This window comes from Embiotoca jacksoni, unplaced genomic scaffold (genome assembly GCF_022577435.1).
Source record: "Embiotoca jacksoni isolate LCO1_2020_lvr unplaced genomic scaffold, fEmbJac1.0.p SCAF_1, whole genome shotgun sequence".
In the NCBI taxonomy this organism is placed as follows: domain Eukaryota; kingdom Metazoa; phylum Chordata; class Actinopteri; family Embiotocidae; genus Embiotoca; species Embiotoca jacksoni.
In genome coordinates this window covers 14880178-14952266 of record NW_027185229.1, presented here as the reverse complement: position 1 = coordinate 14952266, position 72089 = coordinate 14880178, and the positions used below count along the sequence as shown (strand labels likewise).

General features: G+C 38.1%; 3 protein-coding genes across 4 annotated transcripts in view; 1 reads left to right on the top strand and 2 right to left on the bottom strand.

Moving 5' to 3' along the window:
• apobec2a (apolipoprotein B mRNA editing enzyme, catalytic polypeptide-like 2a) overlaps positions 1-8130 on the bottom strand; it is an 11886-nt gene extending 3756 nt beyond the window's left edge. The window contains exons 1-3 of the mRNA XM_069140500.1: positions 7712-8130; positions 1170-1394; positions 337-645 (exon numbers count right to left, since the gene is read on the bottom strand). Coding sequence (XP_068996601.1) covers positions 342-645; positions 1170-1394; positions 7712-7938 — 756 coding nt within the window. The 5' untranslated portion in view covers positions 7939-8130 and the 3' untranslated portion in view covers positions 337-341. The remainder of the gene's footprint in view (positions 1-336; positions 646-1169; positions 1395-7711) is intronic.
• A 3692-nt stretch (positions 8131-11822) lies between these two features.
• LOC138192733 (dihydropyridine-sensitive L-type skeletal muscle calcium channel subunit alpha-1-like) lies at positions 11823-49369 on the top strand. The gene is made up of 42 exons (XM_069140383.1): positions 11823-12194; positions 12392-12497; positions 16318-16457; positions 18543-18685; positions 18888-19040; positions 20982-21187; positions 22129-22232; positions 22393-22538; positions 23742-23823; positions 24708-24868; positions 25274-25499; positions 25754-25961; positions 26241-26361; positions 26483-26597; positions 27410-27512; positions 27613-27682; positions 27781-27913; positions 28407-28536; positions 28655-28714; positions 29470-29576; positions 29707-29794; positions 29893-30000; positions 30114-30166; positions 31125-31271; positions 31524-31725; positions 32657-32815; positions 33313-33423; positions 34756-34839; positions 35281-35328; positions 36325-36351; positions 36450-36575; positions 36659-36724; positions 37200-37291; positions 38405-38564; positions 39510-39637; positions 40000-40096; positions 41108-41210; positions 42122-42223; positions 43040-43170; positions 44539-44649; positions 45738-45892; positions 48494-49369. Exons 1-42 carry the CDS (start codon positions 12007-12009, stop codon positions 48501-48503), a joined length of 5010 nt encoding a protein of 1669 aa, XP_068996484.1. The 5' UTR covers positions 11823-12006; the 3' UTR covers positions 48504-49369.
• A 2233-nt stretch (positions 49370-51602) lies between these two features.
• Positions 51603-60821, bottom strand: optc (opticin). 2 transcript variants are annotated; one of them, XM_069151764.1, is made up of 7 exons: positions 60739-60821; positions 57622-57838; positions 55883-56027; positions 55619-55777; positions 55321-55523; positions 54263-54358; positions 51603-53039 (listed from the first exon to the last, which is right to left on the bottom strand). In XM_069151764.1, exons 2-7 carry the CDS (start codon positions 57820-57822, stop codon positions 52872-52874), a joined length of 972 nt encoding a protein of 323 aa, XP_069007865.1. In that variant the 5' UTR covers positions 57823-57838; positions 60739-60821; the 3' UTR covers positions 51603-52871. The 2 variants fall into 2 exon arrangements, with proteins under 2 accessions (XP_069007865.1, XP_069007864.1); XM_069151763.1 differs by having other exon boundaries at positions 57622-57834; positions 60739-60817.
• Between the last annotated feature and the right edge of the window lie 11268 nt (positions 60822-72089).

Genomic DNA, 72089 nt, shown 5'->3' with positions numbered 1-72089 from the left:
AAAATTCCATTTCCGGATTTTCCTCTGTTGTTGCCACAATCCACAAAAGAATAATTGAGTCACATGGCTATTTTTAAGTACAATAACATTCATAACGTGCTCTGCATTGACAATTTATGATTGAAGGTTGGCGTGTAGATGGCGCAATATAAGGCCGGTCTATGTACACACATTTCCATGTGGATTTATAAAGGAAACATTACATGCAGGTGTGCGCGCGCACGTTTTCTAAATCGGAAACTTTTCTGCACATGCTATTTTTGTGCCCATGTACACTTAGTGTGGATCCTACGCACTTTTATACATGAGGACCCAGATGTTTTGTTCCAGACTTACTGAGGTTACTCCAGAATCTCAGCCAGCTTTCCATGGTAATACTCATAATTTTCTTTGCAGTCCTCCCACAGGTTCAGAGGTTGGTCATCGTTCTCCACAAATGTGTCCCAGGTGTAGGAGTAATCTAGAGGCTTCATCACCCTCAGCTTACAGCCAGCAGCGTGCAGGACCTTCAGCCCAGCCTGGATTTCTTCGTCCTCCCACTCAAACAGCCGGGCAGCATAGATACTCAACTTAACGTTTTTCCGAGTCTTCAATACTTCAGCTATCTTTGAGGCACAATTAGAGCAGGGACTGGAGGACACATACCTGAGAAGAAGGTGGCAGTATAAAGACAAAGAAAATGACTGTATCAGTGCATCACTTATTTTATGAAATGAAAGAACATTGTTCTTGATTCTCTAGCATGCCAACATAAGACCACACTTATGTTATCATTTTAATTACTGCAATACCTTTATCATATGGGGTTTGATTTTTTTTCATGTTTTTTTTAGGAGTTGATAGGGATGTGTGCATTACCACAGCACCCCAAAAAGTATTTGATAATGTAGAACCATAATTGAATAATCTTACAAATGTATTATCAAATTTGACATGTGCCAGTTTAGAGTAGATGACACGAGGGGGTTGTTGTGAATGATGCATGACTAAAACTAAAATACCTTTTTTTTTAGCTTATTATGTGCAAGCCTAAATGAAAACAAAGTGACAAAATATTCAAACAGTCATGGAAACAAAGACAATATTGTCCAGACTGATTTTAAATTATCTTGTAATTTGTCACATTTTCTATTTCACACACCATCTGACATTTTAAGAGAGGTAAGTACCAAGTGACCGTGTATTTGAGTTCAGGCTGGTTGTGCAGCAGACATTGTGTGAAAAAGGCCTCCTCAGCATGAGTCCCAGCATGCTCATCCTCCAGATAGCCCCTTAGCAGCCCGTCATCCGTGTTGCCTTTATCCACCAAGTAAAACAGGAAGGTCTTGTTGCGGCCAGAGGAGTATTCTACATTCTTGAACTGGAACTTAAAGATAAAAGGGTCTATCCGGTCCCTGTGTTAAACGGAAGAAATGAAAGGGAAAAAAATGGCATATTAATTTTCACATATTGACTCGATACAAAATGGCTATGGAGATGTTAAGTTTGATTTTCTTAAATTAATCTTTCAGAGTGTTGGCATGGGAGTGTTTTGTTAAAATCTCTTACGGAGAAAGGAAGAGGACAATCGTTACCCAGTTGCAAGGGATAAAAGGTTGACTGCTGAAGACATCTCAGAAGTAGTCCTGGACCTAATCACACTCGAGGGGGATCAAGACATTATTTTGGATGTAATACTACCCTTTGATAAAGACATCCATAAGCTTGCCAAGGAAATAAGGAAAGGTTAAAATTTGGGATCACGGCAAGTTGCATCTAACCTTGATTGATAGATGTGTCATTGTTTATCAGTAATAATAAAGCAGTGTTAATGTTGGCGCCTGTTGTTGATTTAGTTGAATTTTTGACAAAAAATAAGCAAAGGTTTTCATTAAATTGTAATGCTTTGATTTTTTTTTAATTTCTTTTTAGTCTTGTACTCAACAAAAAGTATATATATAATATTTTAGTATATCTTTTGTTCTTCTGTTCAAAATTAAACACAACAGAAAAGCTAGTGTGTTAATTTACAGTTACAAAACAGTTTTGAGCGTAACATTAAAAAGGGTGTCTGCCTCTCAAAACCATACCAGGAGCTGCCTCCACTTGAGAGCTGCCTGAAAGGCTCTGTCTCCCATTGTATTTTTTAAAAACTCTGGGAACCTCAATTAGCCCGTGTGTCGACTGAAAGCACCAGGCGTTCTTCCGAAGACAACCAGCTCGGAGTGCTTGCAAGCACTTTGGAGGAGCGTTTTTCTTAAATAAGATGCTTTGGTTGCTATGATACATATCCACAGAACGCTGTTGAAAGTATGTAATTTCACATTATCAACAAAAAAAATGCCAGCACTTGCTCTAAGCCCTTGCTCTGGATGAAGGGGAGACTGAAGCATGTTGGAAGAGAGGACGAACCTGCTGGTGTATGTGGGTTCCTGAGATTTTGCGTGCGAGGAAACGGCTCAGCGAGTATTGTCGTTTGGTCCAAAAGCTGTATTTGGACAGGGCCCGGTTCATGGAGCAGGACACAGTTTGAAGTGTTGCTCTGTATAATTGGAACTTTCATTTCAAGAAAAGACATAAATTATCGAGAGGCCATCAGCTCGGAGAAGCATATCCCCCTTTTCTGAGGTATATGAAGAGGTGAAAAAGATATAACATTAGGTCTTTGTGGCATTTGTCTCACCCCGCCTTCATTGTGATTGTGACGTGACAGTGACGAGGGCCGTGTTTAACTCAAAGCAGAACATGTTTCAACTCTCAGTGATCATAAGAAAAAGGCAGGTAGCATGTAAATAAAATTTCACAACAAAGTAAAAAATGATGTACGACTGTAAATTTACACAGTACAAACGGTGTTATGTGCAAAGTAATGCTACATCCTATAATTGCGTTTTTATTGCTCTGTTAGATGTGATGAGTTCACATATACATAACATCAGATTATCGATATAATTGTGATCTCAGTGTCAAACAGGCTGAGAGCAAATAAGAAATAAATATAAAAGCATAATTCAAGCGGTAAATTGGCTTGCTGTCATATCTAAGAAGTACAAGAAGTACAAGGCTTTAGTTCTCCAATTAGTCACCGCTAAAAATGTCAAAAAACAGAAGATGAAGACTAGGAGCAAGAAGCTGAGGACCTTTGTAGTTCTTTGAGCAGTGTTTTAAGGAGGGTTTTTTTTGGCGTACTTCAGGCTAGATACTTTCCAGCACAAGAGAAACAGTGACCTGCGGATTCCACCCAGTAGGGGTCTAACACATCACGTGCCCATCCTGTGCACGGCTTCATACTGCACAGAGAGCGTTTAAGAGGCAAAGTGTTTTGGCTGACTGATTTTGTTGACTTCCTTTGGTCATTATTCTTAGATTGTTGTGCTTCTAGCATGGACAAGTAAGCTTAGTTGTTGGAAAGTTTATTTTTCATCCATTTTGTGTTTATTATTTTTTTTATTCCTGCATTGTACTGTAGCTGTTGCTGGCTTTTGGAGGTTCCCAGCAGCAGCCAAAAGAAAATGGCGGATGCAGCTTTTGTCAGTTATGCTTCAAAGCTGTGAAACACTAACTGTAGATGTCAGGGAAGGTAGCTCAGTAAATATTTTTCAAAGAAACCTTAAAATATATCTTTACTTTAGCCTTTGACTATTTACACCAGAAGCTCTCTTGCACTTGCTCGCACGTATGCACTGCTGCGCCTTTAGAATATTAAAATATGTTGATTTATTAATATAAAATAGCCTACATTTTAAGGTTGTTCTCTTTCTTTATATCTGTCTTTGTATAAGACACTGCATGTAATTTTCTTGCTGTAGAGCTGCATTTCTTGTGAGAAAGGTGTTATACAATTCAAGTTTGTATTATTATTATTCTTAATTATTTCATAACTATATTTACAGACAGTGCCTGTTAATTGGAGGAGAGCACCTTTATTTTCCTACTTGAAAGACCTGGGGATAGACGTTGATGATATTGTAATGTGAAAATGGTGTAGCCGGAAAGCAAGCAACCTATGCCCAGTTTACCTAGTTTGAACTCAGGAGTGGCTGGTCAGCTCTGAGAGTCAACACACACAGGAATTGAGGGATTTTCCATAATATTACTTTATTTCTACTTAAATCATACGATGCCAAGTCTCCATGGTACTACATTTGCCAGTCATATATCAACAGCGGAACATGAACACTTCCAACAAAAATAGACGAGGCGATATTTTTAGCGAAGTGTCAAGCTGCTTCTGGAATGCTGCTGACACCGATATCTGGCGGAGTCATGACACAGCCAGTTAGAGGGGAATCCAGCCTTTAGTGTATGAGGATTAGTTCAGAGTGAATGTTGATTGGTGGAATTTCCACTGCTTTACTTTGTTGACAGACTGCCCTGTGTGACAGTTTTGTTTTCGTTTTTTTAAATGGGCTTTTGTGTAGGTGGGTAAAATATGTTGGTTTTCTTTTCCCTGTCCATGGGAGTGTATTGCAAACGTTTGTGCCGCAAGAGCTGCCTTCTTCACCAAACTGGGGACATGCCGACCCCCAGGTAATACTAATAATCCCACATGCAACCGTGCTTTAAACAATCTAAACTATTCCTTTTACGTCAATCTTAAAAAAAAATGGAGCAAAACACTTGCCTGGTGTGAAGCAAACCCATTTTTATGACATATTTTTTGACTACATGAATATGGGACGAGGGAATCATTTCCAGTTGTTCCATCCAACTGGGTGTCGACCTCGGATTAATTTTAACCAATCAGAATGTACTGAAACCGACTGGCAATCTGTTACCACTGCATCGACCTACAGCCCATATCCACCATTGTTTCCCGAGTACAGCATTTTTTTTTTATTGTTTTAATGGACACCAGCAGCTTGACGAGCTGCTGAACGTTTATTCTGCGCTAAATGCAAAATGTTTGGTGATTTTTTTTTTTCTGGTCAGCAAGAGTTTAAAAAAAATGCTGCACTTGTCAATGTCACCAGCCATCCAATCACAGTGAAGGAGGGGCAAAGGTTAATAAGAGCTGAGTTCCCAGACTTTTTTCACAGCGAAGAAAACTGAAGCTGTGCGCGACTTTGGGGGAAATAGCAAGGCAAGGTAGCCCTGCACTATTGATATTGTACAATACAAATGTTCCCCACAAGAGGGTCTGAAAGCGCTAACTCACTTGTTAAACTTGAGAGGACATCAGCCTCCCCCTACGTTTTTTTTTGGATATGGCTACAGATAATCTAGTTGGTTTAACAGATACAGATACAGATGATGCTGTACTTGCTCGTCCCTACCCGAAACCTTCCTCTTCAAGGGAATCTATAATTGTATTGGCTACCACATGTTCTACCTAAAATAGAGAGATTAAAAAAAGTGGTTACCAAACATGGTCACATTTTAGCCAGTGACCCTCAAGTGAGCCACATTTTTTAAAGATCTTCCAAATTGTGCTGATAGGCACACCAGGAACTTGAAAGACACCCTGGTTAAGGCTGGTTGTTACATACCATTTACTGCCCAACCTAAATCGTGTCAACTTCCCATGTTTGAATTGGGCACAATACAGCGCTATTATTAAAGGGACACTTTTTTTTATATATCCTCACACTGGATGGATATCTAGAATAGGATCTCTTCCAGAACTAAATTTGTTGTCTTCCTCTTGTGCCCCGGTGTGCTGGCATACATAAGTAAGACAAAACGAGAGTTGAAAACAAGAATTTCTAAACACCAAAGCAGAATATGAAACAAAGATTAGAAATCCCCAGTGGCCAGACACTTCATTTTAGATGGCCACAATGTATGTTGTCTTACATTTCATGCTGTTTGCCTCCGTCAGTTTCAGATTTGGATTATGTAATTTTGTCACTTGCCACAGCTCTATGTTTTTTTGGTAAATGTATCTAGTTCATAGGGTCTGATAACTCGTATTACATTCTCTTGTATATGTCGTTTGTTGTCACTATACTTTTTACCTTTGTCAAGGAATATTCTAGTTATCATATGTTGCCAGTGTGGATACAGATTTTCTTCATTACAATTAAGTCATAATTTCCTATACTGTTCTGATGATATTTGTTTTCTCCTTAGGAGCATTTCCATTCATTTACCTGGAATATTTATGTCTGCAGGTTTGGGTATCGCATTTTTGGACATTAGTCATTGATGTTACGATGTTTTATGAGCCTCCCTACATCCAAAGTGGGTCCTTTTCAGATGGACTCATTATGTTGTTACATGTCCTCCTTATTAATGAGACATTTTGTCCCCACTTATTTATATGGACAGTAGGGATGAGAAAAGTACTTGGCTGAAATGAGTATCCAGTATCATCCGAGTAATTGTTGATGAAGGCTTCTAACAGACAACTAGCTGTGTCCACACAGCTACACACCGAGCCCCGCCTCCCCCGCTTAGACCGCTGTGACAGTCTGCGGTTCTCTCTTTGCTGAGACAGAGGCACACCTGCTCTATCAGTGTCCAGCGTGTACTGAAATTAACGACATCTTGCAATTCTCCTGATTAATTTCTGGTATAGGCTCATTTCAATCAGGTTTGTATAAAATATCTTCACCCGAGTTACTCTGAGAACTTTGCTCTCACCGGACGAGTCGCAAGTTACAGCTTCGTGACTTTGCTTCTGCCGGTTTGCTTTCCTTTTTTTCAATTGGCTCGCTATTTCCTCCTCAAGATATCTTCACTCAGCTGACCGCTTTCAGCAAGAATATAGTGTAAGGCTGAATGCATATTTCAGTGTGGACTGTCTGCATTTAATAAAACCAGGCTCACGATCTGACCCCCTCCCCCCACAGACACACACCCGCACACACACATTATTTGCTGAACAAAATACAAAGTATTTTTTAAATGACTAGCCTGACATTTTTACTCCCTATAGCTCAATAAAAACAATTAATAGCCTATGGCAGCTTAAAAAAAAAATAAAAAAAAAAAAAAAAAAATCTGTAAATAGTGCTCTAAAGCTCAATTCTGGGGCTGTTTTGTAAATAGTGTTCAAATAAATAGTACATTTTGCTATTTTTTTATCAACTCTTATCAATCTCAGGCTTAAATCAACACCTTCCGGTTACTCCGCATTGTCTTCTGTTCTAAGCACCGGCCACTTCCAGATTAAGCCCTGCCCCATCCGAGTACTGATACGGATACATATAATGTAGTTGGTTTAACAGATAGAGATAATGCTGTACTCGCTCGTCCCTAATGGACAGTCATTTCCGTATGTTTTGACAATGCTGATAATGGTTTATGCCTTTTTTTCCCCCACAATAAATTGTTATAATATCTATAAGAGCCAGTATTCTACTGTTTTCAGCAGTTTAGCTGTTTATCCTCATGTTTTATTCAGGTATTTAAGTAGATGTTTATACAAGTGAACATCAAAAGACAGTTTTTTCTAACAATATACTTTAAATTCAATAAAACATGATTAAACATGTTTAGAAAGACGAGATGCTCCTATTCTTATCTCAAACATTTCAAAATTCTATATTTGCACATTAAAATCACTAAAACTGATTAAAACCAGGGGAGAACACTTCTTGACCGGCTTACCTGATTTGAGTTTATTATGTTTAAACCTTTTTCGCCCCTCTAGAGTTTGCAGGTATGTTATTAAAACAGACTTGTGTAAATAAATCAAATGTAGCATAATAATGGGTTTAGTCAGCTATGCACACTCTGAGCTTTAAAAAAAACGTTCTATGAACTATACTAGTTGATATGGACCTACCCTGCGATGAGTTCAAATGGAGGTACTTCCATTGGCTCAACCTGATCTCCATTCTGACCGTTAGCCACAGCACCATCGGTGGCTGTCGCTTCAGCTGATGAGGCCTCTCCATTATCCACTGCCTTTTCTCCTTCATTCTTTACTTCTTTCTTGTCCTTGGTTACTTCAGCGGCATCCTTTTCATTTCTGTCTTTTCTTTTCGTTGCCATGCGACTTTTGTCAGCCATGATGAAGAAATGCTGTCTCAGGAATTTGTTCAAAAAGTCTGTAGAAATAATTGAAGTGATGAAAAAGGACAAAATGTAGATAAAGACGGGAGGTATGGGCAGCTGAACCGTGACAAAGAATGAGTAAATGAAACACAAGCAGAAAGGAAGGGAGATCTAGATACGGGAAGGGGCGGAATGGCGGAGAGATCAGGGGGACATAAAAAGAAAGAAGGAAGTGCAACCAAGGAGAGAGAGAGGGAAGGAGTCGTCTTACACTATACCTTACACTGTACAGTTCATAGGTTTGTCCATAAACCAGGATAATATAAAGGTTCTTCTGAAGTTAGTCATTTGTCTATTAGATCCCTTCTTGGGGAAATTTGCCTCGGAAAACTGTGCACAGAGATTAAAGGAGGGGAGGGGGGGGGACAATAACAACAACAAAACAAACCTGTGCAGCTTTGAAGGCCTGATAAACAAATGAATTATGGGCACAGGAATTGTAATATCTTAAAGATATTGTATTAAAACCTAGAATAAAGTATTGTCTATTCACAGTACAATCTAAAAATAATCAGTATTGCTACCAACCTTTAAAGGCTCATTTGGGTCAAATCACAGACACACACAAACAGCTGCACCTCACAGACCAGACAAGCCTATTTAAAGACTCTGGGGGTGGGGGAGACAGGCCCAGAACCCCTCCATGTGGACAACTGTATGTTCTTATCTGCACAGACTAAGACTGACTAGGACTGCAATTAATGTCCTCCACTACATACATGGAGTATTTGTCCTCCTGATAAACTGCTTGAAATGATTTTGAATAAAAGTGAATGCCTGAACAGCCAAATATTGCTTGAGTTTGTCTGAAAACTGGCCTGATGGCGGAACGATTCTAAGTCACTGTATTAGTATCTGACAGATATGTGACAGGGCACAGACAGACGGTGTCGGTTCCAGCTAAATAAGACAGGTCCACATTCGGTATTGTCATTTGAAGGCTTTATTATTATAAAGTCATTGGATAATATTTTGTTGTACAACCTTCGTTCCAAAAAGTTGCGACGGTGTGTAAGATGTAAGTACAAACAATGCAATGATTTTCAAATCATCTAAACCCATGTTCAATTGAAATACATGAAAGACAACATTTAAAACGTTGAAAATGTTATTGTTTTATATAAAATATGCGCTTATTTTGAATTTGATGCCAGCAACACCTTTCAAAAAAGTTGGGACAGGGGCAAAAGAAAACCAGAAAAGTAGTATGATAGTAAAAATAAAAATAAAACATCTGGTGGAACATTTAATAACTAATTAGGTTAAATGGTCCTGTTACCATTTTAATGGTCCTGTTACCATTTAACCTAATTAGTTATGAAAGAAGTAAACATGATTGGGTGTAAAAAAGAGCCTCCCAGAGAGACAGAGTCTTTAAAGCACCATAAATGTAAAAAAAAAAAAAGAAGCTGCCTCACGCTCTCCTCCTATTTCCCCAGGTGTTGCTATTGTTAACTGTCCCCTTGGTTATTTAATTTTCTAGTCCCCTAAACTCTCTACTAAGCTGAGTGTCTCCTGTAGGAAAGGCACATCTATGTTCTTGGTTCTGCTCAGCTCAGCCGCTGCTCTCTTATCTCTAGCCCTCCCTGCATTGATGTTTAAAGTTCCCATTATTAAAACCACCATATAGAGCAGAAAGAAAACAGAACAGATGACAGTGAAACCCTTCCAAGAGAAGAGGCTCACCCTCAGTGCTTCGCACATGTTTCCTTATGCCTTTAGGGAAGGCTTTCCCTGCATTTCTTTCCTTTGTTTAGTCAGGACCGTTATAAGACAAAACCTCTTCTGTTATCTCATCTGTTCATAGCCAACCAGTTTCTTTATCTGTCTGTCGGGAAAGAAGTCACTTATTTATTGCGATTGCCTGCCAAAAGTTGAATCCAGGAAGTAAATAATCCCCCGTACTGCAAATGGCTGTTTTTCATCCCGTGACGCAATATCAGAAAAATGTGACAGAAAATATTTCCTTCACTTCATTTTCAAAAGTCACAAATTACACAGTTCAATCCACCAGGTGTTACACTTTCCACCTCAACTAAGCACCATTCACGGCTCCTTTTGTCTGCCCGCTGCTACAGCAAGGAGAACCTGTTCTACTGTGTATTGTGGGATACAGTACACCCTGGAACAGTGGATTTTTCAAGGCTAAGAAGGTTTCATTACAGCAACCTTGAAGGCCTGTGGTATATAGCCTGTTTGTAAAGATAGACTGATCTGATCTAATATGGATGTCTTTCAGGGCAAAGCGTCCTTGAGCAGTCTCGTTCAGATTGAGTTTAACAGACAAGTTGATGCAATTTTTGCTGCTAGCTCAGAGAGCTCAACAGAAGAGAAATGATCTAACTACAAATTAGGTCTTACAGACGTCTACTAAGCTACCAGTATTGTTAGCAAGACATTTTGCAAACCAGGTCCTTGAGCAAGCTTCTGATATGATTCAAAATTGGCCAAGCTGGTTGGAAAACAATCACAGTTGTCAGCACATAGCTAGCATGTGCCCCAGGGGCCACATCAGCCTGAGTGATGTAATAGATGTTGAATAGGTCTGACAGTACCTAGGGATATTAATGAGGTATCACCTACGAGCAGAAATTGCATGTAATATGAAAAAAAAGTACTATACATGAAAAATATACTTTTCATTGCTATATTCTAAACATTATGGAGCCCTGGAATAAGGGGACTGTGTTTTAAAAGTGGTGTAATTACTCTGACTTTTCTTAATTCCTAATAGAAATAGATGTAGGTACAATATTTGCACAATGGACCTGCATTTGCACTACATTGTACATATATACAGTATATCACAGTCAAGAGTCACTGTGGTTGTTGTCTGTTTTTATTGTTACATATTCATACTTTACTTGTTTTTTATTGTTGTACACTGTGGGACTGTGAGAAACAATATTTCGATCTTTCTATGTCTTGTACATATGGTGAATTGACAATAAAGTTGACTTTGACTTTGGCTTTGAAGGGTTTAAAAAAGGGTCTTTTCTCAGTGTTTCAAAGTCAGTGAGTCCTCATTTTATGTTCCTATATTGCCCAAGTATAAACAATCATGAGTTATCTTATCAGTATTGCTCCCGTCTGCTGCTGGTAGGGATGCTCTTCAGCAATTGCACTGTCCACCATCAACCATGAGGTGGCAGCCCTAGGCAAGGTCCATGTAAATACCATTGACATCACACTCTACATCTCACCTCCCTCCCATCTACATTTCATCATACAATGATGACACAGGTCTATTTTTGGTTTCACCCAATTACAGATTTATGGCTCAGCTGTATTGATACTGATTAGAAGATGGGCATCACAATGCAACAAAATACAAACAGATGAAGGAAGCGAATTCTTTTCCACAACTATTGGCCTCAATCAGCATTCTCTTGCTGTGTGTGTGTGTGTGTGTGTGTGTGTGTGTGTGTGTGTGTGTGTGTGTGTGTGTGTGTGTTAATATGAGACACACACACATGCATACACACCAACAGTTGTTGACATGACTTCAGAGGACGTTATTAAAATTAACAGTTTCTCTGCCCGCTGATATTGCTGTCACACTGCTGCTACAATACTTAGTTTCAATACGACACACAACAAACATGGATTTTCACATATTTATCCAACTTTGCCAGCACTCAAAATGTTTTCTATTTTCTAGTTCTACTTTTCTCATTTTAGAACACTCATTTTCTAAAAGACATCCCCCAGACTATATACGTGCACATGCCCTGTTTTGTCACTCCAGGCTATGTGGCAGCAGTGCTTATTGTCTATATTTATTCCCTTGTCCAAACAGCTGCTCAGTAAACCAATACAAGCAACGGGGACAGCTGCCATTCCACAGACAGAGACAGAGAATGACAGGGAGCTCAGTCAAACCATCAGCGAGAGACAGTGTGAGAAAGATGATTTAGAAAGTTTGAAAAGGCTTGTGAACAGACCAGAGGACTTTGACAGACCTTTTGCGATCCCACTTCCAATTCAAGGTAAACTTGGGACAAATACTCTATTGAAGCTGCAATGGCTGACAGCAGCAGCCCCGCATTATCATCATACATCATGGATGAAGAAACACTGAAGAGAAAACAGAAGGAGAAGCTCAAGAAGCTGATGGCCACAGGAGGCAACCCAAGGCCTGCACGCTCTCTGCTCTTCTTGAGACTGAGGAATCCCTTCCGCAAAGCATGCATCACTATTGTGGAGTGGAAGTATCCTTCTGTACTAAGGGGTCACGAGGCAGAGGGATGGTATTTATATCATCGTTAAATACTATACTGTAGGTATAGTGTTGGTTGGTGTTGTCAGCTTGTTGTACAGTTGTGTTTGCTGTTCCCTGGGTCTGATGTGCTAACATCTATATGAACTACAATAGTCACCATGTAAGATTCCTATCAATCACTTTCAGACCTTTCGAAATCATAATCCTGCTGGCCATCTTTGCCAACTGTGTGGCCCTGGCTGTGTACTTGCCCATGCCTGAGGAAGACAGCAACAATACAAACAGCAACTTGGTGCGTCACCATGATATTATGATACACTGTGGATACTGATAGTGGGTCAGACACATTGTCATTACTTAACTCAAACATCACTACTAAAGTCCACGTTAGAAATATGTGTACTTTTAATGATTTGACTTCTTGTTACTCAAATCTTTCATTGTGACTAATTAGGTATGGTGTTACTATTGTCTTCCTCATCTATTTATGGATACTATGTCAATCAATTTATCAATCTGTCTCACATCACTGGAAAACCGATGTTACTGTGTGAGCAATGCTTCCAAATTAGTTACATTGTCCCAAATCTTGCTCACAGGTCCACAGGTCAACTCAGATTTTAGGAAAAGAAAACCTAAGAGTTAGCTCTGCTGCCGAGGATAAGTTCATTAGAGTTACATGCCTCAAAAATCTTCTATTTACAGCATCTGAGATTAGAGCTCAAATTAGTGCTTCCCAGAGTACCAAACATCTAAACATCAGTTATTTAAAATAAATTATGAAAATGCTAAGTTGAAAAGGTATGTCCTAATCTTTAAACACCTTTAAAATAAATCTTGTGAAGCCCTCAAATCTACTGGCAGGCTATTCCAGAGGCGAGGAGCATACACACCAAATGCTGCCTCCGCATAAGTATTTGTCCTCACTCTGGGAATATTATATATAATATTTCCCAGAGGCAACATATAGAGACTGAACAACACAGGAGCCTAAGATGGAGCCTTGAGGAACTCCACATATTATTGAAGTGTTAACCGATGAGTGGTCCCCATGAGAGACAACATAGTCTCTGCCTGACCGATAGGTCCTAAACCAGTCTAAAACTGATCCAGACAGGCCACCACAGAATGACAACAAATGCCCAGCATATATGGAAATTTAAAGACTACTGAAATACCTTGATGATTTCTGCATGTTTTATAGTTTTGATATCTATTGCTCAACAGAAGAAAAAAAGAAACATTTGAGAAAAACCCTGGACTGAGTAGTTGCATCCAAATATTTTACTGCTACTGTATTACATTCGGTACAGTGAATGTAAAACACCAAAGATAAGTAGCATTGACCAAAACATGTTTTTTTTGGCAAGGGACGTCAACCAAAAAGTAAAAATTAATTAATTGAATACAAAAATAAACAAGAATAAAATAGTCATTGTCACAATTCACTCTGTAAGTCATTACACAGTGGCTAAACTTTCTCTGCTTCTGACCTTAAAGGAAAACTCAAAACTAATCATATACATGTACATTCTAACTTTCTGTTGGCTAACTAACTAACTCAGAGTGAATAGTCTGCATTTTTTGTGTATATGTGAACACTTCAAACAAACTGAGACCCCTCTGAAGCGAACCAAACTGAGACCATGTTGGGAGGTGTTCTCAATTAATTTTGTTTTCAAGAGTTCACTTACACTGTGCTTTGTGAACCGCAATTTTAGCCCTTTAAGTTATATCTGTACATTCCATATTCTATAAAGGATCATGAATCAAAATTGGTTTAATCAGTTTTGACCAAACTTAGTGCACAAGTTTGAAAGGCTTGATGCATTATTTGCTGAGCAGTCATCTGATATTTTGCCACTAACAGGTGACACCAAGATACATTTAAAAAATTAGCAACGTATTTCGGTTGTGTGATTTAGGATCATGACTCAGTTGATGCATAACATTTGCCGATGATCAATGAAAGTTGTCATGGCTTATTATAACAATTTTACATTCCGAACTTCAAACATGTAAAGATGAATCACTTTACATCCACAGAGCTTTGTATCACATCCACTGAAGTGTGACACAAGCCTGCCTTACTGCAACCCATGGTGCATTCAGAAGTCCATCACTTCATATGTTTGAAACTTGCTAAATCAATTAACATGTATATTTCCATTCTTCATTCAAATAATACCAAAAATCAACAAAGAAATTCTTTAGATGCTAGATATGACATTTTGAATGTTGTTAAGTTTTGTAAATTGGCGAGTAAGCAGTAATTATCAATGTCTTGCTGTAATTTGTACTGTATGCACAACATTTTCTACTTTGCAAAAGTCAATTCAAATGTATTTTTATAGAACTTTTAAAACACAAAAAATGTTGACTAAAGTGCTGAAAAGGGCTGATCCTCATGCTCATAAGACTAAATTTCCAAAAGGGATTTTTTTTTTTTTTTTTATAATAATCCACCTGGCTTCTTGGACCCCATATATTGTGCTTGCAGCTATATTTTATCTTATCTCACGTCTATGGCACTCAATTGTAAACCTCAAGTAAAGAACCTGGGTGTTATGTGTACTTTTTCTTTTAAATTAGACCTGTAGATTCAGCACACTTCTTTGTCGAGTTTTAGTTAAGTTCAAGCCCTTCCTTTCTTTTAAAGATCTTCAGGGCACTCATGCATCTATTACTTTGAGGTTGGACAATTGAAATTATTTGTATATTTGAATGGGCCAGACACTAATATCCCAGTTCCAGCTTGAAATGCTGCAGCGAGGCTTTTGACAGGTTAACCTAATGATAATCACATTTACCTTTCCTGACATGCTAACATTGGCAATATGCCCAGCATATGATTAATTCATAAATGTTATAGTTTATGTATGAATTCTAAAAATGGAGCAGCCCCAGTTTATCCGTCTGACCTTTTGCACCACTATACTGCATGTCGCTTGCTCAAGTCAGTGGACCAGCAGGTTTAAATGCTATATCAAAGTGGCATTTAGGGCCAACCAGACTTTTGTAGTCACGGTTTATAAACTTTTGAAAGGCCTCACACTCAAGATCAGATCAACAATGTAACTACAGGTATTTGGCTCCCCAGTTAACACTTTTCCAGAGTAGGCCCAATTTAGAATTTAATACAAAAAATTATATTGATTTATTTTTTTTATTAATTACTGCCCATATATATCCTAGTGTGTTGTTTTGTTGAACATTGTTCTTATCTAGTTTAATTGTTTTTATTACTAAATATGTTCTATTACTGTCTTTTATCATGCAGCACTTTGGTAAACTTTTTAAATATGCTATATGAATAAACTAGACTTTTTTTAAACATGGCATTTTACAATTTCTTATTTTCTGTTGGATATATAATAGACAGGAAGACAGAAAATAGAGGGAGGGAGTTGAATGTCTTTTACAAAGGTCCAGAAGTGCAAATGAGCCAGAGACTATCAGGTCAGGTTTGTGGTATATAAAACTAGTCATTGATGGTTTAACTCATGTCTTTGAAGCATACATTGTTTGAGTCTGGTTACGGGCCTTTGCTGCTCTCATCTACTGTCATAGCTATGCTTTTCATTCCAATATATCAAAAAAAATTATTCAAAAGATAAATTAAATTGGACTTGATTGTGGGCACAAGTCTGTGATTGTTTAGCCTTGAACTTTTGTGAAGTTCAGTTAAATCAGTTACTTAACCTCATTTTATTTAATTTATATCCAAGGGCATGGATACAAAGACGTTATCCTCTACTGAAGGGCACTAGTGGTCATATTCAAAATAGACATTGACTAAATACCTCTGCTGAAACAGGATAGTCCATAAAACATTCCATTGGTGTGTGAGTATGTCAGTGACTTGAATAGACAGAGGTAGATTAGTATGACGTCCAACAAGAAACTCTCATTAAGCTGTAGGAAACATGAGCAGGGGCGATAATCAGACTACTCTGTGACAAAATGTCTGTTGTTCTGCTTTTTAACAAACTTGTACTGTATATCAGAATGTTGTCAGTAAATTCAAGTCAAAACTATGGATTAAACAACACTACTAGAAGTTACTTTTGAGTGTAAAATATATTTCAACTAAACCCATTGTTGTTTTACAGGAAAGCCTGGAGTACCTCTTCCTCATCATCTTCTCCATAGAGTGTTTCCTGAAGATTGTAGCCTATGGATTTCTTTTTCATGCAGATGCATACTTAAGAAACTGCTGGAATATTTTGGACTTTGTTTGTGTATCTGTTGGGTAAGTTGATTAATTTAGTTTGTAATCTAACATTTTGAATGATTATATTACTCAGTGGGGCAATGCTTAGAACTGCCAGCGCACTCATAGAATGTCCTGGATTTGATGCTTAGCCCTTTTAATTTTGCATGGTTTCCTTAGTTCTTGTAACTTCTCTTCAAGTGGTTTTTCACAAGCAAATTTCACTAACTTTTTACGTGAAAGTTTCAAATTCTTGGCCATAGTTTACAATTATGCCTGGGTGTACTTTAAACATGCAAGGGACACTTCCAGTGAGAAGTTCCAGTAAAGTGAGAACTTTGAATACAGGATTTGTCACAACAGCTCAGCATGATTTAATTTATTCTGAGACCCAACAGGACTGTGCATATAAACACACAAAAAGCACATCTAAGAATCACAGGAAAATACAGCTGTAAAATTTTGAAAATCACCACAGTCAGATCCACTCTTAAAGGATACAAAGTTCGCTGTGTGAGTGGCTGCAGTGAACAAAAACAGTCAATTGAATAGTCAAATTCAGCACTTGTCCAGTTTACTGCCATTTCTTTTGGAAATTTGATGTTCGATTAAAACTACTCAACTAAACTAAAATTACCACTTTCCATCAGTATGCCTCCACCAAGCAGCCAAGATGCAGTTTCTTAAAGTGTTCAAATGCTTGGTTAATAAAGGTAATTGACAGTATACAATTCTTTTAAGTACAGATGTTACTGCAGAGAAGGTACACATTTTTAAACATGCATGCTTTACAGACATAGTTAACCCAACAGCACATAATCTCAAAAGAGTCACCATGGTTTAGCTGGACACCCAATATTTGTTTCACCAATTCATTGTCTGACCAAATAAGAAATATGGTCACAATCCCCCCTTCTGTATATGTATGGCATTGAATAATGGCCAGAAAAGTGTTTTATCAGGACATTTTAATGTCACAGTGAAATTGACCTTTTACCTTTCAAATATGAAATGTGTGCTGTGGATGTCTGGGAGTCTCTCTGGGTAAACAAAAAAATAAACTACTTTCATAGACCACTTCTTAGAGATATTCCTGAAAACTGGAGTGGAAATGCTATTTGTTAAAATTTAGTTAGTTTCAGTACTTTGCAAGTTGAAATCGCAAAGTTTCAGAGCCAGACAAGAGTTTGCAGCTTTACCAGCACATTCTCACAGCTCGTCTGGTCTGCGACACCCAAATATTCTAACGTCGCGTTCATTTTAGTATGTTAGTTTTGCCTGAAACGCAATGTTTTAGTGGGTGCAAACCATTTATACATGAGGTCCAAGGAATTTTGTCCCTACAGGGCAGGACATAGAGGTCCTGGAGGAAGTCCAGAAGGTTCTGAAACCCCCTTCAGGACCTTACTGTTGCTTCGTCATGTGAGAAGTATCCTACCCTCTCATCTATCAAACCTGCCATGCACTTTTTCAGCACAATTCTCCAGGCAGAGGAAGAGGGTGATAATTAGCTGCACAAATCAATCAAGACCTACGCTGTGGATTACCTCAATACCTAGAAGACACAGCCATCAGTCACCTTTTGGAAATAGCTTCACTTTTGGTTGCAGGACCAAATATATCCTTAATGAAAAAAATCAATGCATGGAAATACAAAACTGTCTTGGGGTGAAGTCTCTGCTGGCAGATCAGGGCAGCCATCAGCTTGAAACCAGCTGTGTCAAAGCCAGCAGAACAAGCAGCAGTGCCAGTGCCATCAGAAAAGAAAAATAAGTCACTTCCAAGCTTCTTAAAGCAGGGCACAGCCACCAGCACAGCACATACACAGAGCGCATTCAATTAGTGTAGAAAGTGATACAACAATGATTTGCATATAAACCAAAATAGTTAAATGAACATAAAAAAATGTTTTTTTCTGTAAATGTCAGTTTCTTCAGAAACAGTGAATCAAAATTGAAGTAGATGTAGAGGTATTGTGGCACCTGTCAATGAGCATAGTCAGGAAATATGCTCTCTTGTTCCCACAGTGAATTCTGGGAACTTTCAATCTTCAAAATTACCAGTTTGGTAAATGTCATCTCAACATGAAACAAAACATGAAATGTTCTGTGTATCCCTCTCCAGGTTGTTTACAGTGATTGTGGATGCCATTAACCACATCAGTGGAGTGGAGGCTCCAGTGGGGGAAAAAGGTGGTGGCTTTGACATGAAAGCTCTTCGGGCATTTCGAGTCCTCCGACCACTCCGACTGGTCTCTGGAGTCCCCAGTAAGTAAAAATTCTGCCGTTGAATCAGATACTTTGCACAGTTAAATGTCCTCATGCTAAAGGTTAAAGTGAATGTTCCACAGTCATGTGGGAGTCAGAGGCATAATGATTATTAACAGTATTGGAATGAATGCTTGCTTTAAGAGAGAACACAAAGAATTGATTTGATTAATTCCAAGATGCAACCTGTTTTCCCCCTCAGGTCTGCAAGTGGTGATGAACTCCATCCTGAAATCCTTGTTGCCTCTGTTTCACATCACCTTGCTGGTCCTTTTCATGGTCACCATTTACTCCATTATGGGATTAGAACTCTTCAAGTGCAAAATGCACAAGACTTGCTACTACACAGGCACAAGTATGCAGCATAAGAGACTCATATATGGCAATAATTCTAGGGTTACACTAATCCAATTGGTAGATTGTATTATGGATCATAGTCACCTCATTTAGTAGCTCCTGCATTGGCAAGACATACGGCTCTTTTTTTATGAAATAGGGTACAGACAGGAACACAAACAAAATGTCCAGGTGCAAACTCAAATAGGGGTGACCAGCACCTTTTTGATGACCAAAATGTCTGGGTACAGGTGGACCTAGACGCTAAACACAGGAAGAATATGGTATCTGTAACTTCAACAATGACCATTTTAAGTAAAACAATAAGTACATTTAAATAAATCATCCGTATGTCCCACAGAGCTAAATTGTTTTCACGACATCCACTGAATTGTCAGAAAACTTTGGCTAACTGTAACCTATGGTCAATTAAGAAGTCCATCGCTATAATTTTAAAAATGTGAAAAATAGACTAACATCTGTATCTCCATAAATCTTCATTCAAATGCTACCAAAATCAACACAGGCATTCTTTGGATACTAAATATCATGTTTTCAATGGGGTTTAATTTGATCAAAGAGTAGGATACTCAATATCGTTTGTATAGTTTGTGCTGAATGCACAACAATTTAAACATTGCCAACTGTTTGCTCATACTTCACATAAGTATACACCTGACATCACCAGAACAATGTATGACTTTTTGAGAATTTTATCACTAACATTTCAACTGTAATGAGCTAAAGACATAAAATTAGTATATTTTTGCAATGTGAATACAAATGCTACCTTGGCTACATTATTGGACCACCTACTCACATGATGTCTTCTGAGCAATAAAAATAATATCCAATAGAAAAAAATGTCCAGCATAATTCTGCTGAGGAGTGCAGAAGATTGCTCGGGAAAGTAGGATGAATGTTTTTACCTGCAAACTGAACTGGTGGGCTGTAAATCAGCTTTTTAAAGACATACGCTGTCTACCTGACACTTGTTTCGTCAATTTGTTTTTTACCTCGTCTGTCATTTCTGACACACTTGAAGCCTCCAACTATGAAGGATCCCAACCACTACGGTTCATCAGTCCACTGCAACACAGAGCCCAACTCTCATTTTTTTCTGGGATAATTAAACAATCTGAGCCTGAACTGATTTGATCGAGTCACACCTGACTGTCCGGATAGTGAATTACAAACTATATGTTCAAACATTTACAAATGTGAAATACGTTGTATGTCATTAATAGGTTAATTGACGGCACACTAAAATGAAGGTTGAGTGAGCAAGCATGTTTTCATTTTACTGCTTTATCTCCTCTGTCATCTCATTTGTATTCATGTTCAAGTGTTTGTTCACTTGTTTATTTATGCAGTGTATGTCTTTATTTGCAAAGAGAATGGGAAAGTGATATCACATCACAAGCAGTCACTCAAGTGGCATGTGGAGACACCAGTTGTAAGCAGGTCTATTTTGAGCTGTTGACTTGTGTTCCGATCACCAAGAAAGTATGTCAATGAACAGGATCCAATTGACCAAGCAGATACAGAGGAGCAAGGCAAAAAAGGCAGGACACAAATGCACCAGGTCAGAGCACAGGTAGCATGGTAAAAAATACAAGAGTGGACAGGTGTTCTATAGGTCTACTGGGAAAAAGAGAAAGTAAGAATGTGTCTGAAGGCAGGCACAGAGGCAGAAAGGGTAAAACAGCACTGAGGCAGTCATTGTGACGTTATGGTAAATTACGCATAGGAAAATAATCCCACCATTTTAAAGTTTATACATTTTCTCTTGTGAAATAAAGATCATTGTGAAGTGGTCTGTGCTCTGTATTGGCCAATATGTAGTTTAAATGAAGTTGGAATTGGGAGAGAAAAATTATAGGTAAGTCTCGAAGTAGTGTTCCCATTGATTTGATATACATATGCACAAACATAACCATTACTCTCTTCTGCCCCTCAGACATCATTGCTACATTGGCAAATGAAAAGCCAGCTCCTTGTGCCCAAGCAGGGAATGGTCGCCGCTGTGCCATCAATGGCACACAGTGTCGGGCTGGATGGCCCGGCCCAAATGGTGGAATCACCCACTTTGACAACCTGGGCTTTTCCATGTTGACTGTCTACCAGTGTATCACCACACAAGGGTGGACCGATGTCCTTTATTGGGTAAGGCATAAGACTGCTCTTTCAGTAAATTGGTTTGAACCCAAAGTAAATTCTCTACTACTCCATAGTAATAGTGCTTCATAGCTATCACTGGATATCCATAAGGAAGGAAATATGAATTAAATCAAATTACAAAAAAATAAATAAAATGTTTGTACTCTGGATGTGTGTAGAGATTTCCATCTTAATACACTGGGTTGAAGGGTGTTCTTAATAATAAATACTCTTAATATTAAAAACCCTAAAACTATTGCTCACAGCTTCAGTCTTAGCTGTGATTCTAGTCTGGGAACTCTGTTCGCATTAAGGTTTGCTTGGTCACACTGAAGGTCGGTAGTTAGTAAATGACGATTGGTTAAAGGCTGCTCTTGTATCAAAATTATCCCGACATCTAAATCCATTAGGATATAATGACTGGAAACAATCCACTATAGAGCTTGGCCAGGTCTATATACTGTATCTATGCGTTGAATTTGGGTCTGGTAATAGTAGACTAGCAAATGACTTCTGGCAAGCTGTTGTTTGGCCAGATAACAAACAACAACCATTTCAATAATCCAACTTGATAGCATCTTTTATTAGATGATCTGTGCCTGGTAAATGTCTGCATCATACCCACTACAAGGCTTTCTTAGAACTTTGTCCCAGTTCTTAATTCTCAGACCGACAAAGAGAGATCCCTGCTACACCTTACATAATGCATAGTATGTTTCAATGTTATTCTGCTAGCAGCATTGTATGACTACTGTGTAAACACATACCTGAAACTAATATTTGATCAACTTGCCTGACTGTGCTTGACAAAGGTATGCTTGTAAATTTCTCATTTGGGAAATGTGGCAATAATAACAGTTGGTTGTTATAAAATGTAACTTACACTTATCTACTTATTTGAAACAAAAACAAAACAAATAAAATAACAACTATGCTTTCTCTGACAGGTAAATGATGCTATTGGAATGGAATGGCCATGGATCTTTTTTACCACACTCATTCTGGTTGGCTCCTTCTTTGTGCTCAACCTGGTTCTTGGTGTGCTCAGTGGGTAGGAATATCCTAAATCTAACTACTCCTGTGCTGTTAATTTTTTTTTTCCCATTATCCTGATTTACTCATTACTCTGGCCATCTTTTGAGTCTTCTCTTCAAACTATTTCTCAGCTTTCTGTGTTTTTTGTTGAGATCACTTCTTTTGTTTCCCACTAGTGAGTTCACAAAAGAGCGAGAGAAGGCCAAGTCCCGTGGAGAATTTCAGAAGCTGCGGGAAACACAGCAACTGGATGAGGACCTCAAGGGCTACATGGAGTGGATCACTCAGGCTGAAGTCATTGATAGTGACCAGGAGAGACAGGGTAAGACACAACACACAGAACAGATTACTTGCCATGTCAATCTAACACAACTGTCTAAATACCCATTTGTATAAGTTCATCTATTTTAAAATCCAATAATTATTCTACTGATTTCGATTTTAGGTGGTCTTCCCTATTTATCTTTGGTTAAATTTTCATTTGGTGGACTTTTGCCACTTAACGATGCAGAGCTATTGTTTTTAAAATATACTGACCACAACATGGATATTCCTAAGTCCAGCTGGTGAATACAAACTTAAACTTAAACTTGATGCATGATCATTTTCACCTGCTAAGCTCACTTAGACAGATCCTAACAGTCTCCATAAAAAAATAACTTAATGAATGGTTTTTTTTAACAAATAGCTTACTTATTAATATGTGACCTGTGACAAGTGATCAATGTGTTTAGTTAACTTAATATTACATTTCATCAAACCTCTTCTATACTCACTCTTATATATTGTGTTATTATGTAGCATTTGAAAATAAGAAACCAACCATTTCTACCATAAAGCATTTTCCTTTTCCTCTCAGCTCGCCCAGGCACACTTTAGAAGACCACAGTTCCGTTCCCCAATGCAATAGTTGCCTAATCAGGCAGACATTTCAGATTGGTTGGTTGGTTGGTAGAGAATATTTAAAACTTAGCTACACTTCTGGGAAAATGAGTAAAAGACTACTTCATGTGTCATGGTACATATTACACATGATAAACGTTGTAAAGACTGATTACTACCCCCTAATGAATTACGTAAGTAGAAAATTTAACGATGATGACGTAAGTTATGAGTAGATCCACAACTATTTTTCTTTACCTCTGAAGAAATGTTTTCAACACATTTGAATAAGCAAACATGTGACCCACTTTGAAAGAGTGCGTATTAATAAAGGTGATTTACTCAAAGAAATGACACATCAAATTTACATTTCGTAGCCATTTTCACAACTTAGATAAAACAGATTTTGAATACGACACAAATAAAAAGTGTTACCTTACATTTATCAAACCTTCAAATCCATAAAATGACTAGACTCTCCTCTGGGAGTGAGCTCGAATCTGTCTACTACAAAGCCATGCTATTGTAATACATGCAGGATACAGTTTGGCATTGTCTTACTGAAATAAGCAAAGGCCTTCCCTGAAAATGATATTGTGTGTGTGTGTGTGTGTGTGTGTGTGTGTGTGTGTATTTTCATCAGGCCTGCTACTGCTGGAAAATGGAGGGTCAGAAACCGGAAGTGTCAGTAAAATGGACACCATGCAGCTGATCATCTATTACTAGTCAGTAGTGCACCACTCATCTTTACAGTGTTTGTTTTTGTTTTGTTTTCAAGTTTTAAGATTTACATTAGGTTTTGCAGAAATTGTATTTTTCAGAAATGTAAGATTATTCAATATTAATCGTTTTCAGTGTCTGTATGTATACCCTTGTGTCATTAAGGTACTTTGTGAAAACTTAGTTTCATGAATTCCAGAGTCAAAGAAGTGACTCAGTTGAAAAAACAGCCTGTATTTACAATATATAATAGATCTTTTGTAAACAAAACATATTTTAATTCAACACATATACATGTATGCACAAAAACAAACACATACTGTATAGTTAGATTAATGCAAAGTGTGACGATTGGTAGCATAATTTCTCATGATAAGACCACATCTCCCAGAAATCCAATCGCTTGTTTTGCCATTTTTATTTGGGAGAAGAGTTTGAAGAGCCTTGGTGACTGTTTTTTTTTTTTTTTTTTTGATGAATGAAGTTTTGTTTGAAAAGGTGTACTTAGTGCCTCAATGTATTTAGCAGAGCTTCTATTGAGTACTTTTTTGCTGAGAAATTGTGGTAATTTTGCAAAACCGCAAGCTCCGGCAAACGTTGCAGAGATTGGTTGAATTTGCATTAAGTATTGCAATCACAAGATCATGATTTCCTGGAGGGACTGACTATCTTAATACTAAAACCAATTAATTTCAAGAGATCAGAATTCCAGGCTTTCTGGAAAGATTATTGGAAAATAAAACAATTTGACCTAAAACGCTTGGGGTTAAAAGGGTAGAAACAATTTTTTTTATCAAAGTCTTTCAAAATTCATTCTATCTTATTTTGGAGCTAATAGGGGGACTCTTTATTTTTCTTAATCAACCTCATCATTCTTCTCTTTTTTCAGTAAGCTGGCTCGTAAGTGGAATCGGTGGTTGCGCCGTAAATGCAGAGTGTATGTGAAGTCCAAACTGTTCTACTGGTGGGTGATCATGCTCGTCTTCTTCAATACACTGGCCATCGCGACGGAACACCACAAACAGTCTCAGAGACTCACAAACTGGCAAGGTCAGAGCGGGACATACCACATTTCATCGTGTGTTTCATATCAGTTTACTTTTAAAAATGCTTCTTACTTTTTGTGTAAACTGTCTATAAAGTGTAAAAAATTAACCTCCCTTCTTCATCATTTCATTTTTAATTTTGGGTTATAACAAAAGAGTGCATTATTTTTTTTCTGTGGAATACCTGCAATTTTCATTTAATTTAAAACTTTTAAAACAGATTTCAAGGATAACGTGATAACAAACCACTGAAAAATGTATGAAATGATTCACGTGACGCAACAAATTCTATATTTACTTTGTAGCTCCATGCAACATGATATAATCATAGGACAACCTAATAACTCTAATAAATATTTGTTTCTATCTCATTCTGTTTCCCTTCTTCAAACACATCCAACATCGACAGACAATGCCAATAAGCTGCTGCTCTCTATGTTTGCCATTGAGATGGTCGTGAAAATGTATGCTCTCGGCTTGCGCTCCTACTTCATGTCTCTCTTCAATCGCTTTGACTGCTTTGTGGTGACCTCTGGCATTGTAGAGCTTATTCTTGTCCACATGGGAGTTGTTTCAGTCATGGGCATCTCTGTGCTGCGCTGCATACGCCTCCTCCGCCTACTCAAGGTCACCAGGTGAGGTAGCCCAAATCAAGTATAGCTGTTATAATGTTTAGTTAGCACCATGGTCACATTTGAACACATCAAATACACACCTGTTTTTGACAAGGGTCCCTTAAATCTGGATAGCTCATGAATTGTGACTAAGATATTCAGTATGCCGTGAAAGACAATGCATGTGTCCGTTCACTCAGCTCGACAAATTATGTAATTTCAAAACAAAAATGATGATTTTTTTTTTTTTTTCCAACTGATATTGTGTTCTCCAGATACTGGACATCAATCAGTAATCTGGTGGCTTCCCTCTTGAACTCGATCCGTTCCATTGCCTGCTTGTTGCTGCTCCTTTTCCTTTTCATTGTCATATTCTCCCTGCTGGGCATGCAGGTGTTTGGAGGGAAGTTCAACTTTCCCAACAAACTCAAACCCCGCAGCACCTTTGACAGCTTCCCTCAGGCTCTCATCACTGTATTCCAGGTGCAAGAGTAGTGGTTTTTTTGGCATTCATTGTTCTGAATGTAAACAGACAATAAGACTTTGATATTACCAACTAACCAGCCCGTATGAATTGAGAACTACTAATCTGTTACCAATAAACCATACGTATAATTTATAAGCAGTAAATTATTCAAATGAATCCTGTGCTGCTAATGTTTAGAATGAGTAAGTCTGTCATATTTTTTTTTTCTAGTAATTCAAACTTTTACATTAAAAAGCATTCTGGTGAAGATAACATTTCAATTGTTTGTGTTTCAGGTCCTGACAGGTGAGGATTGGAACGCTGTTATGTATGATGGCATAAATGCTCATGGAGGACCCACCATGCCTGGAATCCTTGTCAGCCTCTACTTTATCATCCTCTTTGTTTGTGGAAATTGTATCCTTCTTTAGAGAAAGAGTGTGTTTGTGACTATGCATATATTTAACCAACACTAAATGCCATCAATTACTGCATTTCAATTATAATGACTGTTATCTTTGACTTCAATGGCATTCAGTCATCCTTCTAAATGTATTCCTGGCCATTGCTGTTGATAATTTAGCAGAGGCTGAGTCTTTGACTTTAGCCCAGAAAGAGAAAGCTGAGGAGAAGAAACGAAAGAGAGCGCTTAGGTAAGTTTTTGTAAGACAAAAGCTCTGCTGAATAATTGGGTTTGTGTCCACTTTACTTTTATTGTCTATAAGTAACCCCCATGTGGTCTTAGTTAGATCATTTATCAGGGTTACCATTGTGAGATACCCACTTTCAGTCTCTGTCTAATGCTTTCATTGGGCCTTCACTCGTCTTAAGCAAATGAGAAGAAGCCTAAAAGCCATTACTTCATGCAAAAACAGGTTAAACATTGTGGATGAAGTCTGAACGTCAGACTTTTTTTTTTTTTTTTTTTTTCACATTTTAGTACTAACATTGGTCTACAAACATTACAGTGAGCGCAAAAGTCACAGTTAAAAGACTAAGCTAAAGTTGTTCCCTGGGTTTAATAAATATCTGCAGCTTCATACAGGATTCATCTGAGCATCCCCAAAGCAAGACAGTAGTACATATTTATGCACATGACACAACAGTGGTAACCTCATTATTTATTCACAATTATTAGATATTCCCAAAACATAGACAGAATCAGCCAGGAACTGATAGTTAGTCACAATTTATACTTTCTCCACCACAGACAGGTGAGCTGTCACTCTTGTCACATGCTAAGTCACAGTTTTACTGTTAGATCATGAGTAAACTCTGATCGGTTGACCCTATTAAAGTCACTAAAGTGTTTCAATATGGAGATTGATCAGTTTTCAAGTCTCACAACAGAATATTCGCAGTGGGGACATTATTCCGCGTATGCATTCCCATAACTACATATATACAAAGGGGTTGGGGGGGTTGTTAAACAACCAGTTTAATCAGCTTCTCTATGGATTTACAGGGCTAACATGTCTGACAAGGCCTCAGAGGAGAAAGCACATCTGGCAAAGAAGTTAGCTGAGCAAAGGGCCAAGGGTGTAGACTGCATCCCTACTACTGCAAAGGTGAGGCATCCAAGATCATTAACCATGGAAATGAATATCTCTTATGTCTGTGTCGTTTGTCTGTGTTGGCTCTCAACTATTTATCTTCAAATTTGCTTAGCTCAAAGTTGATGAGTTTGAGTCTCATGTAAATGAGATCAAAGACCCGTTCCCTCCTGCAGACTTTCCGGGTAAATGCCAATGCCTCCATACATCATTGTTTAACATATTATTCCAAACTCAGAGCTAAGAAAGGCTTCTGATAATCTGTTCCTCTTCCTTTGGTTAGGTGACGATGAGGAGGAGGACCCTGAGATTCCAGAAAGCCCCAGACCCCGTCCAATGGCAGATTTGCAATTGAAAGAGGAAGCGGTGCCAATGCCAGAAGCAAGCTCATTTTTTATATTTGGACCTCAAAACAAGTAGGATGCTGTAATTGTTGGTGTTGATAATATTTAAATAAAGTGATAATGCATTATGTCCCAAAATTGCAAGCAGTGTAAATATTGAGTTGTAAGTCTAGAAAAAGCAGAAAACACCAAATTTAATAAATAATTGTAATAATCAAATGATCTTTGACATTTTATAGTGCTTCATCCTGTGTTAAGAGTCCAGGTTTATGATTTTATTTGGGTGGTTATTGTTTTTTTAGGGAAGCACAGCCTTTGCCATCTTTTTTTGTTTTTTTTCCCCCCTTAAATTGTATCTAGTTTGGGAGGTTATCCAGGGTTTGGAGTGTTTGAAGGCCTTTGAAGTGGTTGGCAGACAGGGCGCATTTTAATCTACATTTACGATAATTTACGATGCTAATGTTCCCAATCAACTTTTTCAAAATCATGCCAGTCTTCTGAGGGCAATTCCTATTCTTTTATCATTTTCATTTTTAAGTGATGACGTGTCTTTTGACAATTTCAGGTTCCGGAAGCTCTGCCATCGCATTATCAATGCAACTACTTTCACCAACATCATCCTCCTCTTCATCCTGCTGTCATCAGTTTCTTTAGCTGCTGAGGATCCCATTGATCCCATGTCTTTTCGGAACCAGGTGAAAACAAGTGCATGGCTGCCACATGGTAATTTAAGTTTATAAGTTACATTGTGATTGAAAAGTTACAGTGTTAACTTACATTTTCTGCATTTTTTTTTTTCATATATTGTTCTAGGTGCTGGCCTACGCTGACATAGTCTTCACTTCAGTGTTCACAGCAGAAATTGTGCTCAAGGTAAGAACAGGCATTATAATATATAATATATACATACATACATATATATATATATATATATATATATATAATAGCAATAATAGCCTAAGGCCTAAATCCTTAGAACTGATTAACAGCATGCTTATTAATATTGATAATGATTTGGAGAAACCTTCCTGTCCAACCACAGTTGAGGTGGTCAGACAGGAAGGTTTCTCCAATTCAGTTTTTTCTGTTTAATGCTGGTTTTCCACATTATTGTTCAAAAATACAGAATATATGAGGATGTAAATGTGTTTTGCTTCAATGAAAAATTGGTTGACAGTCTCAAAGGGATTTTTTTTTTTTATCTTTGAAAACATGTCAGAAGGGGATCTTAGGTATCCTACTTTCTTGGCCGTGGAGGAGGGGTCACTGGGTGTTACAAATGTTTGGAGAGGACCCAAACGCACGACAGTAACTTACAGACACTGAAGGGTTCGGCCATTAACGATAGTTCTTTCCTTTTAAGCTAAAACTCTATCAGTTTACTTCCCCATACAAGCCAGTTTGTCCCTTTTTCTTTTCTTAGTTTCTTAGTTGTTGTTGTTTTTTTTTGTGTTTTTTTTTTTTCAATTTAATCACCAAAGCAGTTGAGATAAAAAAAAAAAATTAAAAAAAATGTTTTAATTCTGTTTCATTTGTTTGTTCATAAGCTTTATGTTACACAAACAGCAGGGACTCACTCTTAAATACAGTTGTTGTTTTCATAAATGATAACAAGTATTATTTTTCAGATGACAACATATGGTGCGATTCTTCACAAAGGGTCCTTCTGTAGGAACTCTTTCAACATCTTGGATCTTTTGGTGGTCAGTGTATCTCTCCTGTCTATGGGCATGGAGTAAGTGAGTCTAGAAATTAACTTTATCACTTCTCATCGACCGACTTCCCCTCTTAGGGAAACAGTTTTAATCCCGCATGCCATCACACCATTTGAAAGAAGCGGGTGTGCTTGTGTTTGTTTCTTGCAGATCCAGTGCCATCTCAGTGGTCAAGATTCTCAGGGTATTAAGGGTACTCCGGCCCCTGAGGGCCATTAACAGAGCCAAAGGCCTCAAGGTATGAGATTTACAGTAAATGCACCTCCTCTTTTAAAGATGTCCTCAAAATGACCTGATTCATCATCGACATAACGTGTAATATTTATCTCGTTTTAGCATGTGGTTCAGTGTGTGTTTGTTGCTGTCAAGACCATTGGGAATATTGTGCTTGTCACAATGCTGCTGGACTTCATGTTTGCCTGCATTGGAGTCCAACTTTTCAAAGTGAGAAAATAAACAAACCAGATGCCATACTGTTGCTTAATGTGTATTTGGCAATGGCAACCTCTATCAGTTTACTTCCCCATACAATAAACGTATTTATTTATTTTTCTTAGGGCAAGTTCTACACCTGCACAGATCCAGACAAAATGACTGAAGAAATGTGCAAGTAAGGACTTTTTTTCCTGTTTATTTTTTGTTCATTTAACTTAGTTTGTCCTGTAGTTTATGCCTTTTCTGTATTATTTCAAGCCATTATTCAAAACAATTTCAATAAGGACAGAGCATCATTAGTGAAAAACAATTTATTGAACAAATGACTGTTTGAGTAATACATGTTGGTGATATGACACCGACAATGAGAGGCCCCTTCATAGAGAAATGTCCCATAATGGATGCAGGAAACAGGAAAGGACCACCAGGAGCCTAGATGCTGGAGGTGGTGAAGTGGAGGATGAGAATTTCACCTTTTAATTTATGTAACATAATCACATCTTGCAGCACTTAACACTGGAACCCAACATTTACCATGAGCCACAGCTGGAATGAAAAAGTCCCTTTTAACAAGAAGAACATTTTCAACAGCGGGAAGGAAAAACTCTTTTAAGAGGAAGAAGGTAGAAAGTTCGAGTTTTTTTTATAGCCCGACATTGAGTACTAAATGGCCATTACAATTCAGAGGAGAGATATGCAAGCCTATGATGGGATACTATGCTTTGGACACACCTGGGGTTCATTCTGGAGCCTTTTCTCTCCTCTTCTGATCTGTAATGCATTAAAGAGACGAGAATGTTCCTGGTGGTGGCCTTAATTCAGTTTCCCGTTCTAAGGCTGGAGGCAGGGAACAGGCATGATGAGCAGAATGGAAGAAACCCCATCTTTGAACAGTGACAGGGTTTACCATTACCCTCTACATATGACAACTTCTTTTCATGTAACTGAAGACTCATATTTAGGTCATTTGAGGACAAATGAGCAAATTATCTTCAACTGAGTAAACTCCATGCATCCATAAACCACTGCCTTTATCAGACAATCGTTTGTAGCTAACCTTAGGCCCCTGATCTTTATTTGGACTTGACTGTAACTCCATCTCACCTGTCCTTCCTTCCCACTTTGTGGCTCAGAGGATGGTTTATAAAGTACCAGGAAGGAGCACTTCATGAAATGGAAGTCCATAACAGGGAATGGATCAACTCCGAACTAAACTTTGACAACATACTCAATGGCATGCTGGCTCTGTTCACCATTTCTACATTTGAAGGATGGCCAAAGTGAGTTATGATTTGTTCTGTGCCAATTCTTTGATGGTTTCAATTTATTCCAACAGTGAAGCTTAAAATTTAGTAATCTGCAGTTAGCAGCATACCCTTTTTATATGTACTGATTTGTGTATAGTCATTTTTTTTATGTTAATATATGTGGCATGTCTGTGAGTTGTGTGTGACTTGTTTCATTTGTGTGTGTGTTGTACATTAAATAAAGTACCTTTTGTCAATGCTTATTTTTTTTTTCTTTTTACCTAGGCTCCTGTATAAAGCCATTGATTCAAACTTGGAGGATACAGGCCCAGTGTACAACAACCGAGTGGCCATCTCAATATTTTTTATCTTCTACCTTATACTCATCGCCTTCTTCATGATGAATATATTCGTGGGCTTCGTCATTGTCACCTTCCAGGAGCAAGGAGAACAAGAATATAAGAATTGTGAGCTGGACAAAAACCAGGTATGTTAAAAATAACTGGAAACTAAATGAATGCTGCTTTTGCATAAGGTCAAGACTGAGTTCTTTCACTTACTTACACACACACACACACAAACACACACTGAACATGCAACAATGCAACTTGAGAGAAGAGGTGATGCCAGAAAGAATAAAACTGTCTACAGTGTACTTTTTGCTTGAGTTGTGATGACAATGCTTGTTGCTACAAGGGCAACAATAACCCTTGGTTAGGGTACACTTGGTCAAGATACACTTGCAAAGCCTTTTTTTCCCCGAGAGACATAAGGTTGACAGTTCAATCCCCAGTTCCCCCCTTCCTAGGGCAAGACAGTGAAGTTGCTCTTGCAAATGTATGTGAATGGAAGATTAACATTGTAAAGCGCTTTAGAGGCTTCAAAAGTAAAGGATCTATAAAAGTGCAGACCAATTAACATTCCCATGTTATGTTCCACTCAGCTATACATAATTACAGACACCTAGATATCTTAAAGAGTAATGAGCAAATTCTGTGAAGTAGACCAAGTGGTGGTTTCCGCCTCTGTCTTGCCACATAAGTCAATATTCATTTAGGTTTTTTTTGTATTTATTTGCAACAGTGACCATGTACAACATACATTAATTTTGTAAAGAAGAAAGATGCTTTGTACCAGATTTAGCTACTTGCTTATTACCATATGCAGGTGAAAGGAAGCAATGCAACATCCAGGTACAAATGGCCCTCTTAGCCCACCGACACTCATCCACACAGACTAACACAGACACATACCCACACAACAAAGACATGCTTAATAGCGATAAAGATATATTAACATTACATAGATAGATCAAAAATCAATCCATAAACATATCCATTGTTTTACTCTCAGCTGTCTTTTGTTGTTCCCACATCTTTTAAGCCCTGCATCTTTCCACTCCTTTTTAACCCCTCCAGCGCCAGTGTGTGCAGTATGCTCTTAAGGCCCGACCTCTACGATGTTACATTCCCAAGAACCCCTACCAGTATCAGGTGTGGTACATCGTCACCTCCTGCTACTTCGAGTACCTAATGTTCCTGCTTATTATGCTCAACACCATGTGTCTAGGAATGCAGGTATGTATACAACATATCACACACATCACACACGTATCTACAGAACTATCTGTCTGTCTTATGGTGGAGAACAAACGTTGTGGTGAAGGAAACATAGGGTTGATCCTATCCTTCCTGGTCTCGTCTGATACCACTGTCTCTTTTAAGCTCAGATAATGTATGCAAAAACTTTGATGCTGCCATAACATCAATTGTGATGGGATGGATTCTTGTATTTAGAAAACTAAAGAAATTCTTGCCAAAACTGGTGCATTTCTTCAGCCCTTGATTCTCGGTAGTACAATACAGTAAAGAGGCTGTTACTTGACCTCCCGAAGTGTAGAGGATATAATAGACATTAGGAAAAAAATCAGTCTTGTGACACTGGTCTGGATGCGTTTTGGCATTTTGCCAGACGGCTCATATCATCTACTTGTTTATAACAGCTAATATACAAGTACAATCACTGTCTTATTTGTATTTGTGCAGATGTTAATCTTTAACTGTTTTACCCACAGCACTGCAACCAGTCAGACCATGTTACTCACCTGTCTGACATGCTTAATGTGATCTTCACTGTGCTCTTCACTGTCGAGATGATCCTTAAACTCATGGCCTTCAAAGCCAAGGTTAGTCAAACTTCAACCTAACATGACACGTGTTATCTCTTGCCTCAGTCACAGTGGGTCCCTTGTAATATTCCACTGGTTGAGAAGCTTGAGAAGGAAAGGACATATGTGATGTAAGCCTGTCCTTGAGTCATAGAGGAATGTGCAACTCAACTGTAGCCATTCGGTATTATAATAGGTGCTGATGAGGGTGTGTTATTTGTGGCTTGTTTAGTTGGTTACAGTTTTGTCAACGTTGGTGACTTTTACATTGCGGTAAACACATGTTTGTTTAAGCTGGAGGTGGAAATAATCAATGGAGTTTTATTATTCATAGTCATAGACTGTAGTGTCTTCACCTTTCATCTTAAGCAAAGCAGTGGCATGAAAGTGCCTCCAACAGTGAATCAACTTTTCACATTGTTCACCGATCTCCTCCTTGTATTTTTAGACACTTGCTAGTCCAAGCTGCAATGTTTAGTTCTGCACCGAAATAGCCTATAGACAAACTGTACATAAGGTTAGTGGCACAGCAGCCTTATTTACGACTGACATTAAGATTTTGACTGTTTCTGTGTCTTTAAAAAGGCTTTTAAGAAGGAAATAACAAACTGAGGCACAGCTGAGCTAACAGCAGTGTCCTCAGTTGCCAGTGAGAAACTTAACTGAGAAAAGTGACTCACTTGGTCAGTAACGACAGTGAATTAAAATAGACACTCTCTTTGAAAACTAGTTTTGAAAATGAGTTTGTTGCTGTTCTGAACACCTCTAGTTTTGGTATTGATATGATAACAAATTGCTGGATAATGCCTATATATTTGGAAGAGTCCTTGATGGGGATTGGAAATGTAATAAAATAACATATTTGAACATTAGAATATATTTGGTTAGATCAGGACAAAACAAAAAACAAAACACACCTCCAAGAAGAGAAGATAAAGGAACTAGTTTTATGATTTTGTAAACTCAATTTCATTAAATCACAAAACAATTAGCATTTCAACACAGACTTTGACACCAGTGACTTCTAACTTCATTTGGACTTCTTTTACTTTTACTTTGGATGCACACCAGCACATTTATCACATTCAGCCATTAGGACAGGTAAAAGCATTAATCTAATTTAAAAGTTTTAATAGTTTAAAGTTCTTTGATGGCAGATAACTTCAGAGGGCCCACCTGGCTTGCCAGGACTCATTAGCAGAGTTCATTCGTAGACAATCACAGCCACCGCTTTGTCTGGCTGTGGAGAAGAGAAAAGAGGCATACAAATGAAAGCATATGCATGAATAAAAGTATTACAGCCAGTAATAGCCAAAGACACTCATCAACACGTATCTTGTTCTCTCAAAGGGTTATTTTGGAGACCCCTGGAACGTGTTTGACTTTGTCATTGTCATTGGAAGTGTTGTGGACGTGATGCTGAGTGAAATTGATGTGAGTACCACAATTTACTTTTTTATCTCTCTCGCTTAAACAGATATACGAGGGTGCACACACAGAGAAATTTCAACACACAGACTAAAAATACAAAGTACAAAGTATTATCATACATGTGCAGTGATTGCATTGACCTTATATTAATTGACTGGTAATTTAACACAGTCTAATCCAATAATATTTAAGTACATAATGTAATAAATGGCTGGATTCACATTTTGTTCTATAGATTTAATCTTTCTTTCTTTCTTTCTTTCTTTCTTTCTTTCTTTCTTTCTTTCTTTCTTTCTTTCTTTCTTTCTTTCTTTCCAAAAAAGTTGTGACAATGTAATTAAAAACAGAATGCGATGATCTGCATATCATGTAAACCCATATTGAATTGAAAATATCTTGTCTTTTCTCTCTGATGTCACTTGAATTTGTGTTTATCTTCCACAGGCAGCACTGGCTTCCTCTGGAGGACTTTACTGTCTCCATGGTTGCTCCGTAACTATTCTTTTCTTTCGGTTTTGCATGACATTCACATTTTGAATGAATTAATTATCAACAAAGCTGAAACTAAAAAGGTTGTTTAAAAGCCACGGCTCCCTTTACTAAATACATTGTAAGGCGAAGAAAATCAGGAAACAAATGTTCCCATTTGTTTTGAGTTTATGGGGTGTGTAATGGTTTCAACTAGACTTGACACAGGCAAACATAAATTTGCAAATTAATATTACACAATCAAACACTGACAGTTTAGTCCATGATATTCTATAATAATATATAATATTAACAAGAAACAAATGGTAATTATGTAGCCGAAGTAATGAGACTTACTGTACATGATCTGCTAAACATATTTTTTTACAAATACTAGGGTCAGCTAAGACTACATCAAGCTGTTAAAATTTTACAAAGTAAAAACATGCTTTGCAAATTTATTGAAATTAAAAAACTCATAAAAAGATTCATGACCTCATATTTTGTGGAAGCCTATGTGGAAAAGAGAGGGATTCAGACGATAACAAAAATATTACTTTTCTGAAATTAATTTAGCATAATGATATATTTGATCTGAAAATTAAAAAAAAGGTTCGGACAGATTGATCCTTGGATTTTGCCACTTATTTCCCAGGATGCTGAGAAGGATTTTAAGGCATCCAAAATACTGCATGCTGTATTTCAAAGGATGACACCTTAGCTTTTAAAATTGTTATGTAATTCTTAGAAAACCTGAGAACCTACTTGCCCGACTGCTATGAGGCATTAATTTTTTTCCTTTAAAAATACTCTTTATATCAGCGGTGAATGCTGGCTTGCTGATTATGATGGTTGGTTATTATAAAATGAATGAAATGATCAGGTGTAGTTGTGCTGACATCAACTAAGTTTGCTTCATGAGCATGAAAATAGTTTAAAGCTTTATGGACATATGGACCTAAATGTATGGTTATTAAAGCAATTTGTCAGAGCAGTTGAACAAAGTATTTCTTTCTGCAGGAAGTGGATCCCATGCAGGCAATTGCAGTGAGTTGCTTTAACTTTTCTTTAATTTGAGTTTAGTAAATTTGGCTGTTGGCACTGTGTAATCTTCCATTTGTCCTCTTTCTTTAAAAAAAAAAAAGTCATCTGAGAACATGAGTGTATCAATCACATTCTTCCGACTCTTTCGTGTCATGCGTCTGGTGAAACTTTTGAATCGCTCTGAAGGGATACGGAATCTCTTGTGGACCTTCATCAAATCCCTTCAAGTCAGTATAATCAGTCAACATATTTCAGCTTGTTGCCCTGAGTGACAATGTCTCTCTGATTGTGTCTGGTCGCTGTATTGCAGGCTCTTCCCTATGTGGCCCTGCTCATTCTCATGCTGTTCTTTATATATGCTGTGGTGGGGATGCAGGTAAAGACACACACGTGCATGTATGTAACAGTTTTGTACTCTTTTTTCTTGTGTTGTGGTATGAATCCAGTACAGTTGTCACTTTTTGGTTCCAACCAGCTGTTTATTTGACACTGCAGGTTCATAACAACATATTCCAATGACAAAAACATTCTTATTAGTGTCTCTCATAGCCAAATTGCCATTCTGAAGGGGCCCAGTAGAGGGTACTCTTGTTACACAAAACATACCAATCCCAGTGGTAAACTGATAATATATTATAACCGTTATTAACAAAAAGAAAATAATGAAATGATGACAAGTGATGGTAAGAGGATTCATTGACTCCACACACACACAGACACACCACACCAACAACAACAACAACATGTCACTTTGTTATGATCTGCCAAGTATACTTATTCAAACCACCTGGTTTGACACAGGCTACTTGCCATGGTGTTTTCCCTAATGTAACATTATTTTTTTCCCCCAGATATTTGGTAAAATTGCATTGATTGATGGGTCGTACATCAACAGAAACAACAACTTCCAGACATTTCCACAGGCTGTGCTGCTCTTATTCAGGTCGGTGGCCTCTCTTTTTCTGTTTATGTTAAGGCAACAAAATATACATATATGCATATATATGCAGCAGATACTACTCCACTGGATGAGAGTCTGGTGTGAGCAGGGAAATGTCTTGGTATTTAACGCTTATGATTGATTGCCCATTGTCATTCAAGAGAGCAGGTCTGACCTAATATGATACCTAGAAAATGAGAGTGGTGGATCTGAGCAAAGAAGAGTGGTGTGCTGCTGAATTTGATACATTTTATGTTTGTTTTTTTGTTTTTGTTTTACTTCAGAGGACATTAAATAACTCTCCAGTATTTTGATTTAGTTTTGGGTGCTAGTATTATATTAATTGAAACCCACATTGAGGTCAGAGTGTGTTTGGCAACACATTAAGTCGATTGCAACGGGTTGGCCCCAACCATGAATTAAGTAGTGCATAATTGGAAACCTGTTTAGGGATTCATAAAGAACTGTCGCTTTATTCATTCAGCGTACATGATGACATGGCGAATCATTGACTCCACACACACACACACACACACACACACACAATTACATTTATTGACTGATAACAAATATTGCCAAAATTATCTGTGCCGAAACAGAGGAAAAAGTGCACTTTCAGTAATCTACTTAGATTAGTTTTCCTTAAAGTAAGAGGATATGCATCTCTGTGATAAATACTCGCTGCGCCATTGAACTGAGAAGAAGAGGAGTGAATTTTATTGCAATTTGAGTCATCAGGTTCTGAGGGTTAAAAAAATAATTTTTGCAATTAAACATTTGTCTTTTTGGACAAAGATGATAGTAAATTCTGACGAGAAAAAAATAATTACTTGTAGACATAAAGTATTTAAAAAAATGTCCACAAAAAATAACACGGATAATGATTTCAGTGCATGTAAAACATTTCTGTATGTATGTTTATGTGCTTTCATACTGATTTGCTAATTTAATTAGTACAGAGATTACATTTTACAATCAATACTCTAAGGAAAAAAATGACCAACTGCCTTTGTAGAGGAAAGATGCTTACAGTATAATACACAAAATACAAATTGCTTTTTCACTGTCTCTGGCTACAGCTATGATTGTAAACATTTTGATGTCTCTATTGTGTAGATGTGCTACAGGGGAAGCGTGGCATGAAGTGATGTTAGCGTGTATGTATGGAAAGAGGTGCGATCCCAAGTCGGACTACCTTCCCGGGGAAGAGTACACCTGTGGAGCCAACTTTGCCATCATCTACTTTATGAGTTTCTACATGCTCTGTGCATTTCTGGTAAAACAATGCACACGATTAACACATATTAAAGACCAGCTTCACGCACTTCAACACGGCCTTCACATGTTCAAAAATACAGGTGTCTGCACCAGCTGCTTAAAGTTCAGCTTCAGCTTTCATTTTTGCCTGACACTGATTCAATACAAAGACTCAAATGACCAAAAATTTGCAACCAAAATGTCTCTCCAAAAGCTCTGAAGTGGAAAGGTACCATTTTGTTTGGAGAAAGGCAAAGAACTGACATAGCAATGAACACTCTTGTCATGGTTCAAAAACTGTTTATTCATTTTTTTATTTTTGAAAAAAGGACAAAGTACAGCAATTGACTTTCAAATTAATGTAAATGTATCCCAGTTAGCCGAAAGGGTACTTTTATGGCCAGTCACTTTGCCTTGATGTTAGACATAGATAATAAAAAAAATCATCATACAAAATATCAATAAAAACATCATATAAATCTGTACAATTGTAAAAAAAAAAAACATACTATGTTTTGAAAGAAGCATGTACAATACAGAAAAAAACATACATATATAGTACCTTACTCATGTACTGTCATGTTGAAAGTAGATTTTTTTAAAAAAAAGGGCACGTGTTAACATTGTTTGTTCTGCATTAGCCATTTCTTAAAGTTATGCTAAAATGATTAATAACATGCAGACTCTCTAAAGCAGAGGTTTCCCAACGTTTCAGACCATCTACTACTATGTATCATTCCAAATTTCCAAAGCCTTTTTTTCTTTTCTCCAGGCAGACTGGCATTCTGGTGTGAGATAGCCATGTTTGTAAAAAAAAAAAAATGTCATCTAATAAATATGGTACTCTTTTGACATTTATGCCATTTATGCCCTGATCTCTCCAACCACTTGGGTGCAGTACCACAATCATTCTCGTGAAAAAATGAAATAAACACATATATTGCCTCATTTTTTTTCCCCACAGATCATAAATCTATTTGTGGCTGTCATCATGGACAACTTTGACTACTTGACACGTGATTGGTCCATTCTTGGCCCGCAGCACTTGGATGAGTTCAAGAAAATCTGGGCAGAATATGATCCTGAGGCCACGTAAGTGTTTGTGTTTAACTTTAAAAACCTGAGGCTGGAAGCATTACTGTAGATCCAGTATGAACCTCTATGGAAACCTGCACAGCAGGCTTATGGAGCCTGTTCTCATTCTGAGGGCCTCAAATTATACAGTTTTTGATGCCTAAAACATACACGCAAGGTACCTTACGCCTTGTGCACTGTGATGAGTTGAGTCAAAGGAAGTTATGTAACACAGTACAAAGACTTCTGAGAAGGGAGGAGGTGGAAGTTGTTTCAGGGGACGATTTTCTCTTTGGGGTCTTCCTGAAAAATACTGTATATCTATATATCCTCTCCATTTTGTTTATATGGAATCTTTTGCTTTTTGTCCTGTTTTATAGGGGGCGTATCAAGCACCTTGATGTAGTGACACTGCTTCGGCGAATACCTCCTCCGTTGGGTTTTGGCAAGTTCTGCCCTCATCGTATTGCCTGCAAGGTGAGAAAGATTTAGAAGTATTTTTTCTCTTCGGTTACAGGATGGAGGCAGGTTCTCGTAATCTTAAGTGGGAGCAATTATGCTAAATTTAAAGAAAGGGAATGCATTACTAAAGTGGGTTTACTATCTGGATCAATAGATAATCTACCATCAGAGTTTACTGAGAAAATAATAGTCAGATGAACTAATCTTTAAAATAACCCAGGAGGTGAGATGCTGCAGTTTATACCATTCGCAGCACTTGGTTAAACCTTTGATGTCTCCCAAGTAGCCTTTAGTGAATTTTCTTTCTATTAAGAGCTCAGAAGAACAATCCTGTTCCCATATAGGAGTAATCCATTTGCCTCTTAAAGCGAGTATCACATAGTAACTTTTACCTTTATATGTGTCACATGGCATGGCCAGCCTTTCTGTACGAAGCTCATGAGCCTGCAGTGTGGGTCAGAGTGTTTGTCCCGATGCTGTCCAACCCTGGCTGTGTTACTGGAGAATAGCCTCAGTATTTGGGTTAGTGTTGTCACTAATGTGTTAAAAAGTGTCAGCTCTAAGTGCACTAGAATAAAATGCAAATCTCTCACCCCAAACAGCATCAAGGCGTTCGTTTTCTGTTTGTAACAGTGCTTCACATTAATGATTGACATGGAACAAAAAGCAAGTGTCTAAAGGACCGCAACTCCCACTCTAAAGCTGCTGGTATCGATGCAAACAACGCAACAAGACAGTTGCTTAGATTAGCATAGTTTTTACTCTTTTGAAAACCTGCTGCTTTGGCACATCCCATACGTATGCTGTCTTTTCTGAGCAGGCAGTGAAGTGGGTGGAATTTTGTGAAGAAATCAGAAAGAAACTGTCGAAAGTGATTGACCATCACAGGGACCTGACCGATCATACCGTTTTTTAATGTGATTGTTGTTGTTTTTTTTACGATGAGTTTGTCTCTTCAGTTGCAAACATTTCAGTAACAACATATCTTTGTGTTTTGTGTTTTGTGTTTTGTGTTTGTTTCTACAGAGGTTGGTCTCCATGAATATGCCTCTCAACAGTGATGGAACAGTCACTTTCAATGCTACACTGTTTGCCCTTGTTAGAACTGCGCTGAAAATAAAGACAGAAGGTTTGGGTTTAACTATACATACATTTTGTCTTTTCTTGTGATATTTTGAAAGAGGTCTCTGGTAGTGATAGATCTGCAGAGAGTTAATGCATGAATCTTCATCTCCTGCTTCAAGAAGCATTATAGTGATTTTCAGCTTATGTATGAGATAGTTCAGAGTCTAGCAGCTTTAATTTTGTCTTGCTGCTCTGAAAGCAGTGTTTCCAGCTGCAGCCGTCAGCTGTTATCAGAGACAATACTGAATTTACAACCCCATTTCCAAACAAGTTATGACGGTGTGTAAAATGTAAATAGAATCACAGGACAATTTTCATTGAGTAAGTGAGCTTGAAATTTGCTTTTGTCATATTTCTCTAAATAAGAACAATATTTGTAACTGACACAATCTGATATTCAGCAAAAATATTGGGATTCTTTAGAAGAAACAATATTTGAACTTTTGCCAAAAATAAAAATGTAGGAACTATGGTGATGCTGGATTCATCCTCAGCATGACTGCCTTGTTCCCAAGATCCCATTCACAAATAAAATGCACACTACTCCTCCTTCAATTTGAAGAACTACTCCTTCTTAGTTCAGAGGTTAGTTTAGAGCCATTGCACTTATGTTTATGTGTGAGCAGGTTTTTGTGAAAGAAGCACCATCTCATGGTGACACCCTGCAACTGAATCAATAGGCTTGTTTAGAGTGGAAATTAGATATGGCCCAGGAGGAGGAGAGGGGGGACTCCCTGTGGCTGGAAATTGTCTGGCAGCCATTTAGCAGCAGACTAGGAGCCTCATTTCTGAGTGGCTGGGACAGTATTGCAGGAGCAACATTTTTTCTTATCAACAGATAATGTCATTTAGTGTCATGTTTCTCTTTTGATTGAATTATTTTTTTCTTTGCCTTGTTATTCTTCTGTTCCTCAGGTAATTTTGAACAAGCCAATGAGGAGCTGAGGGGAATTATCAAGAAGATCTGGAAGCGCACCAGTATGAAACTATTGGATCAAGTCATCCCACCTATAGGAGGTCAGTTTTATTGAGGCCTAGGGGGGGAGAGGTTATCATCAGGAGGCACAAACACATCAATAGATTTTGAAGGTGCTGGGTAACAACAAGCTGCACAAACAAGGCACAACGATTACCTGCACGTTGTTCTAATATGCTCAGTTCTTCTTTAATCCCCAGTGGGCTTGACAATGTTTCAACCACAGATGGTTTTCCTCAGAAATAAATAAAAACTCTGAATAAAGTAGCATTATGTCATAACTTTAGTTCACTTTCTGTCAGGCAAAAAGACAAAGCAGAAATGTATGCTACCATACCTTCTGATCTGTGATGCTAGATACACTTCAATCAAGCCCCTTTACATTTAGCAGCATTTCAACTGCATGAGCCACACGAGCAAGTTTGCTTGGAGACACCCACAAACTGCATGAATCTGTGAAACGATAAAACATCTCTACGCTGAATAAATAGAGCAGTCACAGTTGTTTGGCAGACTTGGCCCACACAAGCATATTAGATCGTTACTACTATATTGTATGTACTACGTCAGTCTGTATCAATATTATCAAATAAAGGCATACAATGCCCTTCAAAGCAATCTATTAAAGACAAGTAAACAAAGTATTTGCTGTTGAAATGAGTCAAAAGTTATAGTCAGTGAACACAACAGTTACAGTATATGTACTACCGTTTACTGCTGCCATGTGTATAACTATTGTTTTTTTTCATATACATAATGATAACATTTAAAATACAAACATACATTTTTGTAGTATGCTCCTGTTATGGTGTTTCCACACTTAACATGCATTTTATTTGTTTTAATGTGTTTTACAGATGATGAGGTGACAGTGGGGAAGTTCTATGCCACCTTCCTAATTCAGGATTATTTTAGGAAACTGAAGAAGAGACAAGAAGAGTACTATGGATTTCGCCCCACCAACAAAAGTGCTACCCATGAGATACAGGTAAGCACTTAATGGTTAATTATAATAATGATTTGATTCCTAATTGCTCTCAAGTCAATGCACAATTTCCTGCCTATAGATCTCTTTATGGGGAACAGGTCAAATCCTTTATCAAAACACAAACAGCGCAATTTTTAAAGGTTGCCAAGCGTGTTACATTTAATGAACTGGCTAAAATGGGTGTAACATTTGTTGTACTTAATTTCTGTTACATCAATTTTGAAAGAGTTTCGGTTCAGATTTTTTTTACGTAGGATCAGTAACATATAGGGTATTTGGCCAACTTAAAAAAATCCAGTAAATGTTGGTAGTAAATTCAATAGTGATGAAACATAGTACAGTAAGCAGTCAGTATGGAGCCCCAGAGATGTAGTTGGAAAGAAATTGACCCACGGATTTATCTCCTGGGACTGGATCACACGCAGCATCATGTGCACCCTGAATGACAGGAACACAGAGAGGACTGGTACAATGACAGAGGGGGCAGTCAGAAGCTTTATGGAATCTTTGATAGCCCACTAGCCCATTGCAGCTCTCGATCCCTCAGGATTTGTCCGACAGCCAGTACACCACTTTCGAGTATTGAGGAACAGTGGTTTCACAGGGCAAAACCAGAACCTGTACAATTGCAACATCGCCACAATTATAAAAAAAAAAATATCCAGACATACAGTATATAGTGATTGCAATTGCAGATTTGCAAATCATAGAAGAGTGTAATAATAGCTAAAAAGGGGGCTTTGGCCAATTGTCAAACCTCAGATTCAGGATGTGGACTCTCTAATGGCCAAGGAACAGTGGACCAACTCTTTACCCTCGCAAGGTTATTTGAGGGATTATGGTTGGCCATTCAGTCAACATGGGCTTTGTGGAGTGGTTCTGCAACAGTGTGGGAGTTGGCTTCATTAGACCGTGATATGCCGCATGTGCTAGGGCAGTTTGCAACCAAATGTGAAGCGGTTGGGCAGCAAGTCTGTATGAGGCCATGGTTCTTTGCCTGAAAACAGTGGATTGCTCCGTCTGGGTTGGGACAGAGTGCCTGTCTCAAGTGAAGGAATTTAAATAACTGTGGGTCTTGTTCACAAGTGAGGTTAGGATAGAGTGGGAAATTGACAGACGGATTAGAGAAGGTGTTGCACTGGAACATTTTGTTTGAGAGGGAGCTGAACTGAAAGGCGAGGCTTTCGATTTACCAGTCGATCTACAATCGTATCCTCACCTTTGGGTCGAAACGTATAACGTACCATGGCTTTGGGTAGTGACAGAAGATGAATGGTTGGCTGGATGGTTATGCTGTTATTACTGCTGCTGTGTGAGACCACATTTTTATTCCCTTGCTTCTTTAACAATTCTTTCTATGTCAATCAGGCAGGACTGAGGAACATTGAGGAGGAGGCAGCTCCAGAGCTCCACAGGGCGATCTCTGGAGAGCTTATCACTGATGATGACATGGGCCAAGGAGTGGACGGCCTTTTGAGGGTAACAAGACAGGATGGAAAGAGTATTAAAGCCAAACAACTTCCCCTGTGTCTATTTAAACAGTAGTTTTGGAGAGCTTGTCTAAAAAAAACCCAATGAAAATAAACTTGCTGTCAGCATTGAACAGCACCATATCCATTTCCAATTTACTCCCAACTCAGCTACGATATTTTGAAAGTTGAGTGTGAATTTTGTTGTATGAAAACGTCAGTGAACAAAATATTTGTGTTGATGGTCATGCATCCAGGACATGGTAAAATTAAATGTCAAGTGCTTTGGAATGAGAGGTTAGTTTTCAAGAACTTCAAGCTAGACTAGCTGCCTTTGGATAACACTAGAATCTTTGAACAATATTAAAAAAAAATAGTACTATTATAGTTCTCTATAACAAAAATAAAGGGGTGTGTTTTAGAGTTGTTATGGTTTGACAATAAATGGACACACCACGGTAGGAAACCACTTAAATAGGCTGTAATTATACCACGATATCTGTCTTTTCAATAACAAATTAACAATAATGGCCTTAATATATTTATCTTTATCTTCTCTCAAAATTTAAAATTCATTGTTGTCTGACATACAATAACCTTAAAAAATATTTTTTTGTAACTTATTTTCGAAAAAATTTAACTCATGAGGAGCAACAAAAAATGTGTAACACTTATATACTGATGAGCCAAAACCTCTGCATATTATTCTGTCGTCCCCATCGTGTAATTTGCGAGTTTTACTCTAATGGATACTCACCACGGCCAGGTGAGAGCAACACACAAGCCTTGCTCATTTTGAAACTCTCTGAGTCTGTAATGTGGCAATCACGATTTGGCCTTTGCCAAAGTCACTCACCTACCCATTTTTCCTACATCCAACTTGTTGACTGTGAGAGACAAGTGTTCACTTACCGTCTAATATATCTGACTTTGACATGTGCTGTTGTTGTGGGTGTTATTCATTTTATCTGTGAGTGGTCAATACGTTTTGGCTAAATTGTGTGTCAGTCCACACGCATTGTTTTGTATTGACATATAGGAGATATATGTCAAGTATGAAAATTGCCCACAATAACTGCGCTATTTTCTTTACCACAGAGACGAGGTAGCCTGTTTGGAAACCACTCTGACCCTTTTGCTGAAGAAAGTGACCTAGCCAATGCTAACCAGGCCACTAGCCAGCGCCCACTGAAGATGGCAGAGGGAGTCATCGACAACAATATAAATATCCCCAACAGCGACATAAGTCACAGGTTTGCTTATGTGTAGATATATTATGTATGTTTTGCTGAATTGTCAAGTTTACCACATCACTGTGCTGTATCTGTTCATGAGTGTGTTAATGAATGATGTTGTTAGATCTGAACATAATACACCTTTTGGCAGGATCAGGCTGTTTTAAAAACTATTCACCAACTCTATTGTAAATTACCACCCAAGACTGCAGTTTTTAAATCCAGCAAATTGTTTAGTCATACGAGCGAGGTAAATGACCTCAGCCACAGTTCAGTGTGCATTAGAAAGTGATTTGTGCTGCTGAACTTGCAACACTGTAAAAGTATTTCCTGCAGCAACATTTCACAAGAAATGCTTTTTCTACACCTCCCTGACTACAGATTAGGTCCTGTATTTACCCCTTATTGTCTTGACGATACAAAGCAGTTCGCATATAGCTATCAAATGCTCGACATTGAGATAATTACATGGCTTAAGCAACACTGAATTTAAGTGTTCTTAATGCTTTCTTTTAAAGTCATATAAGTATTTAGAGAAGAAAAAAAAATATGAGCACATCATTCTGGATCTGTCTGAAAATAGCAAGGTGGCCAACTCAGGACAAAGTCATGCTGATCGTGTACTGCCAACATCAATAATGTATACTGTGTCAGCTTTGCATCTGACTATTCTGCATATCAACCTGTGGTATAACCTCTTAAATTTGAATAAAACCTACTACTGACATACTTACGTGTCATTTAAACAGAACAGGATAAAAGATGTGGACTATTAAATACTACATGTGCCTTATCTGAATCTCTTTTAGTAGATGATTTGATAACTGAACAGCAAGTTGATTTTTTTTTTTTAATCTTACATTAACCCTGTTGTAGCAGGAGGAATGTGTCAGTCTCAATGAAACATTCAAAGCACAGACAGATGAGGTGTGGCTTCAGTCTTCCACTCAAACTTATGAATCGACTCAAGACCTAAACATAGCTATAACTCATTTGAAAGCCTTACTCTCAGCATCCCACGCCCAAACTGGAAAAGCACACAAAAAGGGGTTATTTGTACTTGTTTATTGCCCATTTGCACCTTACTCAGAGTTTCTATCTGAATTATCTGACTTTTTTTTTTATCTGATCTAATGCTTAGTTTAGATTAAGTGATTACAGTGAATGACTTAAATATCCACGCTGATATGACAATGACAACCTCAGAACTGCATTTACCTCAGTATTACACTCCATTGGTTTTCTTAAAATGTAAATAAACCCAATCACTCTTTTGGTCACACCCTCGACCTTGTTCTAACACATGGCATAGACATGAAAATAGATATCAATCTGATAATGCTAAGAATAATAATCCCATTATTATTTACTTCAGTGCCATGTTTCAATATGGTAGAAGGCAACTACCTCAATTTTACTCCTACACCTGTGGATTATCTTGTTGATGGTGCTGCAGCCTCACTTTGTACAACACTATACACTGTTGCCCCTTCAAAAAAGAAAGTAATAAAACAGAGGAGGCTAGCTCCTTGGTACAATTCGTAAATGTGGTCTTGAATTGCAAAAGCTGGAAAGGAAATTTAGAAAAAAATATCCTTCGCCCTGAAAGATCAAACCTAAAAAAAATTCCCCCATAATGGCCAAACTACATATTATTCATCATTAAAAGAGTAAAACAACAACAACCAAAGGTTTATTTTCAGGAGTGTTGCCAGGCTGACAAAGCACTTTTTACTCTTTGTAGTAATGACTTTAACAACTTCTTTACTATCAAATTGTAAAGGTTGTTGTGGAAATAATTCATCACATTCCAACAGCTGCTACAGGTATATTGTCAAGTACAGTACCTTTTGAAATGTCTGTAAGACCCGATTTTAAATTTGGATTACTTCTCTATTTTACAGCTCTCTTAAACTAGCTTTAACAAATATATTTTATCCAAGCCCTCAATATGTCTTTAGAACCCATCCCAACTAGAATGCCCAAGGATGTTCTACCCTTAATTAACACTTTCATATTAGATCTAATTAATCTATTTTAAAAGGTTACATACCACAGGCTTTTAAGGTCACTGTAATTTTCATTGAGTGCATCTTAGCACAGGAATAGCACAGATGAAAGTTACTAATGATCTTCCCATTGCCTCAGACAAAGGACTCATCTCTATACTTGTACTGATAGATCTTAATGCATTTCTTAACACTGATTATAACCTTTTATTACAGAGATGGGAGAATGTCATTAAGATTAAAGGAGCCACACTAATGAGGCATTCTCCAATATATTTAGTTTAAAACATTCAAAGATTAACAAAAATTTACCCACAGAATGTGAAGAAATAGCAGTGTTAAGTTTTTGTCAAAGATGACAGATATCTACTGAAATTAGCATGCTCACAATTTAGCCCCAGCTTGCTTTCTGGCCACTTTGTACCACCAAATGGAATAGTGAGTCACTGTAGCATCCAGTCTGCTATCAGTCCAAATAAAAGGGTGAAAAAATACTGTCATAACATTTTATGATAAATACGACAACAGCGTTATTGGTCCAAAACAAGTCAGCATGTTTTCTTGAAACTAAGATTTGCATTACTGTTCATTATTTTCTTTCTTTATACAGCCAATATTAACAGTAATTTGGAAGAATTGGCCTTTGACAATTGATGTCTGAGAGCACTTCCAAACACTGACCTTCAACTTCAGCAAACTCAAGACAGCAGGAACTTTTCAACCTATGCAAAGATGGACTGTGATGAAAGAGGCTGCCATGGCTGTCAACCCACCTTACAGAGTGTGGAGAAGTAGGCTTGGGACCTGGAGGAGAAATTCAAGCCATAATAGCCAATGTTAAACATTAACATTAAGCGCTAACACATGTAATGAACAATAGTTGTACTGAAATGGTATTTTTATTTTTAAGTTTCACCTGTGTTGTTGTATGTTCTGTAATTAAAAGATCAGACAACTTATACAACCATACCCCTAAATATTTGTGATAGGCCAATATGAGCTAATACAATTTGCCAAATAATAAATCAGTCAGGCTCTGTTAAAACTATTTTTATAATACAGAACATACTTTCAAAGGTCAAACTAGTTGTTATTAAGAGAGGACAATGACATTATCTATGCAAGACAAACAGGTGTGCATTCATCATTCTGTTCCTATGTCTTCATAATGTTCATGGTTCAAATTGTGGATTCACATTTTTTCATAAAAGATGACCTCACCCTCTGCACACACACTTCACAGCTGGGTACTTATTGTCAGATGACATATACTGTATACTGTATACTGTGTGAGGATTTTCTTGTGGAATCCTGTGACCACATTATACATACTACCTGGAATAGGACAATAATATGACTAAAATGTGTTTGTCCATATTTTTTTTTTCATGCCCCCTTCTCATTTCATCCCAGAATAATTCATAATTTGACTTTGCCTTTGACGATTGACCCTGCTGACCTCTCAAATAAAGCATATAACAACAAAGTACTGCCCCAAAGTAGTTTTTCACAACAAGACAAGTGATTTTTTTTTTTTTTATAGGCCTACATGTAAAACTATAATACTACCACAACCAGTTGAATGCAATATCTATGTCATTACACAGGTGCCAGATGCTACACTGTTTTCCAGCTATTTGCTTACTTGCAATGTGACTAAAACCAAACTGTTTAGCTATAGGCTGTGAAACCACAATAACTGGCTTATTTGAGTTAAACTATGTCTGGCCTGGAAAGCACACAAGAGCAGGCGGCAGCAGCGGCGAGCAGAGATAAAAAGTACTGATGTGCGATACCAAAGGTATCCTTTTGGATCCGATACCAAATAAACCGGGGCTGGTATCACTGATACCGATACGATGTCAAAAGTGTGTACCAAAGCTTAATGTGTTCAGAAAAGGGAAATAATGATATTTGTATGCTGCCTATCAAAATACACCATAGGTACTGTGGAAGAGGGGACTAATTGATAGCTTACTGAGGCTCTCTGTTTTATGTAGAATACTGTGTTAAAATGAAATGAAATCAACAGGGGAAGTGCAGGCAGGAGACTGACCATGCACAACAGACTGGGGACCTCTAGTGGGTGGACACAGGAAATGACACAGGGAATGACACAAATAGAAACACAAGAGACCATCAATGAGAATAGAGAGTGACACAGGGACTGGACAAAGAAACAGAGAGAGAGAGACACACGGAGGACCCTCTGGTGGGTACAGAGAGTGAGATATGCATTGACATTTATTAGAAGCTTTGCATTGACCAGTTATGGTTTAATTGGATATGAGGTTAAACTTCCTGTGCACATTACCGGGTAGACTGTGTAATAAAGGAAACACTTGTTTTTATAAATCCGATTGTTTTTTTCGGCTCATGCCAATTTGGGCTTTTGCATCCTACGCACTGCTTTATAAATGAGAGCTCTGGTCTCCCCCTGTATTTTCATTGCCAAACTAGTTTTGCTGAAGTATTCCTTTTGGAGAGCAAATCCTTTTCCATGGCATGTCTCCCTCGCAGTTCGAATTTGTGCAATTTCTTTCTAATTGTAGATGCATGCCCTTTGACATCAATAGCTGTAAAAGTTAACTGCAGATTGTACAATTCAATTTGCCACACTTCTTTGGCATCAAATGGTCGGCTCTTGGGCCGAATTTGCAACGGCAGGCTGTCCTTTTGCCAGAAAAAAAGAAAGAAAACGCAAAGACTGACTCTAGATTACAGAGGTTTAAATGGAACAGGTTTCACGTGGCACTCTAATTATTGCCACCTTATGTGGAACCCCTTAATGTAATTTCATGGATATGAAGGTTTAATAAATCTAGGGATATGCTTGCTTTATTCTATTTGTTTTTTTAATTAATTTGCATTATGAAAATGACTATAAAAGGTCAATTGATACCTCAGTAGAAATTGTTTCAACGATGGCAACATGTTTGCTTGTCCAATATGTAAAAAAAAAAAAAAAAAGGCAACATTTTTGAAGGTGATGTACTCACTCTTTGACATAATTGTACTATCCTTCTGGTGAAACATGTTTGTGGTAGCATCCTGCCATGGGAGTCCATTACATTGAAAGGGAAATTAACACAGCCAAAGAATGGCCCTTTAATAAAACCTGCTCTAGTGTGCATGTGACCTAACACTGGGACAATTATTCAGCATTTTGCACAACAGTGAATTAAAGCATACATACAATTCTAGTCTGATTTCAGGAAGAGTCTGTGACTGTCTTTAGATCATCTCTGACAAGAACTGAAGGTGGCAGTGAACAGACACTTTCCATTCAATCTGAGGAAGGTTACCAGGAAGAAAAGGAATAGTTGTCCAAATCCAGGAGTTAAAAGCTTCTCTTCTTGCCCAAAAAGACTCGGAGCTAAAGGGGCCTGTACTGTACAAAGTACTGAATCAGGGTCGAAATAATTTTGTAGAACTGGCGACCTGTCTAGGGTGTGCCCTGCCTTCACTCAAGGGTCACCTGGGATAGGCTCCAGCCCTCCTGTTGCCCTGTTCAGGATAAAGTGGGTATAGATGATAGGTGAATGGAACATTTTGTAAGTTAAAAAAATATGTTTTTGAGTTTTAATACATTTGCAAAAAAAATACTAAAAACCATGTGCAAAAAGTGAAAAGGTCTGAATATGTTTTCTGCAGTTATTGCATTCTCCCCAAATAAAAATAAAAAAAACCACAAGCGAGACAAAATCCATGAAAAAGTGTTTTATGTCATTTGTATATTATAAAAGCATTTTCAGTGTCAGAATCTCCTGTTAACACAATTCTAATTTAGTATTTCTCTAAATGTGTACCTATCCTTTCAAATACAGATGTCTTTTGTGTTGAAAACCTTCAGCCAAAAGAACAATTCAATTTTTTTCACAAAAAATGTTCTGGAAAATGACCCTTGGCATATCATCCATTTGGCAGGTCATTGGTATATGTCACTGTTAAATGACCTGCCAAGTCATATTTTTCCCAAGTAAGCAAACATATTCAAGACAAGAGAAGAACAATATATGATATACTTGACATGAAGAAGCTGTGACATGAAGACTATGCCATAAGCCTATAAATAAAGAGGAAACCGAGTCACCACGTAAAACAGCCAAGGGTCACGAGGTTAAATGGCCAGAACTAATTCTCTCTTTTACCACATTGCCATAATAAGTACAGCTCCACTAATCAAATTGTGTATCCAAACAATTAATCAATGAATATGGCTGTGTTGAATTTTGACAGGGGAGTGTTGTCTCAAATCGCACACTGCTGTTCTGCATTAACTGGACATAACTGTATAGCATTAAATGCATCACCTGCCAACATATCCCCCTTTGATTATTCTATTCAGAATAAATCTGTTTTTGTGCCTTCTGTTTAACACACACAATAAACAAAGTGATGAAAAATAATGATGACCATTAAGTGTGTCAGGTGTACAGCATTTCAGAGGGGGTTTACTTATAGGAATGAACCCAGAGTCTGTCAGCTCTTTGTTTTTGTTTTTAGGCACACAAACTGCACTTATGAACCTAATTTGCAGCAGAAAGCTGTTTCTGTGGAAAACTGTCAATACATCCACAATAGTATACACAAGTAAACAGCAAGCTGACAAAGGTAGTTAAGTACCTAACCACTAATTTGTTTATCAGGTAGGCATAGGCACGACTACAAAAACATTTGTATTTTTCTCTTACAGCTGGATGCATAAAACAGTTTGGTAACTCTTTGCTAACAGTTTGCTAATGTTAACCGTATACAGCTTTATAAGTCAAAGGAGTCATACATTGCATGTCTCATTATTTTATTTTTTTTTAAATGATGTGTCTTCTATTACAAAGCATCTGTGATTTTTGTCTTGAAAGCTGGTATTGAATATTCAATAATTCCACAATGCTAGTATACACACAAAACAGATATTGCAAGTCAAAGGTTTATATTCTTATATTTTTTCTATTGAATGTAACCTGAACTAAGGTGTCTGGCAGCTCTCAGTTATTCCCTATGGGAATGCGTGGCAGGCAGACATAGGCCTTGGCAAACAGGTTGATGTTCAGGGGGTTTCCATCCAGACGTATATCCTCCAGGTTACGGCGGATGAAGTTGAGATCATTGAGGTTACAGAAGGTGTCCTCGTGCAGAAACTGGATTTTGTTATTCTAATAAGGGTAGAAGAAAGTTATTAAATATTTGTGGACAGTTTGTGTTGACTCTCTGCAGTTTATTCAATATTCATTTAGCGTAACTGTATAGAATGATTTTTCCTTTAAAACTATTCACCACAAAAATACAATTTAACCATATAGTGATACCTGAGTAATTACACAATGCTGTGGACCTATCTTTTATAGATCTATTGACCTCAAATATATTTTTAAAGCCTTTAATTTATTTTTTGTGCTTGCATGTTATATATTACTCCATATATTGGTGTTTAATCAAGTTAACCGACGTTAGTTATCAACAATATTGTGATACATATAATTTGTGCTTGCTCAAGTTAAAATACCTTAGTTATCAAAATGATCTTGATACATAAGCAATGCCGTCATTGTTAGAGAAATCTGGTCAATTTGGACCACCAGCTGATTTTCTCTCTTGACCACCAAAAGAAAAATGTAATCTGGTGCTAGTTCACTGGAAGCATTTTTACAAATCAGTGTCACTCTTTTATACTGAATAGAAGTTATGCAGGGTGGGTATTTGGACACAGAACAACATAAAGCGGGGTGTGGGCGTTGTGTTCAGTGTTTTTGTTAGATTTAAGCCACTAAAGTACTCAACCAGGTATCTGACTCTGCAACCACACTGAAAGCCACATATCTTGAGGCCGTTCATAACAGCGAACTGTGTTTTGGATCCATTAGCCCTATGTTTTCACAACTGACTTACTCCAGTAATTTCACTCGCCACTTTTGTAATGCTGTTAAGTGAATTTTTACTGTGTGTGAAGATTCTCAGTCATCCAGGTCACGGTCAATATAGGCACCATCTAAAAGCAACTTGCAACTTTCTTCGAAAGGCAACCTCTCATGGCAAAGGCTTCTACTGTTGTAACGGACTGCTTGGGTTTCCCAGGCTTTTAACTTCTTGTGGGATTGTTAACACCTTGCATTGATGCGGCAAAGATATGTCGCACCAGATTGTCAGTTAAACAGGTGGTCCTTCAATGTGGCCGAGGATGCATTGGCGTGCAAACTGCTAAAAGAATGTGGCCATATTTGTCCAAGACAAGTGGCAACTCTCTGTCACATCAGTCTACTGTTTTAAGTGGCTTTTAAGTTTTCTACTTTTGCTCGTAATTCATGTATCATTAATCCGGCAATTAGCTGCAATGTTAAATTTGTATTTTGAGGCAATAAGGACATGGATATGCTTCTACCTGAAGATGTAACACTTTCAGGCTGAGTGGAAGTGGTGTAGGGATGTAATCCAGGTTATTGTTCGACAGATAAAGGAATTCCAACTGGCTCATATCCTGCACGGAGGAGAAAGAAACACACATATCATCACAAAGTAAAACACTATAATATCCACAAGAGGGAGCCCTATCATTACTGAATATAAACTATGTAGCTCTAGAACAAACTGAATTCACTGCATAAAATGTGTGCCTCATTTGCCATTATGTGCTCATTGTTTAAGGAAGCATAATTAATCAGTATGGCTTAAAGGTCAGCAGCCCCCTGAAACATCCATCTGTGATATACGATGTCCATATCCACAGATACATAGATGCATTGTTGAGTAGAAGTAAAATAGCCTGCTCCTGTCTGATGCAATTGGGTAACAATATTTTCCGCCTTCTATTGTTTTCCAAAACCTCGTGAGTGCAGGATTACTGTTAGAATGTGTGTGCCACTGAGAAGAGATTATTCTAATCCTTTACTAGATGGAAGAACTTGCTTTTAAAAAATGTGGCATGAATAAATAATGTATTGTGTGTCATGCCTTTTTCAAACATTGTGAGGATAAGGAAATCAATGTAGCCAGTTTCTGTTGTAATTGTGGTTTTCTGTCACATTATTGAAACTGTATTATGTAATTGCAACATAAAGTTAGTGCAGTGAAATAATGTTTTGTTTGTTTTTTTTTAATTGGGGACTCTCAAAAGCCAAATATATAATTTACCAAACAGCATGATCTCTGCACATCAAGGCTGTGAAATGTGGTTGAAAGTCTTACAAAAATTCCAGTAATTTTACCTTTTGGTAAATCGTTTCATCAGATCATCAGTTTCATTTTTGTCGCAGACCTGACAAAGCTCCTCCAGAGGCACAAAACCCCTCATGTGTATATTACTGTTTTTAAAGGTTTAGTCGTAGTGCTTGAGAAAAGTTCTTTGTGTGTGTGAAATCATTGTTGTCCCAATGAAAATTTCTATCAAAAATATCTGTATTATCTTTTTTTTCGTGCTGTGCATAAATGCAGAATATTTACCTTGAATCCCTCAGAATGGACCCCCTGACTGCTCAGCCTGTTGTTACGTAGATCAATGCGTTTCATGGTGATTGGCAGCTCGGGCATCATCTGCAGGTTGTTATCAGCCAACAGTAATTCCTGGAGCTGTGGCAGAGACTGAAACACATCCTCATCCATCCCTGAGATCTGATTCCCAGTGAGATCAATGGACTTAAGTTTATCTGATAAAAAAAATAAATCAAATCATGTTAACCATGATAGGCAAGTACCTGTGAGTTTACAGTTGTTTTGAAAATGTCCAGAGGGATTTTCTCACCGAGATTGATAAAGTCTGTGTTCTTGACATGTCGGATATTGTTGAAGCGGCAATACAAATGTCTAGTGTCTTTGGGCAGGGGTGGGATCTGATGTAGGCCCATGTCATCACAGTACACACTGCCCCCAATACACACACACAGTAGGCAGGTAGGCATACCTGCTTACAGACAACGGGCAGAGTTTTAACATATATATATATGCATGCTGACACAAAAATATTTAGGACCGTTGAATTTAAATTACAACTGATGCTTTGACCAACCCAATGCAGTCTCAGGGCCAAAGAGGCCTGGTCCCTTGAAGTCCAGATTGAAAGGAGCTGGTGGCAGGGTCACCTCTTCCTCGTAGTGTTGAGTTGGGGACTGTTTGGCTAGTGGTGAGATGTCTGGTGCTTCATCCACCTCGCTCTATCCTCACAGGACACCCAGGAAGAGAGGAATAATTCCAATCAGATTTCCATCGCAGGAAAAAAGGGGGAAAGACGCCTTTACAACCCTTATATGATACTTTACAATTATAATAAACATTATTAGTTTTAATGACCATTAAAGGAGTGAAAACTTAAGGTTTCATTTGGTTGAATGCTTTTTTAAGCATGAAATTATTATAATTAATAATATAATAATTATTATTATTATTATTATGAAATTTTAAAAAGAAATTATACATTTTAAGTGTAAAAAGTCACCTTTTTGAAAATAAATTGAATGCCGTAATACGTTTTAATAGTGTCGTTGGATTTTGAGCGCTTTTGAACTGTTTTGTATCTAACTGTATCTAATGACTATTTTCAGTACAGATAAATCTGCTGATTATTTTCTCTGTTAATTAATTTGATTTCCTGGTTGTAAAACTTCTGAAAATAGTGAGAAATGCAGTTACAAGTGCTCTATGATCAAAATAGCTGCCAACTTACTAAAGGTGCCTGACTGATCCTATCTTGACACTATGTAAATTTGAGGTAGCTGCCCTTCACTGTATTGCCACATGTAATTGAAGTAAATATAATTTGAATTACTTTTTTAGATTTGGCCACAATAACATTACCAAAAACACATCTATTGTAATTTGAAGGGCAATTTGGCCATATCCAAATGCAGGTCCTAATTAGCTAACAACCAAAGAATAAGAGGAAAAGCTGCAATTCTGACTAACATACCAGTGAAGGAGGCAGTTGAAGCTCAATGACTGCAACAACAAAACAAAAAGCTGTTCCAAAATAAAGGTAGGTTTCAAATCTAATAATCAATAAAAAAGAAAAAGCCAGCCTAAAAAAGATTGACTGTAGATGACTCTTCATGTAGATGTAGATGTCTGTGCCTTGTTTGTGTGGAGCCATTCCCTAACAGTTTTCCCAAAGAGATGTAGATACAGTGCCTAAAATGCAAGCAGTGGGCCCATGGAAAGTGCAATCCAAGTGAGAGTGTGTGTGTGTGTGTGTGTGTGTGTGTGTGTGTGTGTGTGTGTGTGTGTGTGTGTGTGTGTGTGTGTGTGCCCCAGAACCGCAAGTCTGACCTTAAGTCAGATAGGCAAGACAAGAATAAAAATGGAGATTATATTACAGTTTCAGTTAAATTTTGAATGGTTCTGTTTTAAAGGTTGTTTAAAACGATTCTCCAGCTGTTGCAGTTCAGACATTTTGGAAATAAAAAACAAGCCATCATGAAAGCCACTAAATGGCCATAATGACGACCCATAAGGGCTGTTGAAAGCAAAAAGAAGCAGAGGAATATTAAAGAAATCATCACTTTTTTGTTCCCACACTCAAATTGTGCACATATTTTCAATTATTTTGTTTAATCCAGAATACACAATCACTAAATTACACATGAACAACAGGAAAATAGACAGTTATGGGCATGTAGTAGGACCTCTACCTGTGTAGAGAGCTGAACTGATTAGCAGATTAAAACAAATCAATCAAACTGGGAAAAATAGTTTCCCAACAACAAAATGAGAGAGAGAGAGTTCTCTCAGTTCATACTATTATGAGTTTCTTACCTCTTGGTCCAAGTCATTATAATTATAACTGTCTTCATAAACGTTGATATCCAGGTTCTCCCACTCTGTCTCACTGGTCAGGTCGTAGCTCTCTATGTCAAAAGCGTCATCATCTGGCTCACTTGGAGGAGCTGTCATGCCAGGGCAGGGGACCAGGAAGTCCAAAACCAAGGCAAGAACCACCAGAGACTGCATTGACATCCTCAGCACAAACTACCTCACAACATAAACAGAGGAAAATAAAGTGTTTCATGTATTAGTATAAACATGTTCATTGATACTGTGTCTCATTTTGTTCCGTAGCTACCACTTAGAACACTGGATATCTTCTTGGTATTTTTTCAGACCTTTGAGACCCTGTATATTTTCATTTTATTTCTATTAAGCCAACAAAATGCACAACTAAATGGTGTACTAGCACCAGTAGAAAGGAAATACATGTTGCAATTCCAGTGATAGCCTTTTATATGCCGAGTTGAGGGAGGAAATTCCAAATAGTTTCTTGCTTTACACAATTTATTACAATTCATTTTTGTGACTTAACACTATATTGAGTATAAATCTAGTTTTCTAACACCTTTGAAATTATGCAACCAAACTTTGCGTGTGTTTCCTCAATGGTGATTGAGGTAAGATTAAAATGATTTAAACGCACATACAATCTGCAGAATCTATTTATAAATGATTGCATTTATAAGAAGATTTGTAAGAATACGAAAGAATAAATTAAACAAAAGAGAAGGGTAATAAAGTAATCATATTTTTATTGCGTCTTGTTTGTGAGGTGCTTGACTCCTTCATTGCTACTTTGGGCATGGGCAAGCGTGTACTGCTTTCATGTCAAAATGGATCAAAATCTCCGAGCAATGTTTTCAGCATCTTGTTGAATAAATGCTGTGTGGAATTAAAGCAGTTTGTAAGGAAAAAAGTTTCTTTCTGCAGTTGGAGACGTCTGTGTAATTTCAACATGGCCTCAGGGCCATTATGAATAAATTGTCCTATTTGCTGCCTCTTCCTAAAGAAAGCCCCGATTGTCTTTAATGTAAAGGGCAGCCTTCAATATCAATAAGACATTTTCTGCAGTACGAGAGGAAGTGGAGTCGTTGCATTTGATTATTTTTGTTGCTGTGATTTTGAACTGTTTTCTAGTGTGTTTTGGCTCAGACTATCCTATATTAGGTTTTATGCAATTTGAAATCGTATACATTTTCAACACACTCAAAATATCTGTGCATCAATGGACAAAGGACTGTCAGTGTTCCTGGGATAAGACAAATTGATGGAACATACTGCGCCTACTCATATCAAAATATGTACTCACTTCAAAAAATAATCTTAATTTTGTTGTTGCAGCCAGGTGGACCTGACGTTTCAGGGCAGTTGGTCTGGACCTGTGATGTAGTGCACGGAGAGTTAATAGATAATAAAAAGCACCCGTGGGCTCACCCACCCAGGAGATGATTTGGGCTTTGTCCCTGCTGCTTGGTTGTATACAATTTGAGATTTTTTTTTTTTGCATTAGAATTTAAATCATCCTTTGGGAGGGTGTTGTGAATCTGCACAATGAAAATTAATTCAAAAATAGTAATGTAAGCATGAATATAGACATGAAATTGTAATATTATGATCATGAGACATGATCAAAAGCTACTAAATAGGGCTTGGGGCTCACATATTGTCATGGAGACAAACCCAATAATTCAACAATTCGAACATGACCAAGCATCAATGACGATGGGGGAGGAAAAATTCCCTTTTAACAGAACCAGACTCGGGGATGGGCGACCATCTGCCTCACTCAGTTGGGGTGAAGGGAGAATGGAGAGAGGAAAGATGAGCAGAAAGAACACAAACATGGTTTGTTCGACAATTATGGAATAATTTAAAATCATAATGCTTAATGAAAGCATTTATAAGCTGAAAAGTATTAGTCCTAGCACAGGGCCCTGTGGAACTCCATGACTAACTTTAGTGTGTGTAGAAGAGTCATCGTTGACACAAACAAATTGAAATCTATATCATAAAACATAATATGTTAATCGAAATCTACAAAATCTGCTCCTCCTAACATCAGACATTGTTATTAACAGACCAGGACCTTTGTCTCAGTATCAAGCATATTGTAACTTCTCAACTTTTCTTTTGTAACACGTCCTGTGCTGACATATATAGTGCCAAACTAAAACACAATAATTGAATGCTGATTCCAGTTTGATGTTGATGTTGATGCATAGGCATACGACTCTGAAGAACTATTTTGACGCAAATTGAATCATTTAGGTTTAAATACACTCAATCTGTTGATGGTCTAAAATGGATTCAATCTTCATTTATCTCCAAAGGTTGAGATTGTGAGAATGAGAACTGAAGCATTATGAAGTCTTCATTTTGTTAGACCTGGTTATCTTCAAAGATTCTTTAAGAGTTTTAATAGCAGCCCTGTCTAGCTTGGTGATTAGAGAATTGAAGGAGTGGTGCTGGCTGTCTCGCCAGAATGACAAAGGAATGTTTGCTTTGAAACCTGAGAGGACTGTGCGTGCACTGAGTTGTTGGGACAGTTCTGGGTTTTAAAAGAGAGGTGTTGCTTTACTGTTCATTATATCATGAATGTCATTTAAATGGTAGTAATTATGACCATTATCACTCACCCTACACACAACAATTGTAAAGCAATTTATGTGTAAGAAGCTTAAATTACTCTTTTCAAATATAGGACGTATGGCACAGTTCTTTAAGTAATCTGTGTGAACAACTGAATCAATAGAGCCATTCTTAACCTTACTCTGCCAACACTAAGCCATCTGCTTACAGGAAGAATGAAGGATTTACAGTGGCTGTTATATCATCCACTGCAACTGATTTAAATACAGTATATGAAATAACGTGAAATGGGTCTCTTTTATCTTGAGGTCTCTCATTTTTACCCAGCAACAATTTATTGACCACCACAGCAAAACCTCACCACTGTCACTGGAGTCCCAAGTGACCATTTGCACACTCGAGCAGCTCTGCAAGCAGACCGTTTTTTTTGGATTTATAAGTAAACAAGATTTTTACCTGGCAGAATAACTTCAGGAAACAAAATGCGTGTACATACAATTAGTGAAGATAACTTACTGCTTTGTTTCTGCTGTGCATTTATGAAGATCACTCGTTCTTCTGATCCTGTTGCCGTTCTCTGCTGCTTAATCCAATGGGGTTTCTCAGACTAGTGCCAGAGTACCAGCGGGCCCCTGTTGTTCACTTAGCCTCAGCATGGCGTGTAGACAATGCCTCATTATGAGGGTAGAGAAGGGGGATGATGCAGCAGAAAGAGAGGGGGGGTGTGAAGTTCTTGAATTCAAAGTGTACTCAGCAGTCGCCAGTACCCTTTCTAGTTAAACATTCAAACGCACACAGTCATGGATGGAAACACATAAGGTTTGGAACATCTGTATAGCTTCAGCAGCAGACAAAAATCTTCACTCCAAAAGAAAATCCAGTAACATTTAAAATAGAAAATATCCCCCTGGCCTACTAATGTTCAACTATGGCTGTCTCAATTCAAACTCTTACGTAATTTCACTTTCTTTTTTGAGCGCCAAAGTGCATTTACATCGATAAGTATAGAAACATGCAGTGCACTATAAGTACCTGCATGGTGTTCTCCTAACGGTCAAATAACTTAGTAAGTAACAGTGGACACATTTCACCCTCAACGATCACCATCATGGCTCTGTAGCAGATAGGAAGGAATCAACAACTGATGTTAAAACTGCAGCAGCTGAGGAAGGTGCAGCTGGAGCAGAACACTGCACTATACCAATACAAGTTGTATAATTTCACACAAAAATTTTCATTTTTCAGTACCACTAAAATGTTGTTGGATAGAAGCCATTAGTGTGTTAATTTCTTGCATTAGATAATATTAAGTAATATATTACAATATATTAAAATTATATATCTGGGCCATCAGAGATATTTTACAAAGCATATTTAGTATTATGACAATAAAAGAAATTGTTCACATCAAAGGGGAATAGCCTTTGTCACACATGCTCATAATAGTAAAAAAAAAAAAAAAAACTTCATAAAATGCTTTAGTAAAAAGTGCAAAATCAAGAGTCATTGGCAAATCATAGAGCCCTGTAGAATACTCAAACAAGAGAACACTTCTGAATTAAGGCTGACCAATGGCGTCAAACAGAGCATGAGACCAAATGAGAATGGAAAGTTACTATGATCTGAGTAACCTAAAATCTGCAACAGTATTAAACCATTAAACCAATAAAATCATATGACAGGGTATGATGAACTGTGTCACCTCCATCCCTAAAAACTGCAGACAGAAGTTGATATTTTCTCTTTTACAGGTTTTCAAGGATCTGCCTGTCATATTACAGTTCTATATGTTTAAGGCAACATGGTCCAGACTCTTCAGGCCGAACAAAAGCAAACAACAGCTTAACCAAATGAAGGAAAATGATAAGACTTTTCTCCAATACTTATCATACACAATATATCAGTGTTACTATAGTGAAAGTTTTGGTAAGTTTCAAACTTAATACAGCAAAGAAATATGTGCGTTGACCTGAACCAAACATACTGATAATGATTTTGAACACCTGAATGATGCAATGGTGACAGAACATTAATTTCTAACACCTCTCTCTATACAAATTATTAGTGTGTTTATACCTGTGCATATTCATAAAGAGTAATCTGAGCAACTGTCAAGACTAATAGCCTTTTCAATATTTCTATTTAGATAAATAAGCATGTCCACATGGTTGGAATGAAGACGGCAGTACAATCTCTTTACAATGAGTCTTGTCATGGAAAACACCCTCTCTCATGGCACAATCTTTGCAAGCAGACACAAGGAAGCCGTTTCAAATTTTGCTAGTCAAGAATATTTGACAGCAGCTGTGAACCTAAGGTGTTTGTGCCTGCTCCAGTAAATCAGTCACAGGCCCCGTTTCCACCTGGCATTGTCAATCAGTCCTCAAGCATTCTGAGGGGTGTACTATGAAGTAAGTTCAACATACCCAGGCTTTCTTTGTCTGAGCCGGCTCAACAAAAGGGAAACTTATATTCAGACATAATTGGTACAATGATGGTAGTTATCAACTTCCTTTGTTGAGCCAGGATTTCTGCTTTAGGATCTGTGCACATTCACATGAAAGGGGGTGTATGAAGCGTCATTTCTCTCTTCTTTAACTAAAATGGAACGATCACGTGCTGTCTATTTCAGTCAGGAGGAGCAGATTGTAATTGTGGAGAGTTATAAGGAGCACAAACACTTTCGCAGCAAACAAGGCCAGAGGGGAATGCTGGCAGAAGATTGCTGATTGTATAAATTATTTTAGAAGAGTTAGATTGGAGGGGGGGGCAGTTCCACCTGATATTGCGATTCCAGAGGAGTTAGCCCTCTCTAACAATCAAGGAAGACCAGTAATAGAGGGGAGTAAAGGGGGTGTAACATCTGACCCAAGTGATGGCACCTCTCGACAATTGTTTATCCAGGGTATGTATAGAGTAAGTGGTTTGGTGGCATAATACTCAATTCATGAATACAGTACAACATCTCTTTTGCTTGACTAACACGTTAATGTCCTACTGTATCTACTAATACTAATTATTGAGGTTGGAGCACACAATGTGAAAGCCCTGTATTAAAGGAACCTGAAGTTGGACAATATAAAAAAAAAAGGTGAAAATAAAAAAAGCTAAAATTTGAAATAGTAGCTTTGAGAAGGTATTTTAAATACATGAGTCTTTCAGTTTTTTGCCTGAAGCATGATTGACATTGTATACTTAAGATAAATAGACTTGTTCTCTTTTTCCCAGCAAAGGTTAGGTTAGGTTAGGTTAGGTAGTTACTTTATTAATCCCCGAGGGGAAATTTTTTTTCCATAGGCAGAACTAAATAAAATATTCAAAATGAAACACATCCTGTCATTTGTTTATTGTTTTTCCAAAGGTAATTTGTCATGGTGCAACACAGGATTGCAAAAAAGAAATAAAGGTTCATGGCCCCTCCATGGTGGACATAAATTCAACACAGGCTAAAGTATTTACATTGAGTGAAACTAAGAATATAACAGAATGAAAAGTGAAACGATATGACAAAAATATGTATTTTTTGTTATAATGGTTTTTTTTAATCTATGAAACTATGATGGTCGGTTGGGTGATCCAGGGTGATGGGGTCCAGGATGTCAGGACAGAGGGGCTCTCTCTTTACGTATTGTGGCAATAAGTACCACACATGCTGCTATAGTCTGACAGGCTCGCTTAGGAGGATCTTTAAGCCACGAAAACAATTAAAACGGGACTTGATGACCCTAAAGGTCATCTCTATCCTGACCCTGCATTTACTGAGGGCCACATTAAGGCAGCTCGGTGGTGGTGTCTGTGGCTCAGGATAGGCGGTCATTAAATACAGTGCATATGGGTTTCTGTTCTTTCTTTTGCAGATGTCCCGGTCATGGAGCTTCATGTCTCTACTCTGTGATTGTCGGCCCCGCCACCAGTTCATGTTTTATATCTCTATGCTGTCCTTTTCTCTCTCTGCTCTCCCCTCACCCCAACCGGTCGAGGCAGATGGATCCGCCCACCTCTGAGCCTGGTTCTGTCGGAGGTTTCTTCCTGTTAAGAGGGAGTTTTTCTTTCCCTGTGTTGGAGGTTTTTCTCCCTTAAAGAGGAGTTTTTCCATCCTAGCTTATGTGGGAATTGTTGGGTTTCTCTGTATAATATTGTATAGTTCTGCTGTAAGGACTTTAAATGTGTTAAATACCATGAAATAACCTGTGTTGTGACTTGGCGCTATATAAATAAAATTGAATTGAATTGAATATGGGTAGCCTCTGTTCCCTACTAGCAGTGCATCATAATGCCCTGTGAAGAAAGTATGTGGAAATTACTTCAGTGCCATAATTAAACAAGCAATGGGATTAATTTCACATATCTGCCGTAGCTCGCTCAAACCTGTGACGCACGGAAAATGCGGCTTAAGGCTCCACCCTATGCTCCACTTATTGGAATATGCATGCCATCTATTGTACCTATAACCCGAAGTCCTATTAAGGGATTACATTTATACATGTCATGTATGTGTAGCATAAGGGAGCCTTTTTTTTACTCTCTGGGCCTTGGTTTCATCCCTTAATAACAAGGCTATCACTAGCTAATCATGGTGGGCGGGCATCATATAAATGCCGGTGGGGATGCTTTTAGCTCCCCCCTGACGTCAAACCAATGTTCTGCTTTCCGGTCTGCCTGACTTCCGCCGCTGTTGCAGGTATGCACGAATGTTGCCGTTTTGTTTCTCTGTCAGTTGTGCTTTTCTTGTGTTATATTGGCTTTCTGCGATTGTTGCAGATCATCTCTTGGGATCCCTTCATCCTGCACAGGTGACTCACCTGCGGATCAGTGCCGGTAGGTCTCGATTACTCCTGGTTTTATGATATTATTGTGTCACGTTTCGTAACCACGTCTTGTGTACATAGCTGCCGGTGGCGGCGCTGCATGCCCTCTTCTCCCCTTTTGGAGCGGACAAACGTTGCCTGATCGGTATGTGATTTTATTATGTTAGTTTATATATTTTGGTGGTAATTATTATTATTCTGTTAACTTGATGTTCATCCTGTATCACAGGGGACTTTTGGCTGGGTCGGAGCGGAACTTTGCCAGAAAGTGGATACAGCTAACCCTGCTCACGCTTAAGAACGCTGCTGTTTTGCCTTTCCCTGCGCTGCTGTTGTCTACAGTGCAGTTTCAGTTTGATCTTCATTCTGATCAGAAGTTTATTTGGTTGATTAAGCCTGACAATTTACACTTTCCTTTCAAAGAATATGTTTGTTTAATTGAGCAAATATTGCTTTGTGTAGTTTATTTTGTGGTTTATATTAACTTGCAGACCTACAGTTCACCCTTTAGCAGCCGGGTGTGTGCTAGATGATCTGCTTAGTTTCTTTTCTCCTTTTCTTATTTTTCCTTCTGTGAAGTGGAGCCTTGTCAATTCTGTTCCCTGTGGGGTTGGTGGCTCATGGTGTTGGTTTCTTCCCTCGTGTGCTGTGTGGTTTGGTGCACCCCTGGTTCTGAATCCTCACGTGTGTTTGCGTGTGTGTGATTGTGTGCACACGTGTTATCGGGTTGCCTCCTCTTTTTGGGATCCTCACCTTTAATGTCCACCTTTCCACTAGTAAGCTGCAGCCCTGAACATCTCTTTTATTCGTAGTTGGTGTTTAACATTATATCTTTTTGAACCACTGTTTTGAATATCGGATATGTCTTAATAAAGAATAATTGTTTGTAATGGAACCAGATCTCCTACTCATCAGTATAACAAACCTGAGTGCCTTCTGAGTTCTTGATACTGTGTGGGGCAAATCTTATTCTTTAGGTGAAATACCTCAGGTGGCGTTGTCGTACTCTTACTAATAATATTGGTTAATGTCCTGAAAACTCAGAACACACCTTCCTCTCGCCACATATGCATGCTAAGATTTTTCTGTTTACTCCCCAGTGTTCAAAAGCGGTGGAAAGAACATTTGCCAGGTTTTCAGTAGCATGAAACTCTGACATTGCTTTGCATTCTGTTGTTGAGATCAATACAGTAATTGTCAGTCAGATAGTTTAACGTCAATAAGAGCTCTTCAAAAGAAATCTAATGTTCAGCAAAAAAGTCAAGATGTGGGGCTTGGACAGTCCTACCACACTGCTTTACTCAAGTGATGGGAATGAAGGAACAGATGGTCTTCTTGGAACATAAGATGATTTCATTAACACTCCAGGTTATAGGACCCAAAAGCACAACCCACTACACTCAGCCAAACGTTTATGTTCTTCACTTGAAAGATCATGTGCAAAACAAGCAAAAACACCATGAGGGAAAGAAGCAAAGTCACAAAAACAGTCGAGAGGTCAAAACCAGAAGAGTAGCAATCAGGTAACAGCACACAGGGGCTTGGCAAAAGGACAACAACAATGTTGAGAAGGTAAGGGAGACGCAGACTTTATGCACAAGGGCAGGGAGATAATAGAACACAGGTGGAAACAACCAGGACAGAAGCAAGGGCAGGAAGTGAAGAGACCTGAAACGGGACAACAGTGAGTGCAAAATACAACAGGAAAGGGACAAGAAAACTGAAAAAGACCAGAAATGCAACTTAACTACAGGGACACGTAACAATTTTGGTTCAACTCCTCAGGTTTTAAATGTGGCTCACCATCTCCTTCGTCAAGGTCATTCCAAAATCTGTGGGGTATTCCCAGGTAATCTTAAAACCTAGCCTGTATATAAACAAGGTTATTACTCTATCGAGTCATTAAATTCCAGTTCCCTATGACCAAAAAATGTGACTGCCCATACATCTCTGTCCAGAGTGTGGGTCCTCACCCACACTCTGGACAGAGATGGGTGTCATCTGGGGTTCCAGTCTCTTTTGTAGAGGTTCCATGCTTTGATGACTGCCACGGTGGCAGTACCACCAAATGTACATATACCATCTTCAGGATTTGAAGCTCATAGAGTGTAATGCTTTACTTGGTTACTAGTGATTTCACAACAATAATCAAAATAAGAAAAAGAGTACACATGAATAAACAAACAAACAGCGTAATGTTGACATTGTTCACTTGTATCCCCAACGCACAGCCTAATACCTTTGGGAATTCAGTTTTCGTTACTGTACCAACACATTTTACAGAACCTTTGGTTTATTGTTTATAAACTCTCATTTTCCGATTTCATTCACTACCACTGAATTTGCTGTTTTAGTACTTTTTCAGAGTTTCACATTTATTACCATTAAAAAGTGATGATAGGGCAGACTGTCTATTTTCAACATTGCATACACACTGTACAGAGTTTGAAACAATATCTAACCATGCAAAAACAAAATGATATGACAACAGCAGGTACAGGGGAAGGTCATGGACTTTTACTGTTTAGTGAAGTTAACTTTTAGCTCTTGAACAAACTGCTGCTAAGTCACACACTAACAATTTGCAAACAACAATGTGAAGGGATTTCCCCTGGCAATTCCCAGGAAGTACTAAGCAGGTTGCTTTTTCTTTTAGACACATACTCACCAAGATTGTTATCACAATCATGCAAAGCTATAAGTATTGGCTGTGTGGGTGCTCTGAGGCTTTAAAAGAAAATAAAGAAATCAAAATTTAACCAGATAGGGTTGAAATTTCACTCTCTTTTTGATTGGCCATGCTGATCTTGTGCTGGATGATAGCAAAGTGCATAATGATTGTGGTCATTTTACTCTATTAGTAACTGAAGATGGACTGGCTGCAAAACAAGTCAAGATGCCCCTCACAGCATAGATACAAAATGTCTAAATGTAGCTAAAAGTCAAATGATCTGCAGCTTTTTAGACTTTCTGTTACTTTCAGTTTTAGTCCGATTTTTGACATATACATAGAACAATCATGTATCACTGTAATTATTTTATCCATCACTCAGCTGCTACTTTCCCTCTCTGCATGATTTTGTCAGGCACATGCAAAACTCAGAAAAAGCTGGTTATAAATGCAGTCATATTTGTACGAGGCAAAGATACTGGCTTTCATTAGGATCAATTATATAACCATCTATGGTACATACATTATGAAAACTAAGTTTTTTGATTACATACAATCTATGTAGTACTATATGTTGTGTTCTGTTACAGTGACTGTTGGGTTCTTGTTAATCTCTATGACCAAGGCCCCATCCTGCTTGGTTACTCAGTTTGGCCCTATGACCACCTCTATAAAGAGTGATGTTGGGTTCAGACTTATTCTATCATTTATCACAATTTCTAAGGTTTCTGTGATTCTGGGAACACTCAAAACATCAGTTTCATTCTGATGTCTACATTGAGTTCCTTGGACTTGACATGCAGTACACCTTGTGAGACTATATGCACAGGTGTGTGCATTTCTTAACAATTTAAAGCCAATACAATTTGTCACAGGTGGATTTCAATTATGTTCTGGAGACATCTCAAAACTGACCACAGAATCACCACAGCAAAGTACCCTTTCAATAAGTTTGTATATTGAGCAAAATATCCTAAAACACCAGTGTTTCAAAAATGTGTCCCCATTCTTGACAACAAAAAAGCAGTGTACTATTGAGTTGGCATTTACACATGCTTTACTGTCGGTCTCATCCTGCAGGGTGTCATCAAGATACCACACTGACACAGTAGAGGAAATAACCGGCAAAAACGCCAGCCTGCTGGTGCAGCAGTGTGTTTCGCACCCTGGATCGTACCACAAAAATATTGTTTATTTTCATGGAAAATAGGCAGTAGAATTAATCTACTTAAAGCAAGTCACAACAATGGTCCCCTGCTCCCAGCCCAACACTTGTAACACTAGAACTTCAAAAGGTTGAGTGATGTGTATTTATATTTTCCATTAGACAAAAGCATAAAGACAATACAATGTATTTCTTTTCTTTTCCACAGGTGTAAATGTCAGCTGAGACAGTCACAAATAGTTACTCAGCTATTGTAACACAGCACACAATCGAATTCTGGGCACTGCAAAGAGTGGTGTTACAACATACAGACGTTACCCTTGTCAAAAACACTGCGTGTTGTTGTGTGGCAATTATTGGCACCTGAAAGGTCTGGGTGCGGCAAATAGATTTGTTTTTTGATAATACTGTCTGCAGGGCTTATACAGTCACAGAACACATTATTCGGACCAGTATCTACTAGCGGTGACAATATACAGCAGCAGCCTATAGTAACTGGCTAATTTTATTATTAGTCATTGAGCATACAAGCTTGATAGGCAAGGCACTTGCCTGCCTAAAAGTAATGCTGTTACTTTGTAATGGATAATATTTGCTACTGGGCAGTCACGCACAGATCTTCTAAAAGCTGAAGTGAAGCGTATTAGCTCTTTTCAATATCTGGTGTTAGTCTGGAGATATACTTGCTTTAAACTACGTGTTCACAGGCACATGTTTGCTGCCTCACATATCCTGTGTCTATTTGGAGCGTTGGTTTTGCACGTCCTCAGAAATTAACGCAATAACATATGCAAGATAAAATATACACAGGACCGGTAAGGGCAGTGTAGGGGCAGTATGGAGGTGTGACAGGGGCCGGGACCCACAAAACTAAATGGAAACAAGTCAGACTATATGGAGTGTGGACGGTGCCGATAGGTTGTTTTGTCCTCTCATGATATCAGTCAGCAAAGTAGTCACCCCTTTTACATTACATTTCATTTAGCTGACGCTTTTATCCAAAGCGACTTACAATAAGTGCATTTCAACCATGAACCCTTCAATTGCCGCAGTGTATATTCTTTCCATCGGGCAAATCGGGATGTACTAATGGCATCCTTGCTTCTCTAGTGTGCTCTCCGGTGGAGTTCTTCAGTAACACGCAGACTACAGACGCAAAATACATGAGCAACAATGTTTTTTCAATGCTAATGGCTATAAATGCAAGGTATGCAGGTACAGTGCATCCGGAAAGTATTCACAGCGCTTCACTTTTTCCACATTTTGTTATATTACAGCCTTTTTCCAAAATGGATTAAATTCATTTTTTCCCTCAAAACTCTACACACAATACCCCATAATGACGTGAAATACATTTTTTTTGAAATTTTTGCAAATCTATTAAAAATCAAAAACGGAAAAAATCACGTACATAAGTATTCACAGCCTTTGCCATTACACTCAAAATTAAGCTCAGGTGCATCCTGTTTCCACTGATCATCCTTGAGATGTTTCTACAACTTGATTGGAGTCCACCTGTGGTAAATTCAGTTGATTGGACATGATTTGGAAAGACACACACCATCTATATAAGGTCCCACAGTTGACACTGCATGTCAGAGCACAAACCAAGCCATGAAGTCCAAAGAATTGTCTGTAGACCTCTGAGACAGGATTGTACCAAGGCACAGATCTGGGGAAGGGTACAGAAAAATGTTCTGCAGCATTGAAGGTCCCAATGAGCACAGTGGCCTCCATCATCCGTAAATGGAAGAAGTTTGGAACCACCAGGACTCCTCCTGGAGTTGGCCACCTGGTCAAACTGAGCGATTGGGGGAGAAGGGCCTTAGTCAGGGAGGTGACCAAGAACCCGATGGTCACTCTGACAGAGCTCCAGCGTTGCTCTGTGAAGAGAGGAGAACCTTCCAGAAGGACAACCATCTCTGCAGCACTCCACCAAGCAGGCCTGTATGGTAGAGTGGCCAGATGGAACCCACTCCTCAGTAAAAGGCACATGACAGCCCCCCTGGAGTTTACCAAAAGGCACCTGAAGGACTGTCAGACCATGAGAAACTAAATTCTCTGGTCTGATGAAACAAAGATTGAACTCTTTGGCCTGAATGCCAAGCGTCATGTCTGGAGGAAACCAGGCACCGCTCGTCACCTGACCAATACCATCCCTACAGTGAAGCATGGTGATGGCAGCATCATGCTGTGGGGATGTTTTTCAGCGGCAGGAACTGGGAGACTAGTCAGAATGGAGGGAAAGATGAATGCAGCAATGTACAGAGACATCCTTGATGAAAACCTGCTCCAGAGCGCTCTGGACCTCAGACTGGGAAGAAGGTTCATCTTCCAACAGGACAACGACCCGAAGCACACAGTCAAGATAACAAAGGAGTGGCTTCGGGACAACTCTGTGAATGTCTTTGAGAGGCCCAGGCAGAGCCCAGACTTGAACCCGATTGAACATCTCTGGAGAGATCTGAAAATGGCTGTGCACCGACGCTCCCCATCCAACCTGATGGAGCTTGAGAGGTCCTGCAAAGAAGAATGGGAGAAACTGCCCAAGAATAGGTGTGCCAAGCTTGTAGCATCATACTCAAAAAGACTTGAGGTTGTAATTTCTGCCAAAGGTGCTTCAACAAAGTATTGAGCAAAGGCTGTTTTATGTACGTGTTATATTTTCGTTCTTTATTTTTAATAGATTTGCAAAAATTTTAAACAAACTATTTTCATTTTGTCATTATGGGATATTGCGTGTAGAATTTTGAGGAAAAAAATGAATTTAATCCATTTTGGAATAAGGCTGTAACATAACAAAATGTGTAAAAAGTGAAGCGCTGTGAATACTTTCCGGATGCACTGTATGTGGCGAGGAAACCAGACCTTGTGCTCCTAAGTAAATGATATTTCATGGTGTTCTGTGATTATTTTCCGTGTACTGACCTGTTTTTTTGCCTTCTTTGGACCAAATCTTTTGCCTAACCCATTTTGTACCGTGTTTGATTGCTGCTTACCTGGTTTTGATCTGGACTGCTCATTTATATTGATTTGACAGTATCGTTCCCTCTGCTCCTGGTTCTTGCTCACATGGTTCCTGATTGCCTCATCTGAATTCAAAACAACACACCTGCAGACAATCAACTCATCAAATTGTCGTGCTTGTACAGATGTGTATGAATTTGTTGGTACCCTTTTCACAAAATAAGAAACCCACAATATTTACTTAAAATCTGACTTT

Bases quoted from the DNA above. Each gene is read 5' to 3' on its own strand.
- LOC138192733 (XM_069140383.1), top strand. From the start codon at position 12,007: ATGGCTGACAGCAGCAGCCCCGCATTATCATCATACATCATGGATGAA. The intron at 29,795-29,892 runs GTATGAGATTTA...ATCTCGTTTTAG, and splicing joins ACAGAGCCAAAGGCCTCAAG to CATGTGGTTCAGTGTGTGTT. The intron at 31,726-32,656 runs GTATGTTAAAAA...TAACCCCTCCAG, and splicing joins GTGAGCTGGACAAAAACCAG to CGCCAGTGTGTGCAGTATGC.
- optc (XM_069151763.1), bottom strand. From the start codon at position 60,759: ATGCACAGCAGAAACAAAGCA. The intron at 54,359-55,320 runs GTAAATATTCTG...TCCTCCGTGCAG, and splicing joins TCCATTCTGAGGGATTCAAG to GATATGAGCCAGTTGGAATT. The intron at 53,040-54,262 runs GTAGAAGCATAT...TACCCTTATTAG, and splicing joins TGAAAGTGTTACATCTTCAG to AATAACAAAATCCAGTTTCT.